The sequence below is a fragment of the Pseudopipra pipra genome, chromosome 3, assembly GCF_036250125.1.
Source record: "Pseudopipra pipra isolate bDixPip1 chromosome 3, bDixPip1.hap1, whole genome shotgun sequence".
Classification (NCBI taxonomy): Eukaryota; Metazoa; Chordata; class Aves; order Passeriformes; family Pipridae; genus Pseudopipra; species Pseudopipra pipra.
Genome location: NC_087551.1, coordinates 862,604 through 931,212, shown reverse-complemented (window position 1 = coordinate 931,212; position 68,609 = coordinate 862,604). Strand labels below are relative to the sequence as shown.

Genomic DNA, 68,609 nt, shown 5'->3' with positions numbered 1-68,609 from the left:
AGGTTGATGGGAGAGGACTTGGATTCCAGCAGGACCGGAGCGCTTTCCATCTTTCTTCCCCCTGCAAGAAGCTGTTGAGGACACCCTGTGTTAGCCAACGGAACTCCCGGGGGTTTCCAATGGATGAAAGCCACTTCCGGGGTTTTGGGTGTTCCAGTGAGGTTGGGAAAGAGCTCCAGGAGTGAGTCCAAACTTGGACTGATCTCCACCAGACCATGCAGTGAATTTTAGCTTAAATCCCACCTGTAATTTTACCTGAGACCCTCTGGACTATTAGAACCTGGAACAGGGACGGAGCAGCAGAGGTGGATCAAGGGAATGTTCTGGTTAAGGCACGTGGAATTAAGGAACGGTTCCTCTCCTCAGCAGGCAATAAAAGAAAGGTAAAATGAAGCGAAGTTAAGCAAAATTAACTGCATTCCTAAAAAACCACTGCCTTAACAGCATTCCCAGATAAAATTCCAAGTGCTTCACCGACCCAGGCACGATGGATAATCACATTCACACACTGAAAACCCAAACCCGACCAAACTTCCTCACAGTGCTCACTGTCTTAAGAATTCCTCCCTCAAAATGGGCTCCCAGCCCCCACATTTTGAAGGCCTGTTTCCAGCCTTCCCAGGGTGTCCCCGTTCCAGCACTGCTTGGGTTACACCGTGTTTCCCGGGAATGTTTGAAGCTGCTCCCAAGTTTGCAAAAGAACTGGTGTTTATTGGGTTTTTTTCCCCCAAATGTCTGACCCCAGAACAAACCACGTTTCTCTGGATTTGAAGAGGCTCTGAGAGACCTGCTGAGTTTAACCCTTTAGTTCCTGCTGGAATCTGAGGAATTTCTTTCCCCTTCCCAGGAATTTAAGGACGACCCACCAAATGCCTAAACAACTAATGGCATCAAAATGTCACTTTTATACCCCAATAAAATGAGTTTTAACTACTCATCGTGTATTTCACAACTACGCCCCTAATTCCCACTTGAGCACTGTCCATTTGTGGGAATATGTCCCTTTTCCAGAGGCAAAACCAGCTAGAAAGAGACAAAAAGCTCCGGCCAGCAGCCCCTGAAGGGGAATGGGGAGAGGATTCCCGGGGAGCTGCCCCAGCCTGGGGCAGGTGATGGAACTGTGGAGCTGCTCCTCAGGGAGATCCCTCTCAGCTCCTGCTTCCAATCCCTTTTGGAAAGGATCCTGGATCATCGGGGAAGCTGGGAGCACATCCCAGAGGAGGCGGGGGAAGAAGGGGAGGAAATGAGGGAGGGGAAGAGGAGGGGGGCCTGGGGGGAAGAATGGGGGGACTTGCGAGGGGTTGGAGAGGAAACGGGGGGGGGACAGAGGAAAATGGGGGGACCGTGGAGGGGAATGGAAGGAATGGGGGGGGTAGAGAAACGGGAGGGGGCAAGAAGTCGGGCGGGGCCAGCCCCGCATGGCTCCCGCCGTGCCAGCCCCGCACTCACCGTTCCCGGTGCGTTCCCGGCGTGTTCCCGGCGTGTTCCCGGACGCTGCTCCCGCTCGGCCCCGGGCGCGGCCGGAAGCGCTGACGCGCCACGGCCCCGCCCGCCCTGAGCGCGGCCGCGGCGCACGGGAAGTGACGTCACGGGCGCGCCGCCCGTCGCTAGGCAACGCGCGGCCGCTCTTCCCCGGGCCTTCTGGTTCCCAAATCCGGGCGTTTCGCCCGCGCGAAAGAAAACGAGTTTTACGCGGCTGGGCGGCACTGACGGCTTTATTAAAAGAGAAACTGGTGATTTGCAGCGGCGGCACCGCGCTGCGCCTGTATAAACACGCACACACACTCTCCTCGCCCACCCCCCCCCGGTCCCAATGGGATGCTCTGAGGTGCATCCACGGGTTTGGAAAATAAAACTCGGGACGGATCTAAACGTTTCACTGGAATAAATACCCTCAGCAGGGATTACACCCCCTTCTCCACCTGGAATCCAGCTGCAGCACTGGGGATAACTCCCCCAGTTCTGAGGGATAATTTTCCCCATTCTGCACATTTTTGGGGCCAAAACTGACCTTACAAGTACAAGAGAGAGCGGTCGGTGTCCCCGGTGTCCCCAGCACCAGATGCCACCTGTGCTGCTGTTTTGGCACCTTCTGGTTTATAAAGTTTCCCTTGGTCCATTGACCAAATCTCTGGGGTGGAGCCTCCTCCTGCATGGGCTTCCCCAAAGGTCTCTATTTTGGACCAGTTATGGTCCTTTTTGGTGGTGAGATCGATTAGGAAACTTCTCCAGTGAGCATTCCGGTCATGAATCTGGGGGAAAAAAAAAAAATCAAAAGAGAAGAGGACAGGAGAACAATTATACCTGATTTGTAACTAAAATAATTTCAAATATGTAAAACCATATTCCCGGGGTCGTATAAACCATCATGTTACGAGGATTAAAGGTGGGGATTAAAGGACTGGGGACTCTGTAGTTAAATCCATAACAAGCACCCAAAGTCCCGAGTCCTGCCTCAAATGTTTTAGGCTGGAAAAGACCTCTGAGATCACCCAGTCCAACCTTTGACTGACGACCAAATGCCATGTCCAGTCATTCCCTGAACACCTCCAGGGATGGTGGTTTTTTCCCTCTTTTCCTAAGGCTGGGAGACGCCTGGATTTTGCAGCCAGCAGTGGGAGCTGCTGTGCCGCCGTCGGAGGAAAATTCCACACGCTGAAAACTCAAAACCCTCCGCCCGGCCGGAGCTTATATCCCCTCCCGAGGTGACCCTGAGGGCCGGGAAGATCCCGAGGGATGCCGTACCGCCACGTGTCTGCGCAGCGTGGACATGTCGGTGAAGGTCCTCTCGCAGGCCCGGCACTTGTAGGGTTTCTCTCCGGTGTGGATGCGCTGGTGCCGCCGCAGGGCGCCCTGCTGGGTGAAGGTCTTCCCGCACTGCTCGCAGAAATAGGGGCGGGTCTCTGGGAACAACCAATCCCGGGAGACACGGCGTTAGGAGAGGGGGTTCTTTGGCCCCCATAAAAAAAAAAAACAAAAACAAAAACAAAGGATTTTAAAGTATGGATAAAGGAGGTGTGGCTGCCCCATCCCTGAAAGTGCTCCAGGCCAGGTTGGACGGGGCTTGGAGCAACCTGGGATATGGAAGGTGTCCCATCTTTAAGGTCCCTTGCAGCCCAACCCAGTCTGGGATTTTATGCTTCCATGATAAATATTTCTCCACTGCCAAGAAGCCCTGAAATCAGCTCTCTGATCCTGCAAGGAGAACTACAGCCATTCTCTACTCCTGGCACAAGCCAGGCCTCAGTTTTCTGGGAAAGCACCACTGATATGACACAAGATTTTCCTGTGCTCTGTTTAACGAGCCAGGATCAGGATGAGCCCTGCTTCCAGCACCACGGAGGTGTTCAGGGAAGGCCTGGACGTGGCACTCAGGGCTCTGCTCTAGTGACAAGGTGGTGATCACTCACAGGTTGGACTCGATGATCCAAGAGGCGGTTCCATTACCTGCGTGGACGTTGCTGTGCTGGGCCAGGGAGGCCCTGAGGCCGAAGGTTTTCCCACACACCTCACACTTGTAGGGCCTGGCGCCCATGTGGCAGCGCTTGTGGCACTTCAGGTACTCCTTGGTGGCAAAGTGCTTCCCGCACACGTCGCACTTGAACAGGCGCTCTCCTGAGGGAAGAGGGACGGGACACGCGGGATTCTCGCACGGGGATTTTGTACAAGCACAGAATCACTGAGGCTGGAAAAGCCCTCCAGGGTCATCGAGTCCACCCACCCTGTGCCCCATCCCCACCTTGTCACCCAGCCCAGAGGATGGAGTGCCACGTCCAATCGCTCCTTGGACATCTCCAGGGACGGGGACTCCATCCTGTTCCAATGGCTGATCACCCTTTCCATGAAGAAATTCCCTCTCCTGTCCAACCTGGCACAGCTTGAGGCCATTTCCTCTCCTCCTGTCCCTTGTTCCCTGGGAGCAGAGCCCAATCCCCCCCTCCCGTCAGAGAGTTGTGGAGAGCGAGCAGGTCCCCCCCGAGCCTCCTTTTCTCCAGGCTAAAAGAGCTTCTATCCCTACTAATTCCATCTTGGTGCTTGGAATCTCTTCTGTGAGGTACAAAGAAAAAAAGGGCATTTTCTTCACATCCCAACCAGCAATCCCAAGCAGTGAAAAGGGAAAACCACGGGAGAAACCACGTGGAGTATTTAATGCCCACCTGTGTGTGTCCTTTTGTGGCCGGTGAGTTTTCCTTTGTCGGCAAAGGAAGCCCCGCAGTCCTCACAAATATACGGCTTCTCCCCCGTGTGGGACCTGAAGGAGGCAAAGCACAAAGGATTATTAATAAATCAGGTCCTGATCCTGTGGGCCTCCCCAGTCCCTTGTGTCCTGCAGACCTTACCTGGCATGATATCCCCATTTTTAGGACATGAGATTTGGTCTTTACACTGCGCTGACTTCCCTTATTCCAACCCAAACAGGAATTCCAAGCAAAATCATTCCTAATTTCAAGTTGTCAAGCAAGAGGCTTGTAACATATCTGCTCTGCTCTCTTTTCAGACAAAGATGGGAAATTTTCCATGGGATGATTCACCCCCTCCTGGGAGAGGACACAGCTGCCACAGACACCACCAGAGAGCAACTCACCCCGTCAAACTCAGTGAGTGCAGCAGGAGCCCTCAGGATTCTGTGCTGCATAAAGAAATCCCACACTAATTCCTTGACTCACTCGTCATCAGTGAATCCCATTGGATTTCAGAGCCTGTCCCAGATGACTGGGAGTTTGGCCGGGGCATCCGTGTTGAAATCCCAACCACGGGCAACGCAACAACCACCCGGAGCCAAAGCCTTTGCGTAAAAGGATTAATCACAGAGCCTAAAATCCAAACGATATCTCGGTGTTCCTGCTCTAAGGAGAAGCTGGGAAGTCAGGAGAGGAAAAAGGTGCCGTGGGTGCAGGGAGGGGGAACGGGAGGCTGGAGGCTGACCTGGTGTGGATCTTCAGCTGGGACGGCTGCGCAAACCTGGAGTGACAGACGCCGCACTCGTAGGGCTTCTCCCCGGTGTGCGTCCGCATGTGGAACACCAGCGCCGTGCGGGAGCTGAGGATCTTCCCGCACACGGAGCAGAGCGGCCGCTTCACGCGGCCCTCGTGCTTCCGCACGGAGTGGGTGCGCACGTCCCGCTGCCGCTTGAAGGTGGCGCTGCAGAGGGGGCAGGAGAAGCGCCTCTCCTCCGTGTGGACGCACGCCCGGTGCTCCTTCCAGCTGGTGTAGCTGGCGAAGGCCTTGCCGCACACGTCGCACCGGTACACCTTGCCGGGCGGGCACTGGTGCACGTCCCGGCAGTGATCCACGTACCGCTTCCGGGACACAAACTGCTCCTGGCACTTCTCGCACCGGATCACGTAGGGGGGGTTCTTGTTGGCCCCGCTTTTGCTGACCTTCTGTAGTTTAGACTCTTCGTCTGATCCGCGTTCTTCGCAGTCCTTCTCGTTTGAGTCTCCGCCATCCTCCTCGGAACACACCTCTTTGGCTGTACCTCCTTCGGCTTCCGAGCATCCCGCCTCGTAATCTCCCTCCTCCTCCTCGCCCTTCACACTCATCTCACCTTCATCTTCATTCCCTTCTTCACTCCTTGCTTCAGCTTCCTCGTGTTTCCCATTCTGCTCCTCCTGCTCCTCGCTCCGGTCTGCTTCAGCAGTGGATGAACCCCCGGGTTCTTCCTCACTCCTCGTGGCCTCTGATGTCACATCCCAAGGCTCTCTGTCGGGATCTTTGTCACAGCTCGTGGCGTTTGGTCCAGGTGCAGGTGGAACCACCATCCAGTAGACAGGCAGGAGTTTCCTCTCTTGCCCAGACTCGTGGATTTTCCTGTTAAAACAAACAAACAACAGAGCACAACTTTGACGTGTTTAAATGGTAAACTCAATTAAAATTAATTGTTTAATTGCTTCAATTCAGACATGTTGGCCTTGGGGGAAGAGTCACTTCCTTCGAATTGCTCTTTGCACCATTTAAGAAATTCACAGTGTATATGGAAAGCCCAGAAACAGGGAAATTTTAGGTAGAGTTGGACCAGGTAATTAAAGGCAATTAAAATGTCTCATTTCATCAAGGATCTATACTTGTCACCTGACTGGGAACACAGGATGGACGGTAAATTTTCCTCCAAGGCCGTGGTGGATGGGATAAGAAATTATGGACTTAAACCAAGGGAAATAAAGATTAAATGCCAACATGGAGACAAAAAATTCTTACTAAAAACCCAGATCTGAGGTTTCCTGGATCTGGTTGCACTAATCCCCTTCAATTCAAAGGGAAATTCCCAGAATTCCCCCTCCTGGAGACCTCAGCTCAGTCATCTGCACCGCAAGCTCAGTGAAGCCAACTAAAAAAAAAAATCTGTCCCGATTTCAACACACTCCGCATCAGATCCCAGGAATTCTGGACCTAGAGCAGAGAGGACTTTGGGAATGCCTTTATGCCTGTAGCTGGAGAGGAGGCACATTCCCGAGGGTGCTGTACCTGACGTGGGTGGTGTAGGCAGACCTGTGGGCGAAGCTGGCGGGGCAGCGCTCGCACTTGTAGGGCCTGTCCCCGGTGTGTGTCCGGATGTGGACGGACAGGCCGCACTTGGAGCCGACCACCTTGTCGCAGTAGGGGCAGGCCCGGCATTCCCGCTTCCCCAGGGGCACCCTGCGGATCCGCTCGGCCGCGTCCCTGCGGCGTGGGACCCTGGCGTGGCCGGAGGAGCCGCACGGGCGGTGCTGCCGGAGGTTCCGCGGAGCCGGGAATCGCTGCCCGCACCTCTCGCAGCGGGACCTGAGGGCCAGGCCGGCGTCGTGCCGGAGCTCCACGTGCTCCCGGTACTGCTCCAGGATGCGGAAGGGTTCGTCGCGCTTCCCGCAGGCCACCGGCGTTGGGATTTTCGCTGCGTGCCGCGGCAACTTCCTATATTCTGTTTTGGTGGAAAACTGGGAAATTAGACTCTTTCCATCTTCCCACCGCTCAGGCAGAGTGCTCCTAATCACAACGCAGGCTCCCTGTGCCTCAGTCTGACTTAGGAGGGAGCGACTATCCTCGTTTTCCAGACTAACGATATCCACACCGAGCGCATTTGTGGAATCCGGATTGTTACATTTTGGCAGCTTTGCTGTCCTGGGTTTTGGGTCTGGAAAACCAGCGTCCTCTTGCTCCAGACCCACTGCTTGGCCTCCAATGAGCTCGAGGCCCGCCAGCAACTTCTTATGTTTTTGCCTGTCCCAAAGTTTCCTCTGCACAGGAATCGCCACAACCTGGGAAGAGCTCCTCAGGTCGGGGTTCTCCTCGTGCTGGATGTGAGGCCACTGGGATCCACCACTTTCACCCCTCTGTCCTTTCAGGTGGAGGCTCAAATCCAAGCCCTTCCTGCCCTCTGCTTTCACTTCTTCACAGATGTCAAGCAGATCCTTGCATTCCAGCCTCTCGGCTATCTCCTTCATCCGCTGCAGTTTCTCCGCTTCGATCTCCACTTCCGCGGTGTAAACGAACTCCAGGAAGGAGGTGAACTCTTCCGTGTAGATGTCCTGCAGGGTCACCGTGCAAGTCTTGGTGTCCAGCATCTCCTCGTGCAGGAAAAGCCCCTTGAAATAGTTGCTGGAAGCTGCCAGGACAGCTTTGTGAGCCAGGAACTCCTCCTGAATTCCCAGGTGCTGGGTGAGAACCGTCACGTCACAGAGGTGCCCGAACTGGTACAGGGAATGCAGTGCCCTCAGGAGGTTGGGAGCGGCGACCTTGGACTTCATCAGGATTTTCTTCTTCTCCATCCTGCCAGAAGAAACACACAAATGTTTGAATGGGCTCCCTCTTTCCCATTTTTCCATTCAAGTATGACATCAGTAAGCCTGGTGGAATTCCGTATCCTAATTCCTCCCTGCGAGACGCAGTGAAAACCTCAAGGTTATCCCTGTCAGCACAACCACCATCAGCAAACACATATGGCTTATTTCAGCCTCAGGCTTGGATTTATCCCCGAGGAAAACCCTTTGGAATGAATATTCCGCAGCACGAAAACGTGAGCAACGTGACTGGCTGGGATTAAGGATCAATCATTCCTCACACAAGCGCTTTCCAACAGCAGAGGTGACAAGGATTTACAGCAGGAACCAGGCCCCTTCAGACCCTGGAAGGCTGAAGACCCATGGAATCTTCAAGCCCCCTTACCTGGCTGATCCACAACCTCCTCACTCCCCCACTGCCAGCAAGTTCCCAGATGTCTCCTCAGAGAAAACAACAATATTCCTGTAGGGAAACTACTTAGGAAAAGGAACTGGAGGAAAAGGCCAAACCAAGCACGGGATGAAACATGGATTCATAGAACCACTGAGGTTGGAAAAGACCTCCAGGATCACTGAGTCCAACCTTTGACAGGTCACCACCGTGGCAACTAAACCATCTCACAGAAGCTGGAAATTGAGGGGAAAGGGGCAAAATAGAGTTGTCTAAATCCTATTGGGAAAGGACTCATCGTATTCAGACTCCTACTGTGTCATTCCCACAGCCAGCAGGGATCTTTACAACACTCCCAACTCAACACCTTCCAACTATTCCCCACGTGGAGACACAACCCCCCCGGCTCCTCCGGCACACTTGGAAGCCGCACAAAGAAGGGCAGATCCGGAGGTTCAGCCCACAAACCCACAAAAGCTCCCACTTAATCTGCTCCCTTAATGTTTTCCAGCAGGATATCCTTGGCTTCTGTGCTGACCCCAGGGCTGTGGAGCTTAAAGAAATCAATGAGCACAGCACGTGCTAATTTCCTCCTGCTCCTCTGTAAGATTCCCATCTGCGATAAGATCCCGATCCGCGCTCCCGCGGGAGCTCCGCTGACACCGGGATCTGATACAAAGCCAGATGGGAGAGATACATTCCAAGATCATCCCTTAGTTCATCTGCTTCTGGATTAAACCACCCTGGAAACTGCTGCCTGAAGTGTCTTTCCAATGAAAAAAAATGCCACAAATTAATCAATTCCCACCATTTTTTCCTTCAGGAAAAAAAAAAAAAATGAGACTCGTGGGTTTAGTTCCCATTTGGAAACTTTAGTTTTCCAAAGTGCTGCTGAATCTCTATGTCTCCAAAACACCCACTTCAAGAATTTAAACGACAACAACATTTTTTCCCCCCCATATTTTATGGATTTGTTTGTAACTTCTTTCCAGCTTTTTTTGCCTGGCAATAAGCGAATAAATACTTTAAAAAAATGTGCAAGATTTGCAGAAAACATAATTCATCCAACAGATTAACTGCAAAAGCACTTTAATTTTGCCAGAACTGACGCAAAACTCAAACCACATTTCAATTCAATTACAGGTCCTGATAAGGAACTGGAATAAGAGCAGCTGGAATTAGTACAAGTGGAATTGGTGCAAGTGGAATTAGTGCAACTGTTTTAAAAAATAAAGGCCAACAGTGGCTCCCAAAGTCCAAGAAGAGATTTATATTTGAATATATTTTTTATAATTTTTTTCCATGAGGTAATTATCACAGTAGAGTTTTTAATAGGAAAGACAGTAAATATCTCCACAATAAAATCCTGTTATCCACATAAATCCACCCTGCTTTTCCCTCAAGTCTTTCCAAATACATCTTAATTTTCTCTTTAGAGAGGGGAAGAGGAAGTTTTTTCTTAATTTAATATCTTTCCCAGGAAGGATTCCTTTAAACTCTCAGTAGCTGCATGTGCACAAACAACAAAGGGCTTCAACAGGGATCAAAATGAGAATCCCTGGAATTCTGGTAAACAACCAGAAGAACCTTAAAAATGGACTGTGACAATAAAAATATATTTATAGCAGTGAGACAACAAGGTAACAGGTAAGAAACAGTATCACCAGGAGATAAATAAAAGCTGGAGTTGCTCCACTGTGTTAATCCCCTGGAAAATTCCTCACAGGAATTCCCAGAGGATGCAGATACATAAAGTTAGGTAGGTCAGGACACTGAGCAAACAGTAACAGGTTTCCAGCCTGTCTGGGGACTTCTGGATAAGCTGAGGAACATCCAGAGCAGCCCCACTTATGTTCCAGAGAACTTCCATTGGTGCCCCAGAAAAATCTCCATTTATCTTACAGACAATTTCCATTTACCCTCCAAAGCATTCCCATTCATTCTCCAGAAAAATCTCCAGTTGCCCCCGGAAAAATTTCCATTTCTCCTCTAAAGCACCTCCATTTATCCTCTAAAGCATCTCCATTTCTCCTCTAAAGCATCTCCATTTATCCTCCAGGAAAATCTCCATTTATGCTCCAGAGAGCCTCCATTTATTCTCCAGACAAAATTCCATTCCTGCTCCAGAGAATCTCAATTTATCCTCCTGGGCATCCCCATTAATGCTCCAGAAAAAGTTCAATTTATCCTTTAGAGTATCTCCATCTGCCCACCAGAAACAACCCTCAATTTATGCTCCAGAACAATCTCCATCCATCCTCCAGCACGCTGCTGGCCAAAGTCCTCCAAAAGTCTTAAACTTTGGGATTTATTTTTTTTTTTAGAACACACAGCCCTTCGATTTCTGCCTGGTTACCTTCGAGACAGCCCTGGAAAGGCTCCTCCCACGAGGAAATCCAGGCCGCGCCCGCTTCCCGGCTGGAACGGGACCAAGGCTCACCATCCTCTGGGAATAATCCCGCGCCGCCGGGACACAGCCGCGCTCATCTTCTGCGTTTCCATTTATTAAATCCTGCAAGGAAACCAGAGAGCGGGAATTGTTTTATCCCAGCGCTTGGCACCTGCGGGAGCCGCCTCAGGGCACGGGGGGGGGGCACCTGCCGCCTGCACGGGGGGCAGCTCCCCGCCGGTCCCTGAGGCGGCGAGGCCCGGGGGTCGCCCTCCCGGCGAGCAGGAGGAGCCGGGATCGCTCCCGGAGGAGTTTCCCGACGCTCCCGGGCTCCATCCAGGGGGTCCCTCCCGGCCTGTGGCCGCCCTTACCCTCCGCCGCCTCCGCCGCCCCCGCCCGACACCAAGATGGCCGCCGCCGCCTCATCGCCTCAGCCCCGCCGCCATCTTGGGTGAGGGCAGGGCGGTTCCAACAAAGCTGGGGGGAAAAAAACCCACAACAAACACCCTAAACCCGCAAAAAAACCCACCCCGAAACGACGCGTAACCCGCAAAAAACTCACACCCCCAATCAACGCGAAATTTAAAAAAGAAAAAATAAATAAATTTGTTTTCGCACTTTCCAAGCACCGGGTCTCGGTGTTTAGTCAATTTCAATTGGCCTCAGCGGGTTTGTTTCCCCAGGTGAATTAAATAGAGTTATAATGGAGCCCGGTTTGCTGGGCCAGCTACATCCAGCTCTTCGCCTTCTCCCACTGTGGATACTGAGAGATAACACTGCCAGTGTTAAGAGAGATGTTTATAGAAACCAGCTCCTAACTCTGATGGGGTAAACCTGGGCTTAGGAGAAGCACAAACTGCTATTTCCCTCTGATGATCCCACATTCCTGTTATTTACCACATAAAATCATTTTAAACAGCCAACGTATGGGACAAATCTGTGGGCTGCCAAGTGCTTCAACACACCAGTCTTGTTTCCAAGATAAATTCCTCCTTGGGTGCATTTTTTTTTTTTTTAACTAAGTGCAGATTTAATCTTGAAATTGTAATGGCTTGTAAAAAAAAAATGTTGAACGATTTTAATTCCTTGAGGAAATGTAAAAGAAATTCCTTCATAAAAATAAATCAGGAAGAGGCTGACATCTGTGCTGTTTACCTTTCTTTTTTACACTCCTATCACGCAAATTTGAGCCCTGACCCTGTAATTATCAGGCTTTTGGCCTGATATTAGAAAATGTTTGTGCATTTCCCTGAAAACGAGACTACTATAGGAAAGACAGAATAAAAATATTGTAAATCAAAATATTTTAAATAAAAATAACTTGTGCAAACTCAATTTGCTTAGGCTGGGAGAGTCTGAGAGGTAAATCCAGCCTGATGGATCACTCCCACGGAGGAGGGAATGTTTCCACCCTGAATTTGGTTTTCAACCCTGATTATTTTGTTTGTAGTCGGGGAATGTTTCTATTGTCAAGACACAGCTCTTGGAGCGGAGAGAACGAGCAGCAATATGAGTGATCCATGCTAAAATGTCAGGATAATATTCCTGTATCTCAGCACGAGGGAATGGTGTTTGCTTTTACTTTATCAGAAACCTGGTCTGCTCAACAGTTCTCACCCAGAGGAGTTGGGAGGGAAGATGAAGTGAAGGCTCCTGGCCAATTTAGCCTTGCTTTCACAAGGATTGAGTGAATTGCTGGAGAAGTTGGCAGCGCCGGGCTGTATCCGCGTGTCAATCTTTGCCCGCGCGGCCCAGAAGGGATTCTGGAATTGCACCTTCGGCACGCCGGCGGCTGCGTGGCTCCAGGCTGGGTTTCACGCTGCCCTCCATCCACCAGTCTTGTTTCTCAGGAGATTCACTCGATTCTCCAAATGTTCTGGCTGCTCTCGTGCACTTCAGGAGCTTCCTAGAACAGAAGGAAGTCTCCACACTCCCCACATCTCCCTTGAGCATCCTGGTTGCTGTGTGGGAAGAGGGAGAAAGGGTGTCATAGTTGCTCTCTCCAGATCACTTAATTTTTCTTTGGAGTTACAAGAGGAGGGATGAAAATGGGTGAGAGGCAGCCCAGAGGTGTCCAAACCCTCTCAATCTGAGGAAGACACTGAACCTGGGTGCCCTGTGGTGAGTCAAACATTCCAGGCCCCAGAATGTCATAATAAAGCAACTTGTTTTGCCCCTGAAGCCAAAACACAACAAAATCCAGGAAAGAATCGCAGCCTGAGAGCTCAGATTTTATCTGAGTGTTTCCTTTGGTTGGGAGTGAAGAAATACCTCGGGTCTGATCGTGGTGACTAAGAGCAGGAAAAGGGGAGAAGCTGGGAGTCAGCTCTGCCAGTCAGGCTACAGGTTCTGCTCCTGACCCACTGGACACTCACCCAGGGTCAGCCAGGACAGTTCCAGCAAAACAAGGAATGGAAATGTCCCCCAAATCCCAGGCTGGCTGCTGGGTGGCCGGAAGCTTTCCGTACACAGCATCACCTGCTTGGCATGGGGGCACTGGGGAATTGGAGCAAAACTGGGGGGCATTTTTGGAGACCCCAAATGAAACCTCGTTGTGCCTCTTCCCTGCATAGCTCTCCCTTCCTTATGGCTCCACCAGAGGATGCTGCAGACTTTGGAAAGAGCAGCCTGGACTGCAGCCCTGCTCATCCCTTCCAGGATCCAGAGATCCTTGTCCAGTGGCTCACTGACATAACCTGGACCTCTTTACATGCGTAGAATCACATGAGTTCAATAGCTGAGGATCCTGGAGTGAGAATGTTCTGGGGAGGATAGAAAGAGGCTGGTACAAGTAGCTTCCTTTGGTGGACAATTCCTACCTCTTGCTGTTCAGCTGATCTTTGTATTGGGAAGAATCCGACCATGGAAGTGCAGGGAGGGCTTCAAAAAGCCTTTTCCCGAAGCTCTCCTGGGTGGGAGCCAAGCCACCACTCAGCAAACCTCTGAGTTTGTCCCCCAAACAGAGACAGAGCTTTCAGCATAGTCTAAAAATGCAAATTCCTGACAAACTCCTGATGGAAAGCAAACAGCAGGCCCTTGCTCCGTGTGTCAGCTCTGCTTAGGCTCTCCTGCTATTCTCCATAATAAATTTTGGCATGTGATTGTGCTACAAATCAAACATCCCACAAATACTCCCCCTCGTGCTGTTCTATGGTCAGTCTCAAAAACCAGGAGTTGTGTATATTCCGGCCAAAAAATTCCAAAATCCTTGTGTCACTTGAAAAACGCGGGAATTGATAAAAATCCTTATGTGTTTTGTCTTAAAAGGAGATATTAAAATACTTAAAAGAAGCAAAATTTGCTTCACAGCAAAGTACAGTCTGTTTTGGTGGAGAATCATCAAGTCCCACCATCAAAGTCCAAGATCATCAAATTGTGGAATGGTTTGGGTTGGAAGGGACCTTAAAGATCATCTCATTCCATCCCCTGCCATGGGCAGGGACGCCTTCCACTATCCCAGGTTGTTCCAAGCCCTGTCCACCTGGCCTTGGACACTTCCAGGGATGGGGCAGCCACAGCTTCCCTGGGAAAACTGTGCCAGGGCCTCACCACCCTCACAGCCAAGAATTTTCCCCTAATATCCAACCTAAAGCTACTTTCTTTCAGTGTGTAGCCATTCCCCCCTGTCCTGTCACTCCAGACCCTTGTAAACAGTCTGTCTCCCTGCTTCTTGTTAGCTCCTCTCAGGTACTGGAAGGTCACAATTAGGTCACCCCCAAACCTCTTTTCAGGGCTGAACAATCCCAGTTCTCTCCCCTTTCCTCACAGCAGAGCTGCTCCATCCCTCTGACGATCTCCGTGTCCCTCCTCTGGACTCGCTCCCACAGCTCCGTGTCCGTCCTGTGCTGGGGACCCTGGAGCTGGAGGAAGGGCTCCCTCCAGGTGGGGTCTTGGTTCAACCAGGTGGTTGAAATCATGATCCCTTTCTTCCTGAAAACTTAGGCCTCTGCAGCACCGATGACTTTAATGTATCAAGGCAATTAATAATTATTTATCAAATCACCACTTGGAAAATATAAGTGTTTGTCACCTTCCTGATGTGGACTGTTCAGTGTCCGCTCCCTACCACGATTTACATTAACCAATGTGGTTCAAAATTAAATTAAAAGCTCTTTTCACCCCTTCAAGTTCCCTTGTGCTGTCGAGTCAGCAGTTTTGATACCAACTCCATGTTACTGATACAGGGACACATCCAAAAGTCACTGGAAGGGCTCCCACCGAGGTCAAGACCCTCATTTGAGAAGGTCTCTCAGGAGCGAGCTCAGAGCCAGGTCAGCAGCACCCTGGGCACTCAGGCGCCCGTGATTTTGGCTCTGGCCCAGGAATTGCTGCTTTTCCCATCTCATTTTTCTTGGTAGCTCATTCCTGCGTGGCGGCATCTGCGATAGGATGTGTTCCCACAACTTCAGGGGAGGGGGGCAGGCCTGCTTTTGGGTTGATTCGCTCCGATCCTGACCCCACACTCGTGACAAGTGGCGTGTTAGGGCGATGGAAACCCAAATTTAGGGAGTGTATCAGCGATGGCTTCCTTTTGTTACTAAATAAATCCTCTGCACAGCTCGTTTGCTACGTGCTCTTGTTTATTACACATTTTTAAGCCGTTGGCACATTGTAAACTTCTTTTTCTTCTTCTTCTTCCAGAGAAACAAAAATGTTTTAACCCCTGCTAAACTTGAGGCATCGAACCCAACAGTCACCTGTGGAAAGGCATGATTTTCTATCACATTCCAGGGAATTTTGAAGGTCTGATGCAGCTCTCAGACAACATTCCCCTCCCTTTTTTTAACTCCTGAACCCTTCCAGTTAAACCTATTTTTAAATAGTTTTAGTAGTTTTAAATAGTTAAGTTGAAGTCAAGCCCATCTTTAAATAGTTTTAGTTCATTTTTAAATAGTTGAGTCTGGGGGTTCATAAATATCATGAAGATCCTGTTTCTCCATCAAGGATCTAGAAAGCAGGTGGATGATGTTTAGTCTCAGCCTAAGGGACAGGATGTTAATGCTTTCTCCTCTTGGAAACAACCTCCTCCTGTTTAGTTACAGGCACTTCAATATAAAACAAATATTCAATCAGCAAAAGGAGGGGGGGAAGAAAAACACCCTTTTTTTTTTTTCCCCCTCTCCTCCGCTGGGTCCCTTCCAAGTCAGACCCTGCTGTGCTAAGGCCCATACGGATTGCAGGGGATCACAGAGAACACATGGATATTAGCACCTCGCTCCCAGCCAAAGGAAACAAAGCAAAACAAACCCCCAAAGTTATTCTTGATGGCAAGAAAAGAGCGATTCCTTGCCAGGTTTACAGTCCCGGCCTCGCCGATCTTATCGGCCGCTGTGTTTGACCACGGCTCCGGTTAAAATAGCTGCTGGTTTGATGAAGGTGATGCCAGACAAACTCCACCTGATCCCAGCTGCTGACCAGGCAGAGCTTTAAAGAAAATAAGTCTAAATACGTTGGACTGAGTGATATTTTGGCAACGACCTGCTGTATTTTTCCCTTGTTCCCCGGAAAGCAGCGTTGCCTCCCGAGCCCCCAAACTTCATGTCATCCTGCAGGAGCCTCTTGACTTTCAGACACTGGAATTAGCCCTGTTGTTTTTTTTTTAATGTAAACATCTGCCTTCACAGCAATAATATTTTCCCCCTCAGTGATTATTTTCCTTAGAGTGCTGAAAACCCAAATTATTTGGGAAAAAGATGAGAATTTAGGTTTATATCTGGCCTCCCTGTGCGTCCTGAACCTGAGCGACTTCAGGGAGTCACAGTCTGCCTTTGGGCATCATTCCGTGGGCGTATTCCTGCCTCCAGGTGCTGTTGCAGGGATGAGAAAATGCCCTTTCTATCCCCAGATTGGGTGTGGAGCCTTGGCCCGGGGATGACTAAACAGGCGAGGAGCAGCTGCCTGGAGAAACGAACACCTGGCAAAATATTCCCGTGGAATTTCACGCTTAGTCACCGTCTGCGTGCCGGGGGGGGGGTCCGGCCCCAGCTGCGCAGCTCGGGGGGTCACACACGCAGTCCCACGGAATCATCTAAGGCTGGAAAAGACCTCCGAGGTCATCGAGTCCAACCTGTGACCCGTCACCAACCAGCCCGGAGCGCTGAGTGCCACGGCCACTCATTCCCTGAACACCTCCGGGGGGCGATGACTCCACCGCCTCCTAATGCCTGACAACCCATTCCACGAAGAAATTCCCATCTGCTTTCACCTCTCATCCTGTCTTTGTCTGCTCCTTTCAGCTGTCCTGCTGGGAGAAGGGCCAGCTCCAGATCTGCCCCCGTCACCCTGAACGCCGGTGGAACATCGTGATCTCATCACCAGGCACATCACGCTGCAGTTCGAGCTCATTAAGAGCCCAATTAATCCCCTTTTAACCATCAATATTTGTTCCCAGCACAGTCATTAAGCACAGAGGAGGAGCGGGGAGGGAGGTTCCGTGCTGGAAGTGAACAAATGGGTTATTTTTGGACTCCTCCCAGAGTTTGGCTTTTCCCCCCAAGCCCTCCTTGCCCGGTTTGGAGGGGAAATAATTCATTATTTCCCTTATAGAATAACAACAAAGAGTAAAGGAAACGAAGGAGAATGCTGTTGTTGGGGTGGTCAGGCTCTCCTGGGAGGTGGGAATGGGCAGGGCTGGTCCTTTGCTCCACCTCAGACTAATCACTCTTACAGATATTAATCAGATATTAAAACTGAAGCCATCAGAGATTACAATCTTTCAGGAATTCCAAGAAAAGCTTAAACCCCAGATAACTGGAATGAGGCTTGGATGTGCCTCTTGTGGGCTCAGTGCCCACGTGGAGCTCAGGGTTATGCCAGCCTTGGGGATAAAGGAGCAGACTGGGGATTTCTGGCTGTTTGACTCCCTAAGATCTGCGTCACTTCACCTCTTTTCCAGTTGTTTTTGCAGCTCATATCCTTGGCTATGGAAGCAATTAACTCCCAGTTAGCAAACATCACTTACCTGGATAAGGGCTTCCCCCTGCTTGCCACCCTTCCATGGGATCCCACCACCTGAGCAGTGGATAATTAATGAAAAGGAGGATTGATCCAAGGGGATCAACAATGGGAAACGTGGCTCTGCCCGTGCAGGAATTCATGGGCTGGGCCACACCTTGAACCAAAACCTGCTTTTTACATCTAAAGGTTGGACTTGACCTTGGAGATGTTTTCCAGCTGAAGTGATTCCGTGATCTGCTTTTGTCAAACTCTGCCTTTGCACATCCCGAAAGTCAAAAATAATCCACCTCTAAGGCGAGGGGCTCAGTGGACTCCACCTGAAGGAGAAGGGTTTGGAGAGCTTTCCCCCCAATAATTTACCAGCTTTGTGCTTATTCCTAATAATTATGCAAAATCTCAGGGGTGGTTTTTAGAACCGTGGCCACCTTGACCTTTAAAAATAAAAAAATTAACATACAGAAGTGTTTCCAGGCTAACAGGTCGTCTTTAGGATAGGATAAAAGGATATTTTCCCAACTAGCACTAAAATACTAGTATTCCTAGAGAGCACTGGGGTTAGGAATGCCCAGACACCCTTTGGAAAAGCAGCTGTGGCTTTTGTTCAGGCCACGAGCTCTTTGTTAGGAGCATCTGCTTTTACTCCGGGGTGTTTTAACGATTGCAAAGCACCAGAAAGCCACAAATTCAAGAGCTGTAGAAATGCCAGAGTGGATAAAGTAAAAGTATCCCTTTGGCCAGGGCTGGAGTTTATAAAAGCTGTGCTGCACCTCAATTAAAATCCCAGAACATCGTGCTCCGTCTTTATCCTTTATAGGATTATAAGCCAGGATTGCAGGGAAGCAGGAAAATGTTGCTGCAAACACGGAGAAGGCTCCGAGTGAGGCTGAGTTTTCTGGGATAGGCACAGGCAAGATGGGATGGATCTGACCTCTGGCCATCCCTCCACCTCGCTCTTCTCGGGCAGAAAGGGAAATAGGAATTGTTTCCATGGGAAGAAAGGAATTAGAACAGGCAAAAAAACCCTCGACTTGTTTTATTTCTCAGCGCCCTCAGAGATGGGGAAAATAAAGAAGCTGTGAACATCAGGAAACTGCTGGGGGGGGGAAGATGATTTTGCTGGTTTGCAGAGCAAAGCAGGTCTGAAATGACACCTAATTACATCTAAAATTCCGAAGAATTCTAAAATGAAGATTAACTAGGTCGTCAGTGCCAGTGGGATATTTATTATGGATGTGCCAAAGAATCCTGACTGCACTTCTGTGAAGGGGCTGGCAACAGATCTCCAGAGCGCTGTTTATCCCAAAAATCAGCCAGGAGTGGTTGGGAACACCAGGATGGTGCTGCTCTGGCTGCAGTTGGGATTCCACAGGTGGGACTGCCAAGCCTGGGCTTGTGTTGGGAAGAACATCCCAAAATATGACAGGTCTGTGTTTTTAAGCCTTACCTACCACGACATGTGAAGACAAGAATATCCATCCTTAAAAAAGAATAATGAAAGGAAAACAGGCTGGACCCTTCAAGTGTCAGAGAAAAATCTGGCAGGGACATAAATGCCTTGGAAAGGCTCAGAAGCTGAAAGGAAGCAGAAAAAGATCCCAAATTACTTAAATATGATTTTTTACATCCATCTCTCCTGGATGGACTGGGGGGCCAAGGAGCTGCCTGGCTGCTTCCCTCGCCCCACGCTGCCAGGAGATGCTCCACGTGACATTTCAGACTTCCCAAGGGAACACACGGGGATTCTGGAAAAGTTTCCGAGGGGATCTGTGGCTCCACAAATAGCACTCCCCTCTGCAGAGCGAAAGGTTGAGAGTTCAAGACACGCAACCAGAGCTGAGATATGAGCAAAGGGCCCTTTATAGGCCGAGAATTCCCACGTCTAAATGCCAACCATCAGGCTGTGCCGAGCTCTCCTGCCTTTTTCCAGAGCTGGGACAAGGTGCACAGAGTCACGCCATGCCTGTCACTGTGGCTTGAGCCACGAGGATCAGGGTGGGAATTGTGTTCCTCTGGAAAATGGGAGTGCATGGGAAGGAGCATTCCATCTTCTCAGTGAAGCAGGAATGTCATCCTTTTATTCCAAGGATTAGGTGCAGGACTGGAGGAACGGGGCAGAGGAAGGTGGCTTGGCACGCTCTGCTCCCTCCCTCCAAACTTTCCAGATGGGGCTGGAAAAGCCACCTGGGTTATTTTGCTGGAAAGATAAACCCGAGAGGGTCTCCACACCTTGCTCCTTGGGCAGAGCCGAGAAACTCTCCCGGTGTGCACCGGGATGCGCTTCCCCTCGGGAAAAACCCCGTTTCGGGGGGTGCCCTCCTGGAGGACCCCCGAGCAGCAGAACAAACGCTCCGATTCCAAGGGCGAGGGTGGGAATTCTCTGTCCCGGAGCCCCGGGGCAGCGGAGCGCCCCCCGCCTGTTTGTTTTGGCAGGGATGTGCCGCCCTGGGGTGGAGTTTCCGCCTCTGACCCACCCGCCACGGCCGCCCGGGCTCGCCGTGACCCCCGCGCGATGCAGGCACAGCGTGTCCGTCCCCTCCCCGGGGAATTCTGGGGCTTGCTTTTTTTTTTTTTTTTTTTTTTTTAGGGAAACCGTCCCAAAAATGCAGCCGGAGGCGTGAAGACACCAGTGCCTGGGGTCCTTCCAAAGGGGCTGCCCATTCCCGAGCCCGACAGCTACGCACGGCCCGGGATAACCCCGCTTATCCGGGGTCTGTGAAAATAAAGTTCGTCCCAGCTGGATGTCAGTGCTCTGTACTTGGAAATCGGCCAAGATATCCCATCCCAGGGGTTCCCGTCCGTGACACACACGGACTCACTCGCTCCTCAGCAAGCCCAAAGTCACATCCAGGCGGGAATGACGGAGGCATCACGCACTCCATGACGGAGCAGGGCAGCCTCCTGCCTCCAGCACCCTCGTGGGGATCCGTGTTCCCTGTTTTCCGTAATCCTTTCAAGCTGTTCCCAGCTTGAAATGTTTGCAAGAATTACAGTCGTGCGTTCACGCTGTTTCTGTGACGGGAAGAGGCTGCTCCCTCTAATTCCCTGGAAAAAAAGCTTTTCCCAAAATGCTGCTCCGAGTCTGCCCTGTCATCCCAACCCAGGCAGAGGATGACCAACAGATCCCACCGTGTCCAACATCACAGGCTGGCACAGCTCCTTGGAAAAGGAGGATAAGGAGGGATGCAGGCCACGGGGAGGCACAGAAGAGGAGCCTTGTCCTTGCTGGAATCCTGGTTGTCACCACGGGGAGCTCCTCGGACTGGCTGGCAAACCAGGAATGACCCCATCCACTCTGCTGATGCAATCCAAGAGCTCATTGCCATGGCAACAGAGCCAGGACCGGGACATGGTGTTTTTCCAGCAGCTCCGGGTTCATTCCAGAGAGGCTGTTCCCACAGAGGGGTTTGGTCTCCCCAGTTTGGCACCGAGAGCTGCAGAGGAGACTCATGAGCTTCCACCAGCTCAGTGTCAGGGAACGAGGAGGGAAGGACAGTCCCTCAAATCCCAGGTAAATGGGAGGAATAAGTGGCTGCATAGCTCCAGCTATTCCCAAACGCACCTACCCGGTGCTCCCAGTGAGCAGCTGGAACACCTGGAGACCCAAACTGATCCCACCTAAATAAAACCCTCACTCCTCATCCCCCTGCTGCAGCCGTGGCTGTTTGATCCCGGGCGGATCACCCCGGGATGGGGTGGATTCTCCACCCTCGGCATTTAATCACAACCAAATGCCTTTTGAAAGCCGGGTGGGAGCTCCAACGCCGTCATTCCCGCTCCAAGCCAAAACTGCCAGGGAAATTTATAGCCCGAATTCCGCAGGAGGCCGGTCCGGAATGCTCCGAGCTCGGAGGACACGCGCCCAAGGAGGATCACATCCGACATTCCGGCCTCAGCGGCACGTTGCATCCAGGGATTTGTGGCTGGGGGAGCAGGGGGGGGCTGCAGGAATCCGATCCCGTGGCCAAGGTGGGAATTTGCTGAGGATAAAAATTAAGGAGGGGTTGTCTTACATGGAAAACCTCTCTGTCTCAGGGGATCGTGAAGGGGGATAATTTCGGGAGGTGGAATTTGGAGAGGGAATTTGTGGTTTGGATGAGGCTCCGATACCAACTTCCCTGCTCGGATAACGCGGGATGTCACTGGGAGCAGTGACACCGTCACCCCCCACGACTTTGCCCTGTCATTAAGAGTAAAAATTACAAATAAAGAAAGAAAGCTTGAGGAGCTGGGCAGGGAAGAGCTCCAAGGGAGGATGTTGCCAGCACCACACGTTCCTGCAGCCATAAACAGTGGGATGCCGCTTTTCCACCCCTTCCTCTTGAAAGTCATGGAAGTGGTGCCTGTTTTAAACTGTGCCAATGCAGAAGTGGCATGAAAAAGGAGAGTTTGGCTGAGGGGGGTTCCCACGTCCATGATAACAGAGGGATGAGCACCGGTGGGAAGGGGAGCCATGGATACTGCAGGAATGCCAGCAATAACCCCACCTACTTGGGAAAGTGACTTTGCCCCCTGTTTCTTTGCAGGATGGGAATGACATTCCCCTTATTTTCCAAGTTGGCCCGTTCACAGTGGATGTGTGGTATGACCCGCTTCCCCAGGGATAATCTCTCTTTCCAGAGGTCCCAGCTCCCACTGTCCTGTCAGGGTGTCACAGTTGCCAGAGGCAGAGCTGCCTGATAAGGCTTTCCCAGCTTTTCCTGAGAATTTTCGGGAAACCACACCAAACCTCCCAGACTGAGCTGTTCAATAGAGAAGTGAATCAGCTCCAGCAGGAGCAGTTGATGGAAAGCCCGGCCTTGGCACAGCATTTCCACTTGATCCCAAAAGGCAGCCTTTGGGGAAAAAGAAAAACTGGAAGCTTTTACTTTGTGGGAGTGCAGGCTCTGACCCCCAGACCTCCTGTAGCCGAAGGTATCCAGCTTGGATCTCATTTGGAGCCTTCATAGGATCTTGGCAGCAGGAAAAAGGGAAATCCCAGGAGGGCTTTGGGAACGGGCTCATCCTTTAGGCACAGTCTCACCGTGTTCTGCCACATGCATTTTCCCTTGAATCCTGCATGCCCAGTCCCTCGTTCCCCGGTGTTTTCCTTCCTGAAAAAACAGGGAGGAGGGAATGTTTCCCCAGTGAAGTCAGTGGAAAGGCTGCCCTTGCCTCCAGCTGGGCTGGGATCAGGCCGGGCCGTGCAGGTGGCTGGGATGGACAAGGACTGTGTCCGTTTGCAAACCTCCCCCTCGGCAGCTCCATCCCCTGCGAGCCCCCACTGGCCCCTCTCTGCCCCTCGGACCATCCCCTGTTCCTCCCCTCCTTTCTGCTGCTGCTCCTTTCGGGATAACAATTGCAGGATCCAGATGCTTATCTGCAGGGCTCTTCCCATTTCCAGCAGGCCCGTCCTGGGGCCGCGCTGTCCTTCACCAAAATCCACAGGGGATGCTCAGAAAGCATCCACAGATAATGCCTAGAGATGATCCAGCTCCTGGGAAAGGTAAAAAGCCTCGGAATTACAGCAGGGGAGGGAGCACCTGGAGCATCAAGATTCCTTTTTCATTTCCAACATGGGAATTAGGCCATAATTATCCAGTGAAATCCCACAGCAGCTGCAGCTATGGGAAGCTGCACACACAGCTTTGACCTGCCAGAGAATCACCAAAATATGGGAAAACACTAAATTTTGGAAAAGGGGAGCATCCCACCTCCACACTGCTGGACCAGCTCCCTCCTGTTGGCAGGATGCAGCCTCTGGATGGCCGGTTATGGCCCCAATCCCTGGAACTGTCTCAGCCAGTGGGCTCCCCCTTCCCAAACCCAAGATGAGACACCTCCATCCCATGAATATCCGAGTTCTCCCAAAAAGCTTAGCAAGCAATTCGGGACCCATAACAGCCTTGTGGCATCTCAGGAGCTGGACATTGGAGCCCAATCCATCTTTTTTTGTGGCTGTTTACGTTTTCCACCCAGGGCCAGCGGTCCCAGAGCTGCTTCAAAGCCCCGGAATTCCCGTGACCTCAGCCCTGTCTCCATTCATCCCCCCCTCCACAGGTGAATCCAGTGGTGGATGCCTATAGCCACATGTTTGTATGGCACAGGAGAGGACACAAATAGTGCTGGAAAAGACAAGATGCCTTTTTTAAACCCCCAGGGAATTGTTTTCTTCCCTGTTTTTGGCGCCCCGGGGGGGGGGCAAAAAAAAAAATTAAAAAAAAAATCCCTGGAGTCAAGGGGAGGTTTTCCCCCGGCTGCGATCCCAGCGCTTCTCCCTCCCCTCCCTGTTCACCTTTATTCCCTTTTTCCCTCGCTGAAGCAGTGCCACTCCAGCTCGGGCACCCAGCACATCCCTTGGCACCAGCGCCCGGCTCCTGCTGCGCCGCGATAAGGAGGGAGGAACGCGGCCGCCGGACACAGGGAACACGTCCTTCCATCCGGGAGGGGCTTTGCCCAAACCTCCCCGGCTCTTATCTTTATCGCCCACATTCCGAACAACCCCCGCGGCCCCGTCTTTTTATTTATGGAGTTCTTTATCCTGGAGGTTAATGTGATAAACACGGCGGCTCCGGCACATCCAGCACCCACGGACGGGATCCAAGCAGGATCCAAGAGGAGGATGAACAGCAACGTAATTCCACTAAAAATAACCTAATCCATCCCTGCTCCGCTGGCACCCCGGGGGTCCCGGCTCCCACTGGGAGCAGGGAAGCAGGACAAGCCGAGGCTCAGGCAGTGCCTGAGCGATGCCTGCAGAAAAGTGCTGATGTTTTCCTGTGCTGCGGGGTCCCTCCCTGCAGGAAATAATGCATTGTGCTGCGGAGCGCCTCGCTTCCCGGAGAAATCCCGGCGGGATCCGCGTCCCGCTCTGCTGACACCCCGCAGAGACACAATCCCCCCGCTGACACAACCAGCACTGGGGGCTGTGCACGGAGGGGGAATGGGAGCAAGGCCCTCCCTTCCCACGGGAGCCCCACCAAACCTCGGAGGGGGTTTAAAGCAGAGCTTGATCGCTCTGGTAAATCAGGCTGGGCTTAAGGCAGGGATCTGATCCCTATGTTTTGTCAATCCCGCCTCGGTTTGGGGCACGGGGGCTTTTTGGTCAGTCACCCATGTCTTGGTGCAGGCAGGGCCTTCATTGGCAGAGAACAGCTAATTACTGATTGCTTTGCCAGAGTGATGAGTGCTGCATGTGGATCAGCACCCACCTGCAAGGAGATGCCATCAGATGGAGATGGGTGCTATCGGATGGAGACGGCCACTCTCCCATGGATCCATCCCAACCCGGGGGAGGGAAGGGGCTGCCTGCCCCGTGGGTCACCAGTTACTAATCTAATACCAGTTACTAATCCCGTGTGGAAATGCAGTCATAGAGCGAGCTAATTATGGAGCTGATCCAAAGGTTCGGCCCCAGTGCTGGTGACCTCTGGCTGGGATCCATCCTGGCACTCTGGACTATTACAGAGGGATTTAGGGATGTTTTCCTGTGCCACCTCCTGCCACGGTGCCGTCCTGCTGAGCCCTGTCCCGAGCAAGAGGGGTTGGGAGCACATTTAGGATTTAATCCCAGCCACTTCCCAGCTTTCCAGCTCACTCCCTGCTACCAGCCCAGCCTGTTCTGGTGACTCCAAGCACCCCAGGGTCAGATCCAGGGCTTTATTCCCACACAAATCACCCCCGCTGCTGAGCAAAGGCCATTGCATCCCAGCATCCATCCAGGAAGACCTGACATCCTGGTGATGTCTCAAACAGGGTGGGATTTGCTTCTTCCCAGTGTCAAAGCAAGAAAATAAAACCTTGCTCGACCTTTTCCCAGTGATTTTAGGGGTTGTTTTATTTCCCTCCTCTCCCAGACATCCCAGTTCCTTAGCAGTTGGTTTGTCCTGGCATGAGGCCCTCCAGCTCCTGGGATATCCTTTTTTTCCAAGCCCTACATGATTCTTGCAGTGGAGTGAAGGGGAGAAGCCAGCTCAGAAGCAATTAGTCCTTCATCCTACTGGAATGTAGGGAAGCTCCACCAGCACCTGGATGCAGAGCCAGCTGTGCCGTGGGGCTCGACAGCCCCTGCCTTCCTCCCATTCAACCGCCCCGTTTCCGTGGATAAAAGTGAGCTGGAAGAGGGAAAAGAGTTAAACCAGAGAAAAACAAAGGAAAGAAAACTCGGAGCAACGTGGAAAAGAAAAACCAGGTTGGAGTTGCTCCGTGTATCCCACCAGGCTGTGGCTGCTATCCCGAGCTGTGCTCAGGACTGCGGCTCTTTTCTGTGCACAAAAAGGGCTTTTTGGTTGTTTCTCCTGCTCCAAACTGTTGTAACTGTTGCACCAACAGCTTGGAACAGCGCAAGGCTTTGCTTCCCTCACATTTTCCACGGAGTTTTGATCCATCTGCTCCACATAAACTGGGAAAACCACGGTCAAAATGCGCTTCCCTGGGCTCGATGAGACCCTGCGTGTGGTTGTAAAAATTCATAATAAAAGTAATTTAAAAAGTGGGTGAAAGGCAAATTTTCCCCTCAGAACGGAGCTTTTCCGGGATTTCTGTAATTACCTGAGCTCTCAGGAGGATGTGGGACACACCTGATCCTGCAAAAGGGACCCTTCCCCTGAGCAATTCCAGGCTCAGCACATCCCAGAGGCCTCCGGAGCTCAGCCAGGAGAGGGCACGGCAGCCTTGGCCACGGAACAGGGATCCCAGCTCGGGATTTCCGGCAGCACCTCGTAGGGTTTCGGGTTCAAACCACTCCAGTGGAAACTTTCCAGCCTCCTCTTGTTCCTGCAGAGGTGGCAGGGCTGGGGGATGCTCCTGGAGGGAAAGAGTCAGCCTGGGATAGCATCACTGACTCGACCCGGGAGCCGTGTGAGTCATTTCCCAGTTTTTCCTCAGAAACTCCGCCTTCGGGTCGTGCCAACAGCATTTTTGTGAGCTTTTTATCTCCCAATTATGTGCTAGTGGGGCTCTGAGTTCAGGGATAGGGCAGGTTTCTGAGGAATTCCCCACAGCCAAAGGGGCTGGAAACTTTAAGTCAGAAAGTGAAGCATCAGCAATTCCAGGGAAATATTTACGTGTTTATTTATTTATTTTGGCCCAGGTGGGAGCAAACGTTTCTTTTTCACTTAAAAGCTGAATTCTCCTTATGTGAGAAAACGTGGACAGGAGGGAAAGCAGGATTCTGGGATTTTTCTGTGTTTGGGAAGTGGGTCAGAGTGGGACATGGCTCTGCAGGGCAGGGAATGACCCGGACTTCCAGGCACTGGGAGCTGCAGCATCACACACCCCATGTGAGAAAACAGACCCAGCAGCACCCAGGGCCTGAATCCCAGGGGATGTGAGCTAGAAACAGCCCAGTAGGGAAGCAGAAAGGCAGCCGGGATAATCTTTCAGTTCCTCCCACCAGTGCTAAATATCCCATTTAAATATCCAATTTCTCTCACCTCTGAGCCATGAAATTCATTAGCGAAAAGGAAAACAGATTATTTTTCCTCAGGATTCCCCCGGAATGACAAGTGCAGCCCCATTCCCAGGGCAATCCAGAGGCACCAGCGCCTTCCAGGCAGTGCCTCCCTCCTCCTCCTCCTCTTCAAGGATGAAGATTTGCTGGATATAACTAAGCAAAAAGCCTGGAAAAGAGCCCAGTTCTGGAAGGCAGGAGCAGTCCAGGCATTGCTGGGATCAGATCCCGGGGGGAATGACCTCAATGTTTTCATGTGCTACAGGACACTTTCCTGCCAATTTTTTTTTTAAGGAGTATTGGAGTTTTAGGCTCGTCTTCCTTCTTGATGCACTTCCCGACGGGATCTCTCCTTGGATGGGGAGAGGACCTGGAGCTTCTGGGGGGCTGCTGCCAGTAGCAGCTCGGCAGCTCCGGATTTCCCAGTTGATGACACGTTTATAACCCCGTTTTTTACGGAATTTTCCCCCCACACACACACACTGACCACCCAGAGTCTCCCAGAGGGTTGGTGTATCCATCCCACATCCTAAACATGACCTTTAGGGGTAGATGATGCCTGGAGGAGCCGTTTGCTTGGAAAAGTTATCAGGAGAACAATAATTGTGAGGTGGTTGGTGTTGGAAAGGACCTTGAAGTGCATCTTGTTCCAACCCCTCGCTCCTTTGGAAAGCAGGGAATTAATTATCCTCCTGATTCCACTGCAGGTTGCATTTCACACCCTTCATCAATCCCTGGTTATCTGGGCTGTACCCATCTTTTATCCCTCTCTCCAGGAAGCAGAGGAAGAAGCGACCCATCCCACGCCACTCAAACGTGCCCTGGAAAACTGGGAAGGGTTCGGAGGAGCCGCTCATCCCTTTGGAAGATCCCACCCTCCCTTTCCTTCCAGCTATTGCTGCCCAGACAGGGCAACACCCCGGGCCCCTGGATTGTTTACAATCCTGCCTTTTCCTTCACGTTTCAGCCTCTTCCAAACCCATCTCCTTCCCCAGCAGCACCGGGAGGGAACGGAAAAGCAATTCAATGCAGCTGGGCTGGGACAGCAGTAAAAAAAAATCCTGGGGAAAAATAGGAAAATGAGGAACAGGCCAGCTGGGTGTGTTGGAGGCACAGGGATGGTGCCACCCCCACTGAGTCACCCTGGGCCCTCCCAGCCCCTGGGATATGGGAATGATGAGTAAATCCTGCAAGGAGTTCGGGTTGAGAATTAATTAAGCCCCATCCTTGTGTCTGATCCTTGGGGATATTTGGGGGGGCGGGATTGGAAATTTGGATTCTGCCACAAACGCAGAAATTCTGACAGGAGGGAAAACAGGCAGGAAATTGTGTGTGAGGAGTAAACAGGCTGTAAAGGGAGGAAATCAATATTTAATAACAGAGCCCACCACTCCCCTGGCTCTGCTCCAGGGAGGAAACCACGGACACTCGGAGGCACCTTCCCTTGTGTGGGTACGTGACTGCCCCAGCCACCCAGGAGAGCCCCCAGATCCTCCATCCCAGGCCCTGGAGCCCTTTCCAGACCCGATTGTTCCCCCTGCTGGGATCACATGTGGCAGAGGCTGGATCTGTGAGTGCGAGATGATGGGGCTTCCTTTGGGATTCTCCCTCTGGCACCACGTGGGACAGGCACAGAGTGTGAGGGACCACCTCAAACCCCCCTGCTCCTGGTTTTAGGTGAAAATGGGGAACTCAGGATATCCCTGGAACGTGGAGGACACCCAGCCCTGCAACACTCTCCCCTTGGAGCAACATGGAGCAGTGGAGGTGTCCCTGCCCATGGCAGGGGTTGGAATGAGAGGTTCATTAAGGTCCCTTCCAACCCAAACCATTCTGGAATTCTATGATTTCCTCCCCTCGAGTCCCATTTGCAGCCCTAACAGAGCCCAGTTTATTTCCATTCCTATTTCCTGGCCTTTCCTGCTGCTCCAGCTCAGCTCCAGGCCAAGGGTGTTTCCCAAGGCTTGACGCTCCCTTGTAACAGGGACAAGTTTTTTCCATGGGAAAAAGCCTTAGGAACCACAGGGAGACAAGTCCCCACATATCACCTGAGAGAGCAATGGAGCAACACCTTCCTTCCCACGTGAATTCCATATTTAGACAGGCAGCAACCGGCTCCTGACGGACACCTTGGCTCGTCTCCGAGGGCTCGGGATGAGCAGTGCTGGACACCCACCAGCACAGGGAAATGTGCACTGGAAAAGGCCATTTGGAATTAAATATGTCTTACAGCCCAGCAGTAATGAGAGCTGATTAGGAGAATGCCTTGGATTCAGGTAAGTTTATTGGAGAAGCTGCTATCCAGGATCCACGTGCTGCGCTCCCTGCGGGAACACAGCCGGCCTTGCTGCTGCTCTTCCCAGGCAGTGCTTAATATGTATCTTTACAGCACTTGAAGCAGCTGCAGAGAGTGGAAAATGCCCCAAAATTAGGGATATGACGGCACCTGCGTGGAAGGCAAAGGGATGTTCATCCCACAGGCTCCGCTTTAGCCGGGAACCACGGGAACCACAGGAACCACATCCTCGCCTGGACACGCTTATCTCACTTCTACTTCGAGTGCTCTGCGGGTTTAGGATGGTTTTTTTATTTAAATTTGGCTTTTCTAGTTTAAATATCAGGCCCAGGGCTGCTGCAGGCTCTGGAGAGCCGCCACATGCCTGAATTTCCAGGATCCATATCAGTGCTCCACAGTCCTTGCTCAGAGTGTTTAACACCCTCTGAGCGTTTGAACTGGAGAAACAATGCTGTCACCCAGTGGGATGAGCTAAAATGGGAATGCACAGGGGAGAATCCCAAGCTATGCCAAAAATAAAAGTTTAAAATGTGCTAAAAATGTTCTCTCCCCACGTTTTGCCTTTGCCTCCAGCTCCCCACAAAGAACAGGCACAGGAATCCAGGGAGAAAACATGCAAACCTTCCCTGTCCTTTTGGAATTATCCATTTCCTTCTGCCACTTTGTATTTTGGGGCCAGAAATGGCAGGAACAGGTGAACCAGCCTGATTTTCCTTTCCTTGGGCAATCCCATGGTTGGGAAGGCGGGTTGGAATTCCCTCAGCCACAGCTTCAGGAGCAGAAGGAGCACAACCTTCCCCATGCTGCCAAATTCCCTAGTGGCTCATCCAGCAAAGCAGATGACCAGGAGACACTAAAAAAATTTGGGAATAACAAGGAATTCAGCAGAGCTGAAGTGGTTTTTTTTGCAGGTTTTTTTTTTCTGCCAGGGCCCCCAAACCAGCTTTGTCTCAGATCATCATCAGGCAAATCCCCACTCCGAGCTCCAAATCCCAGCCCCAGCATCTCTGGATTGTTTGGCTGGAGAAATCCCAGAGTTTATTTGTGTGGTCAGAGGGGTGTGGGCTCTAGCCAGGTGTCCTGGTGCCATTCCAACATTAATATCCCTAAATCCCCCTCTGAAATTAAAGGGAGGGAGTGTGGGCTGTGGTTTTACGTCTGTCCTCTCCTTCACCTTCCCCCCCTGCTATGGCATAACTCCTGCAGAACTGCTCGTTGGAGAATATCCCTCATCCCAACAGTGGGAGGAGGGACAGCAGCCCATTTAATTCCCTGGTTTTCCTGAATGCACTCCATCTGCAAGGAGAGGTTGCTCCACGCCACGTTCCCAGCACCAGACCACCCAGTACAACCCAGTCAGCAGGTTCAAGGCACTGTATTGTTTGTAACTGAATAATGAAAAGAATAAATAATTTTTTCCATTAAATAGTATTATTATTAGGATTATTTAAATAACAATAATAAACCCCCACTCCTAACAACAAAGTAAGAGACAAAACATCCCTTGGGGTGAGGATTTCCTTCCCAGGAGGCTTCCCAGGATGGTTGTCCTGTTCCCATAAGGATCTGAGGAGCTTTTCCTTCTCTCGTGCCAGAAAATCTGTGCAAAGAGCCAGCTTTATTTTGTCATGATTTCCCAGTTTTCCAGGTGGCCCTGCTGCTGCTCCCAGGTCGCCTATGAGAGCCTAACATTCCAGCTGTGGTCCACTCCTTCCACTTCCAGGAGGAAAAAGCTTGGGAAGAGTGTGCTCCGTGTATAACCCAAAGGAATTTAAAAGCACGCCCAGGATGTGCCTGCTGGTGTTCTGTGGGATTTCTCCTCCTTGAATTCCCAGGGACTGTATTCAAATGGAAAGGGAGAGAGGGTGTTTGGAATTCCTGGGTTCAAACACACAGCAGGGTGGGAAATGGGCTGGAGAAAGGGGATAAAACCCAGCTGGATTTGGGAACATGAGGACCGTGTCCTTACTTGACTTCCAGCATCACCCACATGGGAGCCACTCAGAACACCCGGAGCAGCTCCCTCCCACCTGGCAGAGACCCCAAACACCAGCAAAGGTCCACACACAGCTCGGGTTTAATCTGGGAGAGATACGGAATTCCTGGGTTTGATAAGGAGGTTTGGCCTGGGAGCTGCTCCAGTGTTGGAGAAAAGCTGATAAAGCTGCAGGGAGGGTCCTTGGACACACAGTGCCAGGGTGGAAAATGCCAGCCCAGGCTTGGAACAAACCCCTCCTACCGTGAAAGGGAGTGAGAGACCTGGAAGGGACGGGATATTTGGGGTGGGCACTGCTCCTTCCTTCCCTCACTCCCTGTTTCCTTCTGTCCAGCTGGGTGTTCACCCACTGCATCAAAACAAACCACAGAATGGACTGGGTTGGAAAGGACCTTAGGATCATCCCATTCCAAGGACACCTTCCATATATATATATAATATGAGTCACAGATTTCCTCCATGGCTCACACGTTTCCCCCGAGGACAGGGACTGCCTGAGGAATAAAGTGGCTGTGCTGCACTCCCCCCATAACAACGGTGAAAAACTAAATAAAACAAACCTCCTGCTCCTGCTATTTGGCATTTCATTCCCACTTACAGCCCTGCTAATTCCTCCTTCTTAGTGAGGGGCTCCCAAACTTGCCATGGGGCTTCCACCTCCCAAAACATTCAGCTGGGAAATGCCCCATTCAGCCCTCATAATGGCTTTGAAAAGCACACAACAAAAACCTTCTCACCCAACAGGGCACCTTTGGCGTTAGCAGGGGGGACAACGCCGCTCCGCGCTGCCCAAATTCCCGATATTTCACGGATTAAAGCGCTGCCCCATCCAGAGTGCCCTTCCCAGGGCTGCCAGGCTGCCCAGTGCTCCGTGGCCTTGGAGATGTCTCCGGAGGAAACCCAGTTCCTCCAATTCTTCTCCTGCTGGCGCAGGTGTCCCCCCCTCCGGCCCCATTGTCCCTCATCCCAACCCTCGGGATCTGCTGATGTCACACACGCAGAACACGTTTCCTCCTTCAGCAGTTTTTTAACCAGTGTCCCCTCGTCAATCCGCTTTTTAAATTGTTTTTTAATTGAATTCCACTTTATTTTAAGCCCCGCGTGCCCTCCGGCAGGAATTCTGCTCCCCACGAGATAATTTGGATTTGATTATCAAGCGAGGCGGGGGTTTATGGGCTCGTTCAGCCAAGAAACAAACCCCTTCTTAAGTCACGAGCCACGGCTTTGATTCTCGAGCCGTCAGGCCGAGAAGGAAATTTAAAGAGCGTGGTGTATTTATTAAAAATAAAAGAAGCTCAGTGTGTTTTTAACTCACCAAAAAACCTCCCTCTTGCCAAAGCTGTGGGTAAAAAATACTGGCACAAGTTTTGCAGACGGGGATCTCACCAAAAAGCGATGGGGGGGGAGGTTTCCTGTCCACAGAACTGTTTGTAAACAGGGATATTCAAATATTTATTGGGGAGAAAAATATAGTAAAGCTGCTGGCAAAGGTTTTTAGCTTCATTTTTGCAAATTAAAAGACACCACGGTCTTGAAAAAAGAAGTTCTTCCCTGGGACAGGAGCCCTGACCTCCTACACATCCTAATGGAGCAATTATTTAATTACCCTGGAATGATCTCTTGGATCTGCACCCAGAAATTATATTTAAGTATTTTGGGTTTTTTTCATAAGCCCAGGTTGGGAACATCCAGAGGAATTATAGTTAAAAAATGGGCATTTTTTTTTTTCTTCGTGGAATGGAGAAAAAGTGGACCAAAAAAAAATGCTGAATTGGTTTGTTGAAGCAATTTGTTGGTTGGGACTTGTGGGACCAGCTGGAAAGGGAAAACACGAGCCGTGTTTTTATAACAGTCCTGGGCTGGCATCAAGGAAATGCTTTTGTGTTGAGCTCTCTTATTCCTTCCAAGGCAAAAAAAATCCCACCCCCAACCCACCTTTCTGAAATTCTGAATAAAACCAAGTTGAAATGGCAGCAGGGTGGTTTTCTTTCCTCCCGCTGCAGTTTTTTGTGGTGGCTGCTGACCCAAAATTCTCTGTTTTTGGAGTGCTAGGTGTGGATCTCTGGACCTTTGCTCAGACAGGGGATGCCAGGAGACATCCCAGCAACCAGGGCTGTCCCGGGAATGCTGTACATGGGCAGGTCTGGGGAATAATGACAGAAATCTGCAGTGTTTACTAGTGGGATTTTTGGCAGCTTTTCTTTAGGAGGGAAGCGAACGAGGGGGTTCCTCATTTTGCTTTCTCTGGTTACTGAGCCCACTCAGCCCACAGAACCCAGATAAACCAACAAATCCTGGAATGAGCAGGGAATTCATGGCTGTGATGGGTGCCTGCCAAGCAGGAAAGGATACAACAGACTCCCAGGTCAAGGGGTTAAAGTCTGAACGAGCTGCTGCCAGAGGGAAGCTCCAGGAGAAGCTCCTGGGGATGCAGCAGGGCGGGTGGACCATCAGGGATGAGCTATTTTTAAACCCATTCTGGTCACTTGTTATCCCTCCTTCTGCTTTTCCAGTGACTGGCATCGCTTGACACGTGTCATCAAAGCATCTGCCAGCTCACCTTCATCCCAGGGTCTCCCAGCAGCCAGTGGGAAGCACCAGGAGCACCGTGGCTGGAGACACCATCCTGCCTTCCTCCTGCCATGAGTGATCAGGGAGGTGTTAACGGAGCATCCTGGCATCCAGGCCAGGTTGGACAGGGCTTGGAGCAGCCTGGGGTGGTGGAAAGTGCCCTTGCCCACGGCAGGGGGTGGGACTGGGTGAGCTTAAAGGTCCCTTCCAGCCCAAACCATCCTGGGATTCCGCGATCCACCCTCGCCCACGTGATGCCAACACCGACCAGGGTTTGCTCGGGGCGGCATCGGGGCTTGGCTCTGTCCTGGCAGCCCGGACCTTCCCACGACCCAGCTCCTATTCCAAGGGCTCGTCCATCTATTTAAAGCACGCGGAGAAGGGGAAAAATGCACTGGGAGCGTCGCGCGTGCGCGGGGGAGACGGCGCCAAATATTCCGTCTGCTTTGGAGGCCGATGGCCAGGGATCCCACGGCTCCTCGGTTCGGTTGTTTTCCTTCCCCGTTTTAGCAAGACGTGCCTGCAAACTCTCGGACCCTATTAGGGGTTAGAAAACCGTCTGCTGGGTTGAGGGAGTAAATCAAACCCTTGAAAAACAGTAGAAAAAAAAAAAAAAAAAAAAAAAGGCAGGAGCGGGGTGAGTTTTTCCCGCAGAAAAGCGTCACCAGCCAGAGCAGCCGAAACTTTGGGATGGGAGCTGGGAGCCGGCCGTGCCGGGGGGAAGGGGAAGACAGCGAGGGACCAACAAGCAACCGGGAGCCGAACCACGCTACAGGAAGCCGTGGCCTCCGGTGATAAATAGGAGACCCGGGAGCACAGGATGCGCGTAGGGCGAGCTCGGCGGGACGAGGGGATGTGAGCCGGCGTTGCCGAGTCCCTGTGTCCGTGTGTCCGTCCGTCCAGCCGGAGGGATGGCCGTGGCCCGGCTGCTGCTGCTGCTGCTACTGGCGCTGGCGGTGCTGGGCTCTGGCAGGGAGGAGGCGGAGGTGGTGTGCGCCGAGAACGCCTGCTACACCCTGCACCGGGATGAGCTGGACTGGAAGGGCGCCCAGGAGCGCTGCCGGCACAATGGTGGCAACCTGGCCAGCGTGGGCAGCCCTGGCGAGGCCGCGCGGCTGCAGGAGCTGCTGGAGGCGGCCGGGGGACACGGCCCGGCCTGGATCGGGCTGTGGCTGCAGCGGGGACACTGCGTCCAGCCGCAGGAGCCGCTGCGGGGGTTCTCCTGGGTGGCCGGAGGGACGCCCGGCAACTTCTCGGCGTGGGCATCGGAGCCGTCGATGACCTGCACGAGCGCCCGCTGCACCAGCCTGCGGCCCCACGGCCCCCACGGCCCCGCCGGCTGGGCCGACCGGCCCTGCCGCCTCCCGCTGCCCGCCTTCCTCTGCAAGTTCAGCTTCCAGGGAATGTGCGGCCTCCTGCCGCTGGCCGGGCCCGGCCGGGTCACCTACGGCACCCCCTTCGGGGTGCGCAGCTCCCGGCTGGCGGCCGCGCCCTTCGGCACCTTGGCCGAGGTGGAGTGCGAGGGGGACAAGAGCCAGGACTTCGCCCTCTGCAAGGGGTCGCTGGACGGGGGGGGCTTCGCCTGGGACCCCCCCGGGCCCCTGTGCCCCGTGGCCTGCGCCCACCGCAACGGGGGCTGCCAGCACCACTGCCTGGAGGTGCCCGGGGAGCCCCCGCGCTGCTCCTGCCACGCCGGCTACTCCCTGGCCGCCGACATGGCCTCCTGCGTGCCCGAGGATTCCTGCCATCCCAACCCCTGCCAGGGCACCTGCCGAGCCCGTCCCGGTGGCTTCGAGTGCGGCTGCGAGGCCGGATACACCCTGGCCCCCGACGGCCGGAGCTGCCTGGATGTGGATGAGTGCCTGTCCGGGCCGTGCCAGCACCAGTGCCACAACACTCCCGGGGGCTTCACGTGCCTGTGCCCGCCCGGCTACCGCCCGGCGGGGCCGGGTGGCCGCCTCTGCCAGGACCTGGATGAGTGTGCCCAGCCCGGCGTGTGCCCACAGCTCTGCATCAACGTCCCCGGCTCCTTCCACTGCGCCTGCCGGCCCGGCTACCAGCGCCAGCCGGGCGGGGATTCCTGCCTGGATGTGGATGAGTGCCTGCGGGATCCCTGCCCCGGGCCCTGCCGCAACTTGCCCGGGGGCTACGAGTGCGTGTGCCCGCCTGGCTTCCTCCCGGAGGAGGAGGGACGCGGCTGCCGCGCCGCAGCCACCGCCGGAGAGGAGCCGGCGGAGGAGGTCCCCGACGGCCCGCCGGGCACCGCGAGCATCCCAGCGAGCACGGGCGCCCCGTGGACCGCGAGAACCCCGCGGAGCACGGGCGCCCCGCGGAGCACGAGCATCCCGCGGACTCTGGGAGTGCCCGCCGGGGTGACGCCGGCGGCCCCCACGGCGGAGGGAGCGGGTCCCGGCCCCGACGAGCACAGCGCCGACGGCCCGCGGCTGCTCCTCTACTACATCCTGGGAAGCCTGGTGGCCATCCTGCTCCTGCTGGCCTTCGCCCTGGCCCTCGTGGCTTGCAGGAGGAGGGCCGCCAAGAAGGAGAAGCGGCCGGCCAAGAGCGCGGCGGATAATTATTGCTGGGTGCCCGAGCAGCCCGAGAGCCGCGGGCAGGGCGGGGAGCGCAGGTAGGAGGGAGGCGGGGAGCGCGGGGGGGTCGAAAGTGGAAATAAAAGGGAGGGGGGATGCTGTGTGTTCGGGGTGCGTCTGTGCGGTGCGGTCCTGCCGCTCCAAGGGAAGAGTTAACCGGGGGGAGGAGGAATGGGGTGGGATTTGCCTGCCAGGGCTTCTCCTCGGCTCTTCGGGACCTCGCCGTGCTCCAAAAAGGCAAATTAACAGCTGTGGTTCGGACTCCTAAAGGAGAACAGTTCGTTTCGAGTTCTCCTGCAGCCCTTCCCCACCCTGTCCTTTGCCATCCCCAAAGCATTGCTCTCCCCCTCACTTCCACTCACGGCTGCATTCCACCCTTGGATTTGCTTTGTTCTCTTGAAAAGGGCTTGAAATTCGGATGTGTCTCACCGGGGTGAGAACTGGCCCCTGCAGACACAAGCAGGGTGGGCTCGAATGTTTTATTTTGGGGTTTTTATTAAAAATCTGTCACCTCAGCACTGGGAAAACTGCTCAGGGAGGGGCCAAGGCAGCACCTGTACTGGGAAAAAAGGTAGGAGAAGCTGTGTTTGGAAGAGCCACCTACCCATTTCCAGTGTATCCTGCCTAAATCCACTTGCAAAATACAGCAAACAGTGCTCTCCTTCGCAGCAACCGGATGGGAGGCTGGACTTTTCCTGTTGGATCATTCTTTTTGGGTAGGATCCCTTTCCTGGCTGCCTGGGCTCCGGGCTGAGCGTGTTTTCCCTCCCTCCCCGCGTAAGGAACGCGCTGGATGTTGGATATTTGCTCTTTGTTATGCGTCGAACTCGTAACTCCACCACAGCAAATGCTTTCTCAGGGCAAAGGTGCTCCCCAGGTACTTCCCCAGCTTCACGGAGCCCCTCCTGACAACGAAGCCGTTTCATCAGGAATCCTTCCCAGAATCCCGAGGGGCGCAGGGACCTGCTTCCCATCCCATCCCAGCAGCGTTCCTTCCTGGTTTATCCGCGCTCTGCGGGGGCAAAAAGGTGCTAGAAAAGAACAGACACGTGATTTTAAGGGTACAGCAGCTTCCTGAAGTTTCTGCTGGGTTCATTGTCCTTGAGGCTTAATTGCTCCAGGAGTGGGAATTGAACACAAAGGAGTTTGCAGTAGGCAGCGACCTGCATCCTGTTCTTCCAAGCATGGAGGAAAACCCTTTCCTGCTGTTATTTTTTTTCGTCTTTGGGGCTCCATTGTGAGATGAAAACACAGCACAGGAAAATGTAGCTGATAGGAATGTTTTCCATGTTCTGTCTGTGCTTTTCTTTTCTCTGCACGGGTGGCTGGAGAAGGGGGAGAAGGCAGCAGTGGGATTCTTAGAAATCCTACAGAAAATTCCTCCCCTGCCTGTGTTCTCCAAGCCAGTCACCGAACAAATTAGGCAGATTAATCACCCCGTCAAAATCAGGGGGACAGCCAACATACATCAAATTATGCCGACTCGGGATCTGTGGGAAAAGACAGCCTTCATTTTTGTTAAGGTGTCCACGAACTGCTGGCTATAACAGTACAAACAGGAGAAAAGGAAGCACAGGGGTGGGATCAGAGCTGGTACAAACCTGAGGTGTGTTATTTATTCCAGAAAAAACGGTGATCCCGATTCCTGTTACAACCTCTGTGTATTCCAGTGGAATACAGAGGTGGGTCCGGCCTTGGGAAGACACTGATTTGTGCTGGAGTTTGGTCTGGGTTCTCTCTGGTGGGCTGCTCCCTGATGTGCAATTCCACCTGGATAAATCTCACAGCTCCCTTTCTTCCTGCCACAAACCCAGCAGGACCATTTTGGATCCGTGTGCTCCTCAGGGAGTTGTCCAGGGACCAGTGAATCCCACGGGAAAAGCTAATAGGAATGGGACTGGATAGTTTGGGGCCCTGTCTTACAGAGGATGCAGGACATTCATCCTGGTCCAAGGTTTTTTTTTTCCTCATGGATGAGTGTTTTATTTTCCTGGGCCAGAATTAAACACTTGGACTCAAAGGATAAGGTTTTCCCACCTGTGGAAAAAAGGCTGTAAGTTGCTTTCTGGATGAAACACCAATAAAACCTGAACAGAAAGTGTCTTCAATGGTTTTTAATAAATATATTCACAGAAATCTGTTGGCTTGGTACTTGGAATCCTTGTGTTTCCCACAGCAGTGGATGGTGCTCCCAAATCCTCTGTCAGGGCTCATCCCAGATGGAATCTCAGCCTTTCCCAGGCTCTGCAGTCCTGGGTGAGGCCTTTCCCTTCATCCCTACCAAGGCCACGGTGTGGGGGCACTGGGATGGGCTTGGTTGGATCCTAAACCCATGAGCAACTTCCTAAGACCACGAGGAAAGTCCCAAACCCATGAGCAAGTTCCTAAAACAATGAGGAAGGTCCCAAGCCCACAAGCAAGGACCTAAACCCATAAGCAAGGTCCTAATCCCATGACCAAGGTCCTAAAACCACAAGCAAGGTCCTAATCCCATGACCAAGGTCCTAAAACCACAAGCAAGGTCCTAAACTCATAAGCAAGGTCCTAATCCCATGACCCAGGTCCTAATTCCACGATCAAGGTCCTAAATCCATGAGCAATCCCTCTGATTTCAGCACAGCTCTCTATGAGGGTAGAGATCAGCTTTTTAGGGATCAAATAATAGGATGAAACCATTTTTGATGGTTTCATATTAATTACATTACATAATATTATTATTTTATATTCCATATTAATTACATTACATTGTATTATTATTTTATATTCCATATTAATTACATTACATTGTATTATTATTTTATGTTCCATTGCATTCTATTCCCCCGTGGATAACTGCCAGCATTCCAACTGAGGAACCTCATCTCCAAAACGCCACAAAGACGCCAAAAATCCCCCTGTTGACACACACAGGTCAGGACAACCATTCCAAGTACCCCCTCCCGGTGTCCCTCTGCCCGCGGGGTGACAGTGACAGGGATGAGTCAGAGCCAGAGGGAAAAAGGGAAAGGTCTCCGTCCCCTTATCACTCCGGGAGCATCTCCCAAGAGCTTTGTGTGGCAGGGGAACATGATTAATGGGTTTGAGGGGGAGGAAAAGCCGCCTCACAGCAGGAAGGGCATTTCTGGCACCCTGAGTCAGCCCCGGGCTGGAGGCAGTGCCGAGGGGGAGGTTCATCCGAATAAAAAAGGGAATTATTAAAACATGATTAATCGCGTTCTTCCCGCCCCAATTATCTTTTTAGCGGCAAAGGTCGACCCTGCAAATGCTGTTGGTGGGGCAAGGACACCAGTGTGGGATCATTGTTTGGGAGGGCTGTATTTTTTCCTGGAAATATTTCCCATGGTGCAGCCTTGACGAGGAATTTTTTTATCTGGTTTTGCAGTTGCTCTTTTAAAAAAAAAAAAAAAAAAAAAAAAAAAAAGGAACAAACCAGAAATCTACTGTGGTTTTTTTTGGTTATTTTTTTTTTAAATTTTCCACTTATTAAATTTGGTGTTCTTTCATTTTCTGTTGTTTGCCCTGAAATTCCACCCTTATTCCCCTGGTTTGCTTCTGAAAAAAAAAAAAAAAGAAGAAGTAAAAGAAGAAGTAGAAGAGGAAGAATTGAAAAAACTGAAGTGAAAATTGGGGAAGCAAGAGGTTTTTACTAAAGCCAAGGAAGGTCAGTGTTACCCAGCTCTGCAGGGAAGCCCTGGGAATGATCCTGTCCTCGTTTTGAGGGGGTGGAGGGTGGCTGAGCTCTCCTTGGATGAATTCTTTATCCCAGGAACGGCCACTGCAAGCTCACACACGTGGACACTGATCTGTCCCTCCGGCCTTTCTCCTTGGGCTGCATCCCTGCCTCTGGAATTAAATCCCATGGACACTGATTTTCCAAGCGTGTGGCAGAGCTGAAGCCTTCAAGGGGATGAAAGGAGAGATAATAATTTGTTGTTAGTGTTATTAAGCATTATTATTATTACCCTTTTCCCCACAGCCTCACGTGAGCTACGGGACCCACATGGGGTGGGAAGAGGGACAAGACAAACCACAGGAGTTTAATAAATAATAAATGAAGTTTTAATGAAGTAAATTCCTTGGGATGAGCCGAGGAAATAGGGATTTGCTGCTCCGCTGGGGGGATCCCAAGAGTTAATTGCAGTGACTGAGCCTTTAGGAATTAAAAACAAAAAGGGTCAAATACCTTTTCTTTGGGGTGGAGAAGCTTTGGATGTTTGGTTTTCATTTTTACTTTGCTCCTGGCTGTGTCCTGGCAGCAGAGACAGATCCCCCAGAGATGACACAGGGAATGGGACAGCTGGAGGTGCCCACAGGGAAAGGGAGATGATATCCCAGGAGTGGGACCCCCTGGTGCCCCGGGAGGAGGCTGTGGGGAAAAGGGTAATAATAATAATGCTTAATAAGATTAATAGCAATTATTATAATTATAGAATTTTATATCGATATATAAATTATCTATAATAATTTACTGGCATATATACATATATATTGATTTATTACTGTTGTTTAAATTATTTATTAAAGAAATTTTCCGAATATCCAATCTGACCCTCCCCTGGCACAGCCTGAGGCCGTTTCCTCTCATCCTGTCCCTTGTTCCCTGGGAGCAGAGCCTGACCCTCACCTGGCTCCCCTCTCCTGTCAGGGAGTTTTTGGGAGTGAGAAGGTCCCCCCTGAGCCTCCTTTTCTCCAGGCTGAGCCCCCCCCCAGCTCCCTCGGCCTCTCCTGCTGCTCCAGACCCTTCCCCAGCTCATTTCCCTTCTCTGGACACACTCCCGCCCCTCAATGTCCTTGTTTTCATGCGGAATCCAAACCTGGAGACAGGATTTGAGGTGTGAGCTCAGCAGCGCCCAGCACAGGGGACGGGCACTGCCCTGGGCCCGCTGCCACGCTGTGGCTGCTGCACAAACAGGGTGATGACACCACTGGGGTGACGATCCCATTGGGATGACGATCCCATTGGGGTGATGATCCCATTTGGGGTGACGATCCCACTGGGGTGATGACGATCCCAGCGGGGTTCACCCGCTCTGACTCCCATCCCGGGGTGCCCTTTTGTGAAACCCGGTTGCTGTTTCCCCCTTGGCACCGGGAGAACCCCCGTTTTTCCCGGTCGCGCTCGGCCCCAGCCCGCTCCCCGGCGCGTGCCCCCGTCCCTCCCGCGGGATACCCCGCTCGGCTCCCGCCCCTCCCGCTCCTCCCGGGCGGGACCAGCCGGGGAGGAGCCGCGGGGAGGATGCGGGAAGGGAGGATGAGGATCCGGGGCCGGCGTGGGCGGGTGGGAGGGGAGGGGGGGACGCGTCTGGCCGGGATTCACCCGCCGCAATCACTCCCCGTCCCCCGAGGCGCTTCCTTCCCCCGACGGGGCGGGCGGGCGGGCGGCTTATAAAGGGGGCGGGCGGCGGGCTCGGCCATGCCAGAGCTCCGCGGCGGCGCCGGCCGCCCCCTCCGCCGGCCATGCGGCGGCTCCCGCTGCTGCTGCCGCTGCTGCTGCTGCTCGGGATGGGGCTGGGAGCGCCGGGCGAGCCGGGGGAGCCGGAGCCGCTCGCCCCGTCGGGCGCGCAGTGCCTGCAGCACGCGTGTTTCGCCGTGTTCTGGGGGTCGCGCCCGTTCGCGGCGGCGAGCGCGGGGTGCGAGCGGGGCGGGGGGCACCTCATGACCGTGCGCTCCACCGTGGCCGAGGAGGCGATCGCGCTGCTGCTGCAGAACCGCGGCGGGCGGCTGTGGCTGGGGCTCAGCCTGGCGCCCTCCCTGCGCTGCACCGAGCCCGCCCGGCGGCTCCGCGGCTTCCGCTGGGTCACCGAGGACAACCGCACGGACTACACCAACTGGGCGCCGTCGGGGCCGCGCTGCGGCGAGCGCTGCGTGACCGTGTCGCGGGAGCTGCGCTGGGAGGAGCGGCGCTGCGAGGACCCCGCCGACGGCTTCCTCTGCGAGTACAACTACGGCAGCAGCTGCCCGCTCCTGCCGCCCGCCGAGGGGCTCCCCGTCAGCTACACCACCCCCTTCGGCGCCCGCGGAGGGGAGTTCCTGGCGCTGCCGCCGCGCAGCGTGGCCTCGGTGCCCGCCCTGGGGCTGGAGCTGCGCTGCGACGAGGACGGCGAGGGCGGGCGGCTGCGCTGGGGCCGCGCCGAGCCCGGAGCGTGGCCGTGCCGCCTGGGAGGGGGCGGCTGCGAGGGCGCCTGCAGCGAGGGCGCGGGCGGGCCGCGCTGCTCCTGCCCCGACGGCGCCGTGCTGGGCCCCGACGGGCGCGGGTGCCGCTCGCCCTGCGCGGGGGCGCCGTGCCAGCAGCACTGCGTGGTGTCCGGCAGCTCCTTCGTGTGCATGTGCGACGCCGGGTACCACCTGGGCGCCGACGGCAGCTCCTGCGAGGACAACGACGACTGCGCCAGCGAGCCCGGGCTGTGCGAGCAGCTCTGCGTCAACACCATGGGCGGCTTCGAGTGCCGCTGCTACTCCGGCTACAGGATGGTGGACGGGCACTGCCAGCGCGAGTCCCACTGCTACAGGGCGCCCTGCGAGCAGAGCTGCGAGGACGTGCCCGGCGGGTACCGCTGCGGGTGCTACGAGGGCTACGCCGTGGACCCGCAGGACCCCGCGCGGTGCCGGCTGCACTGCAGCGACAGCCAGTGCCCGCCCCAGTGCAACCAGTACGGCGAGGGCTGCGAGTGCCCCGAGGGCTTCCTGCTGGACGACGACAAGCTCTGCGTGGACATCGACGAGTGCGACATGAACTACTGCGAGCACAACTGCACCAACCACCCCGGCGGCTACCGGTGCCACTGCCCCGCCGGCTACCGGCTCGTCAACGACCTCGACTGCGCCCCGCTCCCGGAGCAGGACGCGGAGGCACCGCCGTTCTCGGGGGATTTCGAATCCCAGACGCTCCCCCCCCCCACGGCCGTCCCGCGGACGCCCGCGCCCAGCCGGACCCCACCGAAGGCGGAGCCCCTCCACCCCGGTGCCGTGGTGGGCATCGCGGTGGGCGCCGCTTTGACCGCCCTGGCCCTGCTGGCTCTGGGCTACCACCTGGCAAAGAAGCGCTGCCGGCCCCCTGCCACCATGGATTACAAGTGCGGGGGACCCCACGAGAAGGAGCTCGGGCTCCAGCCGGTCGCCTCGGGCTGTGCCGGCCCCGCACAGAAACTGTAGGGACTGCGGGCAGGACGCAGAGAGGGAGGTGGACTGAACTGGGTAATATTTACAACCCCCCCCCCCCCCCCCCACCACCTCGCCCCTGCTGCAATTTTTTAATGACAATTTGGGAAAAGCTGTGATCAACCCACTTCTAAAAATACTCGCTGCTTTCCAGCCGGCTCTTGGAACGCTGGCGCCAGAGAGCCAGGAAGGCAGAACGCGCGGAGGCTGCTCCGTTCTTGCTCTGTTCGTTCCTGCTCCGTTCATTCCTGCTCCGTTCCCGCTCCCTTCGCAGGCGGCAGCCGGCATTCAGCTTTCCTTTTCCCGAGCCAGTGGTGGGGAAAAACCCCAAGGAAAAACGCAGGAGGGGCATCTCCGTCTGGAACTGACTCTAAATCCGCCTGGACCCTCTGACTGACTCGGTGGGGACTGTGGAAGGTCGCCCGGCCCCCAACCCCTCTCCCTCGGGCCGGGCTGCAGGGGATGGTTTTCCGGGATTGGGAGGCTCCTGCCTTTGTCTGGAGTCGGGTTAATTTGTTTTAAACGGATGGCCGATGGAAGCAGGAGCAAAGATGTTGTGGGCAGCACTTTATGTGGCCCCTCTGCCCCCCGTGTCTGCACCGTGTCCCCCCCATGTCGTGCCTCATCCCCGAGCACTTTCCACCTTAAATCACTGGTGGCAGTGGCGACCCAGCTGAGTGTCACTCAGAGGGGAGGGGGGGGCTAAAATGCCTGATTCCTGTTCCCTCAAGTTATTTTGGGGCTCTCTGGGGGGCTGTGGAGGTTAAACAGGGACACCACACTGCCAGGGTGGGTTTTTTTCCGTGGCAGGGAAGGTTTGCGGCGCCGCGGAGCCTCTTGTTCCCCATCCAATTCCTTCCCCGATTTCCCACCCTGGTCGCATTTAAACGGATTCAAGGTGTTTTTACAAACCCACTTACGACCCCTCCTGCCCACAGGGATTTTTCCTGTTTTCCCTTGACCGGGGCTGAGTCTAATCCATGCTGGAACTCACAGCGAAACATTCCCACGGGGGCAGGAGCCCGCCCAGCCTGGGGGGGAAATCTGGAAAAGGCTGTGTTTTTCCAGCTCCTTCATTCCATGGGGGTCCTGCTCCGGCAGCTGTGGTGGGGTGAAGCCAGCGGCTGCTGGTGGGAATGTGGGAGCGGGTGCTGACAGCTTTATGCCAGTGAAATATCATCCCAGAGCAGCACTTTGCTTTCCCACAGGAAGTTTTGCGGGCCCAGGGTCAGAACCGGGGGGTTCTATTCCCCCACACCCCCCTCACATACTGTGAACTCACTAACATGCAACATCCCCCCTGGAATGCTGAACTTACATGTCAAATTCCAAGGAAAATCAAAATAGTTGTGTGAACTGTGGGTTTCCTAAAAGGTTGTTGCCCCCAGGGCCGGGTGACTGAGGGTCCTGTCAATAGGCAATTAGAGGGAATGATTTATTGCAAATATAACTCTGTGGCAGGTTTATTTTGGAACAATTTGGTTGCAATGGAAAGGAGGGATGGAGCTGTTTGCATTATCCATAGAAATGGAGCAATATCAACATATAAAGGAGCCACTTAAGAAAATATATAAGGAGAAGAAAGAAAGAAAGAAAAAGAAGGATAAGAGCAGACAGTGGAGAGGAGAGATCCCACCCGTGGCTCCAGTGATGGGACTTGACTGTTGTGATTTTGCTGTGTGATGGTCACAGCCTTGATCTGTCAGGGATGGGGGAAGCCCCCAAAATACAAAAGCTCCAAGGGTTAATACACCTTCAGGCTCAGGTGGGAACACCCGGGCACCTCCCCTGCCTTATCCAAGTGTGGATCACACACAGCCCTCTGGAGGGAGCCCCAGAAATGAGTCTGGGGGCACCTCGGGGGTCTTTGATGGTTTATGGCCCCTTCTAAGACGTGACCAGGTTTGGCCCTGAGCCAGTTATGCCCCATCAGAAGGGATGAGCACCTCCTGGGTTATGGGATGGCTCCTGGGGGGGAGGACACTGCCATGACAAGAAGCATCATCCCACCTTTCAGGAGCTGCTCCTTCCTGACCTTTTCCCTCGTCTGGCTCAAACCTCTCAGCCTGTTGCTTACACAAAGTCGGTTTGTCGCGGTCGCCCTCCGGTGTCTCACACAGGTCAGAGGTTCTGCCACCACACCCCCAAAAACTCTGCTCCTCCCCTTCCGTGCTTGGCTCAAATTCCCTCCGTGGTGGTTTATCCTACGAAAAGTGCCTAAACAGTGTTTGAGACACGCAGATGTCTTTAATTCCTTCCCCAAGGTTCAGCCCCCTGTTTTATACCCCCCGGCGCGTTTTGTAAATACTTATTTATTTATTGGAATTGTACCCTCCGTGATGTCACGCGGCGATTCTGCGTGGAGACCAATAAAGCTTTTACAGTCTGGTTTATAGAAAGCTGCTCAGGGAATGTTCTTTCTCCCCTTCCCCAAAAAAACGACTGATTTTCCTCACCGAGCTCCCGGAGCCACCAAAAAAAGCCCAGGAGCATTTGGGGCTGAAAACATGCCCGGTTATTTCCCCACTGGGATTAAAATAGAAGGAATGAGCCGTAAATAATGGACAAGGATAACATTAAAAGGGCGAAGTTACACCCAAAATAAACCCGAATAAGCTGGAAATGGCTCATTTAATGTGACCTTGGTGTCACCCCCGTGCTGTTCCTCACCCCGACTTCCTGGGGGTCTCAAGTTTACCCAAGGTTTGGTACATCAGATACGGTTTGGTCCTGTGCGTGCTAAAATCCTGGGAATTTGAGGGGCAGTGGGAGAGACTGTTGGTGGGACCTCACTCGGCTGTGGGCCTGGCAGGGCTGATGGGCTTTGGGGCTTTTCCCTGTCTCTCAGGGCATGTCTTGGGAAGGAACAGGAACTTGTTATTTATCAGTCTGGAGGGGCAGGTTAATAAACATCAGTGAGGTTTTGGGATCCTTCCCGTCCCCGATCCCAGCCGAGGCTCCCCAGTGACAAAGGGAACGGCAATAACGACTCGGTCGATGGAATTCACGGTATCCCAGGCCAGTCTTATGGCTTTTTATTTGGGGAACTGCACAGCACAGCACAGGGTGGGCCGGCGGGGCGGGCACGGCATCCGTCCCCTCTCCCTCCGGGATCCCCTTCCACCCCCGGGGCTGGCACGGCGCGGGGGGCCTCCCCTAGAAGGTGGTGGTCTTTGTGAGGAGGGGCCCGGGCTTGCAGCAGGGCTGGGGGTGCAGGGGGTCCTGCTGGCAGGGCAGGGGGGGGCACACGCAGCCCTTGCCCTTGTCGTCCCCCCGGGGGACGGCGCAGTAGTCGAGGGGCTCTTCCTCCTCCTCGTCCTCGTCGCCGTCCCTGTCCCCGGCGTGGCAGCAGCACAGGCTGGCGTCCAGGCAGCGCCGCAGCACGCCGTGGAAGGAGTGCCGGAAATTCTCCGAGAGGAACCCGTAGAGGATGGGGTTGGCGCAGCTGTTGGAGTAGCTGAGGATGAGCGAGGCGTTGTTGACCGTGGCGTCCAGGCGGCCGGGCAGCAGGAGGTTGACCAGCTGCACCACGTAGAAGGGCATCCAGCACACCACGAACACGGCCACCACCATGAGCACCAGGCGGGTGAGCTTGCCCTCGGAGCGCCGGCGCTGCTCCCAGCCCACCCGCTGCGCCACCGCCCGCATCTTGCCCACGATGAGCAGGTAGCAGAGCCCCATGGCCGACACGGGCAGCAGGAAGCCCAGCAGGGTGGTGTACACCACGAAGGCGGCCGACCAGGCCGGGCTGGGCCACAGCAGGTTGCAGGCCACGGCCTGGCCGTCGCGGGTGGCCGCCGTGCCGGCGAAGACGGGGATGGGCGACGCCACGAGCAGGGAGAGGAGCCACACGCCGCCGTTGACCATCTTGGCCACCCTGGGGCGGCGGTAGGTGGCCGCGCGCAGCGGGTGCACCACGGCGATGTAGCGGTCCAGGCTGAGCACCGTCAGGCAGAAGACGCTGGTGAACATGTTGAGCCCGTCCACGCCCAGCACGGTGCGGCACAGCGCCCGCCCGAAGGGCCAGTGGTGCAGCGCGGCCGAGGTGGCCACGAAGGGGATGCTGAGCATGAAGAGCTCGTCGGCGATGGCCAGGTTGAGCAGGTAGATGTTGGTGGCCGTCTTCATCTTGGCGTAGCGCAGGATGACGAAGATGACCAGGGAATTGCCCAGCAGCCCCAGCAGGCACACCAGGGCGTAGATGCACTGGATCACCACCATCCCCGCGATCTCGCCCGCCGTCCCGCCCTGCTCCGCCGGGCCCTGCCGCCGCCCGGCCTCTCCCGCCGCCGCGCTGCTGTTGGGGGGCATCTCGGAGCCGGCCCAGCTGGAGACGGTCCAGAGGGGCACGGCGGCCGCCCGGGCCCCTGCCAGGAGCTGCTCGGCGTCGGTGCTCATGCCGGGAGGTGATCCATGGGGGGCCGGCCTGCGGGCAGGGCACGGGCAGAGAGAAGGGGTGAGAGCCGCGGTGTGTGGCACATCCAAGCCCGATCCCCGGCCGTCCCCCTTGGACTGGGCAGCTCCAGCCGTGGCCCCCTGGCTGCCCCCATCAGCCCCCTGCCCTGCCTGGACACCTTCACCTCACTCCTAGGGACGGTGGCATCACTGTCCGGGTCACAGCATCCCAGTTCTTTGGGGTCTTGGGACATTCCAGGCCGGAGCATCCCGGATGTTTGGGGTCTCAGGGAGCTCTCTGGGTTGTTTGGGGTCTCAGTGGGCTCTCCTGGCCGGAGCATCCTGGCTGTTTGGGATCTCAGGGGCTGTGCTGTGGGGTGGGCATGAACCACGTGTGGGGCTCCCCAGCTGCCAGTGGCAAACCGGGCAGCATGGCCTGGGAACCAATGCCAGCACGGCCTGGGAATCTGTGCCAGCACGGCCTGGGAATCTGTGCCGGCATGGCCTGGGAATCTGTGCCGGCACGGCCTGGGAATCAGCGCCGGCATGGCCTGGGAATCAACGCCATCTACCTCCACAGACCCCCACAAATCTCCAGGATTTCATTAACCTTGCGGGGAAAGGAAAGAGAGGGAGAAACCGAGCCGGGAATATTTTACCTCTCAGTCTTCCAGGGATTGCAGGATCCTCCCGCCTCCCTCCCCGGGGGGCAGCAGCCGGCGCGGGGAGATGCTCCGGTGGGATCTGCCGGCTGTTGGCAACGGAAAGTCCTGCTTGACCTGAGTCAGATGACCGGGAGGATCCGGACCTTTTAAAGCCAAAGGCAGAGCGGGGATGGGCGCACAGGCTCTCCCTCCTCTCCCGCATCCCTACGCCGCAGGCATCGGCTCCGCGTTAAAGATAAATAGAACGCGAGTTTCCCATCCAGGCTCTGGATTTCCGGTGGAAAACAGCGCAGCAGACGCACCCTCCTCCCTCCAGGGTGCGGGGCCGTGCGGCGAGGAGCCGGAGCATCCCCCGGGCGCTGCCGGCGCGGAGCCTCCCGATCCCGCGGCCAATTCCCGGCGCTGCGGCGGGCGGGAGCTGCAGCCCGGCCCCCCCCCGCATCCCGCACCCCGCCCTCGGATCCCCTGCGGGTCCCCGCGGGGTCCCCCCGCCCGAGGGAGGCCGGAGATGGAGGAGGAGGGAGGTTGCCTTGGCAACCTCCCGCGCGCTCCCGCATCCCGCATCCTTCCCGCGCATTCCCGCCTTCCCTGTGCCCAGCCCGGCCCCATCCCAGCGCTGCAGGGACCCCCCGGCTCCTTCCTGCTGCGTCCCACTCCCTTGGCAGGGAAGGGGCATCCCACGGCACCGCATCCCTGAATCCCAGGAATGGGGAGGACCAGCCTAGCCTGGCCCCAAACCCAAATGCCCTGGGAATGTCATCCCAAATCGGAGTCCGTGCTGAAATTCGTGGTGCAATGAGTAAAAAATGGGCAGAAATCGCATCTTTTGGGGATTTTTCTTTTTTTTTAAATCAGTTGCTGTGTTTGGGGCTTTTTTTTGACGAGAGGGATCCAGGGAACTTTTGTGCCAAGGAATCACTGGCTCAGCTCAGTGAAAGCCCAGGTCATGGAATCAGCAAATCACAGAATCACGGAATCATGGAATTATAGAGTACTAGAATCAAAGAATCATGGAATAATGGATCATTTAGCTTGGGAAAGCCCTCTAAGATCGAGTCCAATGTTAATCCAGCACTGCCAAGGCCACCACTAACCCGTGTCCCCAAGTGCCACATCCACACGGCTTTCACGTCCCTCCAGGGCTGGACAACCCTTCTGGGGAGAATTTTTCCCAATATCCAACCTAAACCTCCCCTGGCACAACTTGAGGCCTTTCCCCTCATCCTGTCCCTTGTTCCCCGGGAGCAGAGCCCGACTCTTGCCTGGCTCCATCCTCCTGTCAGGGAGTTTTTGGGAGCGAGAAGGTCCCCCCCGTGCCTCCTTTTCTCCAACATTCCCACCTCCCTCAGCTGCTCCTCATCAGACTTATCCCAGCCTGGGCCACCAAGTGATGGAGCAAAAGGACTTTGGTCTCAGTTGTCCCCATCTCACTCCCCGAGTCACGGCACTGGGAAGTTTTTTTGGGAAGCTGGAGCTGGCTGAATGACCCCGTCTGTGCGTGGAAGGGGCCTGACTGCCGGGGTGGGAATACAGATAAACATGTACATGATATTCCTGGGAATGGGCTCGGCACACATGGGAAAGCAGGTGCATTCTCTGCATTAACGACCATAGTTAATCGTGCAGCTGGCACAGATCCCTGCTGGAATACCCAGGACACGGAGGAGTGCTGGCTCCCGGAGCCGTGGCAGCGGGAGCACCCCCCTCTCCGTGCGGTGTTGGAATGGGGGATAAAGGGACGCAGAAACCCCTGGAATGTGTGGGCACGGAGGCCCAGGAGGCTCCGAGGGTTCCTGTTCCAGCCGGAGGCCGGAAAAGGTGGAATCGAACAATGAACCCACCCGTAGATTGCAGGGACCCTCCACCCCCCCGGGAGCCACAGGAAACTTTTAAATGCTCTTTTACTGTAAAGGAGGAAACTCCTCCACAGCCAGCAGGGCTCCGACCCACATTGTGCTCCCGAGGCTTCCATGGAAAAGCTTTGGGCGGGGAAGAGCCTTGGCTGCAGGGAGACCTCTGGGGGTGGTTGGTGCCACCAGAGCCTCGGCGTAGGGTAATGATGCCCTGGGATCATTCCAGCAGCAAATCCTCCTCTGATCTGAGGGGGTTTTTTGTGTCGTTTATTATTTTCTGAGGGGGTTTCCCAGCGGATCCTGCGCAAAATGAGTTTTTCTGGAGCTGGCAGGACGAGCTTTGAACCCTCTCCTGCTGCTGCTCTCCAAGCTGAGCCCACCAGCCTTCACCCTCCGCCCTTCTGGATCCCCTGGAATGCAGAGATTTGGGATCACAGCCTCGCCACCGAGTTATTTTAATCGATTTGCCTCAGAAGCCGAATTCCCGTTTTCCCTCCAGCGAAGTTCTCCAGATGGTTAATTCTAAAATATCCACACCTCCACTCCGAGACAGCATCAAACGCTATTTAAATAGGTTAAATCCCCTCCCAGCCTCAAAAAAATCGGCTTTTCCAGGTGAAATCCAAAGCTTTCCGTATGGGTTTGCTGCCAACACACCTCGAGCCGGCATGTGGATGTGGATTTTATTTCCCTCTAGCAGCAACCTGTCATATATTTCATATATTTCATATATATTTCATACATGTCATATATATTTCATATATATTTCATATATATTTCATATATATATTTCATATATATATATTTCATATATATTTCATATATTTCCAGTATTTCCAGCCCCCAGGCTCATCCTGCTGCAGTGGGTTTTCCAGCAAAATCCAGCTGGTACTGGCTGGTTTTTCCCCTGTCTCCAACCAAAAAATCCACCCTGGAATGTGGCCAGAAGAGTTAAAAACGTGGTGTTCTTCTCTGCTCAAATGGAAAATCCAGGGAAACGTGGTGCTGGGCTGAACAGACTGTGGAGGGGTATTTTATCACCTTTTGGGCTGTTTTTAGTTTTAAATCTTTTCCTAAAAAAAAGAGATTTTTTTTTTTTTTTGGAATGAGACATTCCAAGTGAAAAATGTTGGGGAAATATATATTACATATATTTATTTATTTTGGTGTATATATTAATTTTAATATATAGTTCATTTATATACAATACATTAAAATATATTTATTATTACATATTATAATATATAATATGTACTATTTTATATGTTATGAATGTATGCATGTTATATAAGCTATATATTATGTTATATAGTATATGATTTATACTTAATTTATATTTTGCAGCAAGTATTGTATATTATATATTATAGAATTTCTGATATAAAATGTTTCATATGGTCTATATTAAGTTATACAACACTACATATATTATATAGTACTACATTACTATATTTACTTAAATATATGTTAAAATACTTTAAATATATATTAAATGGTATATACGTTATATATATGTTATATATATATGTTATATATGTTATACATCATATAGTATATAAATTATATATTAAATATATTTACATTGTATATTGTATATTATATTATATAATTTATGATATATAATCTCGTATGTTACCTTTTAAGTTTTATTTTATTAATTAATTATTTAATTATATTTTAATACAACACTACATACATTATGTAGTTTTCCATTAATACATTAAGTTCTATGACATTTAATACATTATACAGGATTATATTACTATATATATATAATATATATATTACTATAGTTCATTAAGTAGATATTAAAATGCACTTTAAATATCTATAAAAATACACTTTATATTCAATATCCACTGCTCTGGAGGTGCTGCTGTTGTCCCTCCCATCTCATTTCCTCCCCTTCCCATCCCTGGGGATGGTTATCCCATTATTTCCAGCTTCCAGCTGGAACATCTCCCATCCATCCCACCTCGGATTTAGCCAGGCCAAAATCCTTTGCCTGCACAGTCTCCCCTGGAATATGGTGCAGTGGGAAGGAGGAGAAGGAAAATGCCCTGCCCTGCTTGTCTTTAATTTAATCTAATTTAATTTAATGGCATGTAATTAACAGTCCCATCAGCTCGTGGAATAAGAGCTCATCACAAGAGCCAGGGCCTCCTGCATCCCAAATTCCTTGCTCTTTCAGGATTCTCAAGTTCATCTCCGTTTAACTGAAAAAAATCCAATTAATTTCACAATTTCAGTTTAAAAGCAGAAGGCAGAGCGAGAAGGAAGAGACATTTAAAGCATTAAATCACGTTATAGGGCTTTGCTGCTTCCAGTTCCACGGCACATCCCGCCCTTCCTCCGGGTAAATATTCATCCACGGCACATCCCACCCTTCCTCCGGGTAAATATCCGTCTGCTTCGGTTCTAACTTCCAGAAAGAGCTGGCAGAAAACGAGGAGAAACCAACGAAATTCAAATTTAGCTGTGCAGTAACACAAGGCTCCTGGGGAACATCCCTGGAGATGAGATTTTCTGGGAGCTCAAGGCAGAGGGCAGCATCCCAACCCTCCAGGTTTTTCCCTGATTTCCAAGTCTGGCAGCAGGAGCATCCCCCACTCCACTGCCAAGCCAGGGCAGAGGCTTCAGCCCCGTCCAGGCATCTGGAATGTGCCAATTCCAGGGGTACTATTAGATTCTTCCCAGAAAACTCTCTCTTTCAATTGCTCACCCCGGGGAGAGGCATCCCAAAAAAATGGCTGGGCAGCTGGAAATCTCCCTGTCACTGATGATTCAAGTCCTGGAGGGTGCAGAGGGGAGGATGCACCCGGCATTGGGCTGGGTTTGGACACAGAACCGTAGAAAATCCCGGGATAATTTGGGCTGGAAGGGGTCTTCAGCATCCAACCCGCTCCCCTGCCGTGGGCAGGGACCCCTCGGACACCTCCGGGCTCCGATTGTTCGTGTTTCCCACCAGTGCCAAAGGAACCCGTGGAGGTGAGGCCGGTCCGGGCAGGGCTGGGATTTCCTGGCAGCGCGCAGGGCTCCTCTGCTCCGGGAAGCGGGAGATCGGCGGGAACACCACACCTTGGGGAGGGCTCGGGGAGCTGGACCCGCGCCGGGAACACCCCGCGCCCCTCGGGAGCCGCGGCCGCACCCCCGGGCGGGGGCAAAGCCGGAGCCGCGTGTCCTCACCCCTTCCCGGAGATCCTGCGGGGACAAACGCCCGCATCCCGGGCAAGGAGTTGTCGCCGCGGTCCCAAAAACCCCGCCGAATTCCCGAGGAAAAGAGAATCGAGCCGGTTCTTAACGCAGCGTTTGGTACCGCGGGGACTCACCCCCTCGCTCCCCGCGGGAGGTGGGATGGTTCTCCCACTCCATGTCCCTTCCAGCATCTTCCCGAACTGAGGGAAGGGCGGCAGAGTGGGGATTCCTGGGATACTCAGTTCTCTGGGCCCATCCAATGGGAGCTGCTTTATTCCCTGCTTTGTGCTGGAAAAACATGAGTGAAAAACCATGGAAAGGTGGGAAAGTTAAATTTAAAATTTATTCCGTTTTATATTAAATAACTTTCTTTTAATATTAAAATAACTTTCTTTTCATAGTAAAGAACTTGATTCTATTTTACATTACATTAGATTTAATGTACTATGTCAGTATAGAATATATAAATACGTATTTAATCTATCTGTCTTTAGGAAGCCTCTGCTCCTCCCCGTGGAGCAGCATCTCCCAGCGTGAGCCATCAGATATTCCCGACGTGCCTGCAGCACCTGGATCCATGGAGCAGGGAACAGCCAGGCCCGGGGAGGGGCTGCAGGAACTTTCTGGGTGTGTTTTTTTGCTGGCTCAGCAGCAGGAGAGTCACGGCCACCCCCTCGCCCTGGAGGATGTCACCCCCACCCTTCCCGTTGGGAAGCTGCCGGATGGGACGGGATGGGACGGGATGGGATGGGATGGGATGGGATGGGATGGGATGCTCCTCTGCAGCCACAAAGGATCTTTCCTTTTTTTTCCTCCAGACCACCTCAGGAAATAGGGACAGGGACACACGCTGAGGCTTATCCCGAGTGGGAAAGGGGGGATTTGGCTTGCCAGGGCCGGGGGTGAGCCTGGATGGCAGAGGATGTTATTCCATGAGGAACAGAGAGGCCTCTGTCAGCTTTTCAGCAGGGAGGGGAGGGGAAAAAAAAAAAAAAGGAGAGAAAAAAAGACAAACTGATTTTCCTGATATTGTTTTGCCCCTCGAAAGGAAATTCCAGGACTGGGAACCTTCAGGGAAACAATGAGCGGGGCCGAGGGTGAAGGTGGGCTGGTTCTGAGGACCTATCCCGGTTTTTTTGGAGGAGGTTCCCACCCTCCTGTGTGTGGAGAAGGGGTGACCTGCTGCTGGCATCCATCCTGCTGCCTGCATCCCATCTATTATTATTTTAGGAGCCAGCTTAGGAGGAAGTATGGGTGCCCCATGGCTGGAAGTGCTCAAGGACAGCATGGATGGTGTTGGAGATCCCTTCCCACCCAAGCCAGGCACAGTGGCCGTGTCCAGGTGGGATTTTTCATGGCACTGGGGGCATCAGTGCTGAGATCCACAGCCTTGGATGCTCATGGAATGATGTTTCTCCCTTTCCCTGGTCTCCCTTCCAGCTGGAAGTTATTAAGTCGTTAAACCAAAATAAATTACCCCAAAGCTGTGCCTCCCTCCAGCTGGTCTGTGATTAATTTGTGCAGAGGGCTGGAGCCAAACTCCTGCCCGTGGCTTTCCTCCTTCCCTTCCAGCACCTTCCTGAACTGAGGGAAGGGCAGCAGAGTGGGGATTCCTGGGATACTCAGTTCTCTGGGCCCATCCAATGGGAGCTGCTTTATTCCCTGCTTTGTGCTGGAAAAAACGAGTGAAAAACCATGGAAAGATGAGAAAGTTAAATTTAAAATTTATTCCATTTTATATTAAATAACTTTCTTTTAATAGTAAAATAACTTTCTTTTCACAGTAAATAAATTCATTCTATTTTATATTACATTAGATATAATACACTATATATTAATAAATATTTAATATACCTGTCTTTAGGAAGCAGATTCCCAAGCCTGGGAAGCCTCTGCTCCTCCCCGTGGAGCAGCATCTCCCAGTGTGAGCCATTAGATATTCCTGAGGCCCTGAGTACCACCAGAACCCAAATTCATGGATCATTTCCTGCTGGGAACAGCCACATTTTTAAGGGCATGAACCATTTGCAGTGTTCCCTAAATCTGTCCCTCTCGTGCCCATGTCCTCACCCTTCCCTTATTTTTCCTCACCCGTGGATCCAGTTTCTTCCTTTCCGTCTGAGTTGGCTCAGGATCACAAAGGAATAAAACCAGCCCTGGTGATCTGTGTGACCTCATCCCCAAACCCTCCTTTGGACACAGGGTTTGAGTTCATTTTTACACTCCTCCAGCTCAGAGGAATGAAGGGAACGTGTCTTTTTTCCCTGTCTGTCCATCTCCACCACAGCCAGAGGGGCCATGGGGGCCCCCAGCCCTCCCACCCCCCCTGGAGCTCTCCAGAGGCTCCAAACCTGTTTTCCCTTCCCAGACCAGCCACGTTTGTGGAAGGAAGGTTTGAAAAGCGGGGTGAGCTGTGTCCAGAATTAAAAAAAAAAGAAGAAAATAAACCCCCCCACTCGCATTTCAGATCTCTGACAACGCTCCAGCCAAGCTGGAAAGAAAACAACCTCGGGGTTCAATACCTGGATAAAAGGGAAAAAGAAAAAAAAAAGCTGGATTTGCTGAATAGGGCAGAGCACCTTCCTCTGGCTGCAGGGACAGGAGGGGCTGGATCCCTCCCTCCCTCCCAAAAAACTCTGCTTATCAAACAGCCTGAACAATCCCGACTGAATCCGAGCAATTCCTGGCAGGCAGGAGAGGCTCCTCAGCAGGAAAACATCCCAGGGCCCACACGTCCCCTCACAACGTGACAATCCTATTATTAGGATCAGGATTTGTCCAGGAGAACAAAAATCCGTCCCCATTTTAGGGCGCTCTGGAAGCTTCTGCTTTCTTCCCACTCCCTGTGAACATCCACAGGATCCTGGAATATCCTGAGCAGTGTCCTGATATTCCATGACCCACAAGGATCACTGAGGCCAACTCCTAAAGCTTAACCTTTGGATTCCCCTCAATGCCACCCTCAGGTGCTTCCCTGCTGCACCCAGGTCCCAACCTCAGAGCCGAGGGAAAAGCTCTGGGGATTTGCTCGAGGGATTTGCTCGGTGCTTTCCTGGAATGCTGTACATCCCATGGAAGCTGGGGATGTCTGGATCAGCAGTTTTGGGCTTCTAAGATCTACTTTTAGGCAGCCTCTAAGTCAACCCCCTCCAAGGAAAGAGTCCTTGGTTTTAAGTGGGATATGGTTTTCCCTGTGCCCAACTCTCCTTAGCCTGGCTTTGAGCTGGAACAGAGTTAATTTTCCTCTTTCCCCCCTCATCCCCGTCTAGGGAACCCCCACTCCCATCCTGTCCTCCTTCCCCAAAATGCCTGGATCCAAAATTCCCAGCCAAGGAGCTGGCACAGCTGGGAAAAGAGGAGGGGAGCCCATGGATGCTGGGGATTAACAAACAGGTAAACAGGGGCTCCTCAGGTAGGATTTCCCTGGATTTAAAGGGTTCCAGAGGCCCTTCCCTGTGGGCTGGGGATGGGATAAGTGCTGAGGAAGTGCTGTTTTCCCAGTGGTTTCTTCCAAGAGCTCTGGGGCTCTGCTCTGCTGACGAGGAATCCGGGATGACCTTGGAAAAAAATCCCTTCTCCTGCTGCCTCCAGGCCTCTTGTTTCCCTCCAGGATGACGGATTTGCCTTTGATTTGCATTTCTCCTGCACCTCATCACCCCGGTGCTGCTGCAACGATGCCCCTCTGCTTCCTGCTCCGTTGCTCCGTGGCCTTGGAAGAGCTGGGAGTCTCCCAGAGCTGCTTTTCCACCCCCTGTGGGATAAACCCCCTCCTCCCAGGGCAGCCAGGCACAGACATCCCCTCTCCGCGGGGCTGCTTTGATGCCGAGGCATTTAACGCAGGGAAAAGATGTTTTTGGGATTGGGATGGGAATGCGGGTCCCCCGCGGCCGTTCCCTGCCTGCGCCGCCGCGATCCTGTGTTTTCTCTCCAAATCCTGCCGGGTTCGCGGCCGAGGAAGGTGCTGAGAGGAACCACATGGATAACGGAGAGAGAGGAGAGACGGCGAAGCTGCTGCTCCCCCTGCTTGTCGCATTAAAGGCTGGAATGGAGCAGCTGGAGGGAGGGAAAAGCATCTGGAAGGGGGGGGAAAAGCATCTGGAAGGGGGGGGACAAGGAGCTGGAGAGGGGGACGGTGCTTTAGTTGGCAAAATGAGGCGATGCCACACCCCTTTTCCAGGTAACCCCACCCGCATTGCGATCCTTTCGGACGGGGCTTTTCAACACCTTGGATCTTCCCCGAGCCTTGGGACACCTCCTGGGAACGGTCGGAAGCGGGAATCCATGAATTTCGCACAATCCCAGAATCGTTAGGGTTGGAAGGGATCTTAAAGAGCATCTGATTCCGACCTGGGCGCTGTGCGAGGCTGTTCCCAAAATTTCCTGCCTGCTGCCCCCCCCCTTCCCGCTTTTCCTGCCTGAGTTTCCTGGAGAAAGCCCGAAACGTGGATATCTGCTGCCCTCTCCTGCCTGCTCTGCCTGGGAGCCGCCAAATCCCGGGATTTGGGGTGCTTAGAGGTGTTATTTTATTCTTCTGCTTCAGGCTTTAACGCTGATTAAAACCCCCAGTTCATCCTCAATAAAGAAAATCGATCCTTTAATAAGAGTGAGAATAAGATCCTTCCAAAATTCTAAACAAGCCGGTATTGACCCATTTAAAAACTCCTTTTTCCCTTCCTAAAACACCACGTTTTTGGGAGATGTGGGAAAACTTCGTCTTGGATTAGGAACAGGTTATTGGCCAAAATCAGACCGGGACCTGTCGGCATCTTCCACTCAGCCCCGGCCACCTTGTTTTCCAGAAAAATAAGTAATTTTAAACTTTCCAAGCTTTTTTTTCCCCTCTTAACTTCAAGGTTTCTGTTGCCTCATGGGGAAAAGGGGTTTTCAGGAATGCGACTGTTTTTTTTGGAAAATAAAGGAAATAACAAAAACCTCTGTGTAGCTTATAAATATAAAATTTATTAATAAATATATAATTTATAAATAAATATATAATTTATAAATAAATAAATATATATATATATAAAAATAAAAATAGGGGGAAAATGTTTCGGGAGAATCCTCAGTGTGTCCAACCCTGGATGAATAATAAGGAAAAAACCGGTTTTATTAACTTTGTGTGGTTATAAAGTGAATATCCACAAAAAAATGAGGGAAGCCTGGAAGCTCGGTGGTATTTTGGCCCTTGCTCCCGTGTGTTCTCTCCGTGGATCCATTGGATGGAGCTGCCTGCTCCTCGGGGTGTTTTCCTGCTGTTCCATCCCCGGAATACCTGGATTCTCCATAAATGGCCCTTTGCCCTCCCCGGGGGGTGAGGAGGTGGCGTTATCCCCGCGGGAAGGGGAGCCGGAGGTCAGGGCCGTGCCGTCCCCCCTTCCCCGAGGCCGGGGTGTGGAGCTGGGCCGGGCAGGGGTGTGTTTACCCGGTCTGGGAATCACAGTGCTGTTCCTTATTCCCGGCCTGGCCGCTGTCCCGGGAGCTCCTGGGCTCTGGCAGACACTGCCGCGTTTCACAGCCCCGCTCAATGCCCCTGTGTCTGCTCCTCCGAGCGTTCCCACCTCCACGGCCGCCTCGGCAGCCGGCTCGGGCTGGGGGACGGCCGTGGGGTGTCCCCAAACCTCCAGCATCCCGCGTGGGGCGGCGGGATAAGGTGTGGATCCGGCCGCCGGCCGGGGCTGGAGCGGCGGCCAAGGTACACAGGACACGTCTGGGAGCGAGCTCCGGATCCAGCTGCTCCATCCCGAGGCCTCTCACGTCCTCCCCGCGGGGCTGGGACACGTGGCAGGGGCTGCGGGAGGCTCTGGGAAAGTGGGATGCCCTGCCTGGATCCCGTCTTCCCCTTCCCAAACCCCCCGGCTCGGGGTGTGGAGTTCAGCCCTCGCTGGGGCAGGTCCCTAAGCTGGGCTTTCATTTGTTTCAGTGAAGGGGTTTGTTCCCAATTCCCTCTGTGTGCCCAAATCTTGGATTTCTTGGCGTGGAGCTTACAGAAAATTCCCCTCAGGAAGCAGGGAAGGGGCAGAGGTGGCAGGAAGGGACCCTCCTGTCACCTGAATCCCGAGGACTTGCAGGGCCCATTCCCCCAGGTGTTTTAAACTTAAAGGAAGATGCTTCCATGCAGGAAGCAAAAAGCTGGATTTATCCCAGCTCCAGCAATGGGAAGGACCCCCTGAATCCACATGACCCCAAACCAGACCAATTTTTAACCTGGAGAACTAAGGATGGAGAGGGGAGGAATTCAGTGAATTATCTCTGATCCCAGCAGCAAAGGTCCCTGGCAATTCCCCCCTGGTCCCTGCGCCTTTGCCACAAACCTGCTGGAAAAATGCATCCCAGGTTGGGAGGAATGGAAGCTGTTGGAGAGGAGGTGCAGGGTGGGAAATCCTAATTAATATTTAAACGGCACAGTGGAATTTGCCTAAATCCTGCTGGATTAAACGGCAATGGCTGGGCTTGGATTCCCAATGTACAGCCAAGCTGTGCAGAGATACAGTGGCCAAAGGAATGCTGGGGAGCTCCAGTTCCATCAGGATTTGGGCCAAATGGGGTGTTGTCCTTGGTGGGAGCTATCCATCCCAAAATTGATAGAAAGGAGGGAAAACTGGGAACAGGTGAAAGCGAAAGGCAGTGACAGCTTCGTGTAATATCCCAAATTTCCTCAATATTCCGAATTAACATTTCAAATTAATATTCCAAATTAATATTCCAAATTAATGTTAATATTCCCGGTTTTCCCCTGAGCTCCTGCGCTCTCCATCTGTGGTCGCAGCTCGTCCTGGTGCCTTTCCTCCAGGGCATTTCTGGGAAGAGCAGGACGAAGCCAGGACAGAGGGATGCATTTATCCTCCCTGAGCCCGGGATGACATCACTCCCCACTCCCTCACACCATATTAATTAACTGCACCTTATTTTGGAGCGCCGCATCCTGAGGCTTCGCCGCTTCCTACGGCCTCCTCGAGGTTTCCTGGCTGCCAGGACGGAGGCACAGGGAATTTTTTATGGCAGGGGCACCGCTGAAACCCGGCCTGGGCCTGAACAGAGCCCAGAAATAGCAAACCTGGAGCAGCTCTGCCCAATCCCGCTCCGGAGGCAGGAAACCAGGGAGCCAGGAAGCAGCTCCACGGTCCAAGGTGGGACAGCGAGCACGGGGATGGGCTGGAACACCTGGATGTCCTGGGATATATATGCCTTTAACTCCTGGATTTATTTATTTCCCTGGTCAGGCAGACAGATTCTCCCCTATTCCATTCTCCCCTATTCCATTCTCCCCTATTCCATTCTCCCCTATTCCATCCCTCCGCATCCCGGATCCCTGCTGAGGGGAGGAAAAAGGCTGCTGTGCTTTTTCCAGGCTGCCTGGAAAAGGGACCCAGCTGCACATCCCGCTTATCCTGGGTGAGGAAACCCACCCTGTGCTTCCCAGAGCCTGGCACTGCTGCAGGGAGGCCGCTGCCACCTCCGAACCAGCTGGCAAACAGCTCCTGTTTGCTCAGCAAAACCCTGGAAAAGATACAAAACGTGGTTCTTTTCCGTGTTTGTTGCCCTCGGGTTCAGCCCCCAGCGCTGTGAGCCCCACCCTGAGTTGCCTCCTTTCGAGGTGGCCACGGTTTTTCCCAGTTTTCCAGGAGGGATTTTTCCCTTAAAACCGGCTTTCCCAGCTTGGCTCTGCCTCTGCAGCAGCCAGGCAGGGAAGAACCACACGTGTTGTTTCCACTGGTGCAAACCAGGGAGGAGGCAGCATCCCCCTGGCTTTCCCGGGGGAAATCATCCCACTGGGATCCCTCTGGAAGCCCCCGAGGCCGGGAATGTGCTTAAACCCACGGCGCCGCACGTCGACTCCGGGTTCCACTGGCTGTATGAACAGCTGGAGGAAAAATAACTCCCTGCTTCCATCGCTAGAGCCCTACCTGAGGAAATGTTTTTTCCTGCCTGGAGCCGGGATCTGGCAGCTGGGAGAGCAGCAGGAGCTGCTGTTTGCCCAAGCAAACAGCTGCGGCCGTGCCGGATGGTCCCGGCTCTCCCGTCCCTCCTCAGCATCCCTGTGCTGCTCAGGGATGGATGGGAAGGGCCCTCCTCTTCCACATCCAGCTTTTCCCGTGGCATGCAGCATCTCCGAGGGAGGATGCTGCGGTCTGGGGGTGCCTTCCTCCTGCTCTCCCCTCTGCCAGGGGGGTCGGGAAGGCTGGCAATTCCCAAAATAGCTTTTTTTCACCTCGGTTTTTCCCTGTGATGTGGTGCCTGCAAGCCACAAACCTCCCGATCCCGGTGGCCAAGAGAGGGAATGTGCAGGATATACTCCCATCCCTGTGGCATCCTCCGACTGCTGCTCCCGCTCCAACACTCTCCGTGAGCTGGTTCAGCTCGTTGATCCAGCAGGAGACAAACCCTGCCGGGAAAAGGCGGATTTTCTGCTGGTTTAGGGAGCCGGGCTGGTGGGGAAAGGAGAGGGGTAAAACCCAAAGGCAGAGCCAGAAATATCCTGGCAGCAGCCACAATTCCAGTTATCCAGGGGGGTGTTTTGCTGGGCAGTTCCTGGAGCAGTGTAGGCCAATGGGAAGGGCAGGATTTTAAGGATTGGATCATCCTGGCTCTGCTGATGGCCCTGACTTCTCCAAACATCACTTCCTTCACATGCGCTCCACAGCTGGGAATGTGCCAGGAATTGCTAACACAGGTTATTACAATAATGCAGCAAGTGGTGTGTAAATTAGGGAACGCTCCCCTAAAAAAAAAAAAAAAAATCACCCCAATCCCCAAAAAAAAAAAACTTGGCATTTTGGGGGAGTTTGAGTTTGCCCAAACCCTGCGAAATTCCAGTGGGAAGAAAAATCTCTTCCAAAGGAAGGAAAACCTCTTTTCCTCCTCTTCGCTTTTATCTGTGGGATGAGCAAATAAAAACAAGGGAGCAGGGAAGGGGAAGGATGATGCAAGGGGCAGGAGCCTGGGATCTGAGCCGTGTTATTACGGAGAAAATGACCTGGCACCGAAAGAATTAAAATAATGTCATTCCTGTTTGCTCTGGCTCATGTTTAATCCGCCCGTCACCCTGACATTTCCAAAAGAATTTTTCAAGTGTGGAAGTTCAAAAAATTATGCAACTTGACAAAAGCAGGGGGGGGGGGGATATGGGAGCCTGCGGGAATAACCGGGAGCTGGGAGTGACCTGTGGGGAGGGATGCTGGGATGGGTGAGACCGGGAAGTGGGATCAAATGGGACAGCTTGGGGTGCCAGCAATCCCAACCCAGCTTTTCCAGGGATCTGGGCCTTCTTTTGGGCCTTTAACATGTTGCCATTGAGACATGGAGCGTGACAGCCAAGCCAGGCAGCCACTGGAGGCTGGAGCTATAAAATTCCATAGGGAAGTGCCGCTTCTCCCTGCCCATGGACACGGCCTTGCACACACCTTTCTTTACCAAAGCAGCGCCTTTTTGGGTCACCCAAGCCGGGAGAAAGGTTTTCCACAGGCAAACCCTGTCAAGAAACATTTGGACAATGCTCTCGGGCACATGGTGGGATTCCTGTGGATCCCTTCCAGCTCAGGATATCCTGGTATCCCGCTGGCCGTGCTTCCCTGGGGAACACGAGAGCTGGGGAAGGAGAGCCGAGGGCAGATCTCCAGCTGTGCTGCCCCTTTCCCTCAGGGAACAGGGAGTTGGGGAAGGGGAACCCGGGGCAGATCCGCACCCCCAAGCCGGAGCCGGGCGGTTTTTCCCTGCAGGAGCGGCGCCGGAGCTCATTTGCCGGGATAATTGTGTGCTCTTGCCGTTAAGCGTATTGATTCTGAAAAGTTAATCAGACAATTTGGAGGCGCTTCCATCTAAAAACAGAAAATCCCATTAAACTGATTAAAAACTGAATCCATCTTAAATAACCCCCTGCACCTTAAAAGTGTTGAAATAGCGAAGTGTATTCAAATAAAATTATTTCAGTCAAACAAGGCCGCCGGGAGCTCTTCCCGCCGATGCCTCGCAGGCGGCTGCCGGATTTTGGGATCACGGGGGTGCCGGGGAGGGTCTCTCTGGGGCAAATCCTTGGGTGTCCAAATCCTTGGACAGGGGGGTGAGTGTTGAACATGTGGCCACGTCTGGAGGAGGGATGTGGCACAGCCATCTCTTTCCGGAGTTGTTGGGAAAAATTTCTTCGGGAAGGGGTTGGCAAATCCCGGAATGGGCTGCCCAGGGCAGTCACGGAATCCCCATTCCTGGAGGGATTTAAAAGCCATGTGGATGTGGCACTTGGGGATGAGGTTTAGTGGTGGCCCTGGCAGTGCTGGGACACGGTTGGACTCAGTCAGCTCAGAGGCCTTTTCCAACCTTAACAATTCCGGGATTCCGTGGTTCTCCTTGCAGCCTGGAGAAAACACGAAGCTTCACAGCAGTCTGTTCCCAGAAACATCGGATTCTGTGGCTGCACCGAGGCTGGGGAGTGTTTTGGGGTGTTTTAAGCATCGTGCTGAAACCTGGACAGCCTCTGGAAAAATGACACCGTGCCCCTTTGGAAAGGCCCAGGTCGAGGCGGTGTCTGGGATCTGCTCAGCACTAGGAAGCCCAAAGGACTCTGGGGTGGATGTAACGTGGATGTAGATCTTCCAAACCCGGAGGCAGAGCTGCTCTTCCCGTGCTGGAAGTGCTGCAGAAGGAGCAGGGAACAGGATGGGAAGGTTTGGCAGCGGGAAGAGCTGGGAGTGCCCCTGGGACATGCCCTGTCCTGGGTGTCCCAGGCTGCAGGGCAGAGCTCCCTGGCGAGGTCAGCACCTGGATTTACACACTCCCTGTGCTGAGAGGAGGGAGGACATAGTGCTGATCCCGGCAGCGCTCCCACCCCTGCCATCCCACGGGATGCAGCCTCTGGCTGTGGCCCCGAGCTCCCCAAACCGGCCCTTCCCCAAATGAGCGCCCACTCCTGGCACAGGGCAGCTCTGGGAGCAACCTCTGTTGAAATTCCAGCTGCCTGAGGGACAAGGGAAGGCATTTGTTATCTGCCTGGGTTTTGGGGTTGTCCCTGATTACATCACTCAGAGCTTCCATGGCCACAGTGATGCTATCGGAGGCACGGGAGACCGGGAGATAACCAGGGATTGCTCCAGCAATGTGCTTCCAGATTTGTTTATTTCCACCTTTGCAGCTTCCCTCTCTCCTGTTTGATGAGTTCTGATTGTGAACCAGACTGGATCTGGGCAGAAAGCTCTGCTCTCCCCTTCACAGGGAGCACTAGTGGGAATAACCACATCCCTAGGGAATGATGCCCCAAACTGGGAGCTCCAGGCAGGGATCCCTCTGTATGGAGGGGTTCTGAGCATCCCACCCCAGCTGGTCTGAGGTTTGCTTTGGGGGTGATTCCCCTTTCCAAAAGGATTGCTTTTCCAAATGGGACAGGCTCTGGTACACTGAGCTCCTCACTATGGGAGGAGGAGCCATAAAATTCCATAGGGAAGTGCTGCTTCTCCCTGCCCATGGACACGGCCTTGCACACACCTTTCTTTATCAAAGCAGCACCTTTTTGGGTCACCCAAACCAGGAGAAAGGTTTTCCACAGGCAAACCCTGTCAAGAAACGTTTGGCCAATGCTCTCAGGCACATGGTGGGATTCCTGTGGATCCCTTCCAGCTCAGGATATTCTGGGAGGCCCAGAAGGTGGCTTGGGCATGTCACAGGGGGTTGAAGAGATGAGGGGGCTTTAATCCTTGTGGGATGGAACCAGCAGCAGCGGGGTGGGCTGTGGGTTCCTCTCCCTTTTCCCAGTGCCCCAGCTGATGTTTCCACCCGAACCTCGTCCCGGAGCGGGCAGGGAGGAATCTGCACCCTCGGCTCCCAGCCCTGACCTCTGCGGAGCTGACACGCTGCTTTATCTCCGCCGCAGCCTGCGGGTGCTCCTTGCGGCGTTCCCAACAAAGGAGGTGCCAGCGGCGGCTGTTTTTCACGGCGCCGTTCACGGCTGCGGCCGCTGCCGGGGAATAAATCCTGCGTTCCCCCCCCTCCTTCCCAAGGCCGGCGGGTGGGTGGGTGCCAGCCGAGCCCCCCGCGCTGCTCCTAATCCCGCGGCACAGTGGGAGCAGGGGGAGCATCCCCTTCTGCAGCGGGAGACCGGGATAATGGGGAGCCCATTAGCATCTCTATGTGGAGGGGCTGGGGAGCAGCGGGATGCGGGGAACGCTTCCTGAATCCACATCCTGGCCTCCCTGCCCTCCCAGGTGCTGTTTGCCCACCGAGCAGCCGGGGCTGGAGGCAGCTGTGCATCCAGGGCCAGGAAGCGTCCTCATCCTCATCCTCCTCCCGCTCCGGGGGCTCTGCATCACAAGGCCCGGGGTATTTCCTCGGCTGGGGGGGCCGTGTTTGCCGGGAGCCCCGGGAGCTGATGAGGTGTTAATGGGAGGAGGGATTCGGACCGGGATGGAGGGCACTGAGGGGGTCACCGCATGCGGCTTCATCCCAGCTTCCCCCCCCCCCCCCGTGAGAGCAGCTGGCCGGGAAAAACCTTATTTTGCAGTGGCGAGGTGTGGAGTGGGGGTCTGGGATACAGGGATGCCTCAGGGGGCAGGATGGCCTCTGTGGATTGGGAAAGTTATCCCGTTAGGGGGTCTTTTGTGATGGAAGTGGAGGGGGAAAGGTGGGGGGGGAGTGAAAGTTGTGTGTTGCAGTGAAAGTTGGGATGTTCCGGTCCCCTCCCCGTGGGAGTTGGGATGCTGACAGGGAAAGCTGGGATGCTGACAGGGAAAGTTGGGATGCTGACAGGGAAAGTTGGGATGCTCTCAGACCCTCACTGCGAAAGCTGGGATGTGCTGGTACCCTCACCATGAAAGCTGGGATGCTCCAATACCCTGGGATAAACCTCAAGTATAGACCCCAACATATAAACCACAGTCCAGGTTGTCCCATCAGGTAAATCCCGGTGGATGAGGACACGCCCAGCACATCCACAGCTGATATCTCCAGAGATAAGGAGCAGCCCCCACCATTCCCAAGCGGAGCCTCGGCTGATGAGGTGTGGAGTGGTCCTGTGTCCTCTCCAGAGTGGATTTAACTCTGATGGGAGACCTGGGGAAGCTCTGTCTCCTCTGCAGAGATTGAATCAGCTGGAAAATGGGGCTGGGGATGGAGACAGGGAGGCTGCTCCTGCAGATAAGCGGTGCCCTCGCTGCTTCCCGGCTGGATTGTGGCTGGGTGGGACTGGATCACTGCATGGCCCCAGGGAATGGGGCTTCCTTGCTGGGGAAGAGAAGGGACACCAGCAGTTCCTGCTGCAACCCAGCTGAGCCCCTTGGAGTGGTATCAGCACAGCTCCCAGGGTTTTGGGATATCTCCTTTCCAAACTATAATCACGTGGGACTTTTGACAAGGGCATGGAGTGACAGGACATGGGGAAATGGCTTTGAGCTGATGGAAGGTGGATTTAGATTGGATATTAGGGAGAAATTCTTCCCTGTGAGGGTGGGGAGGCCCTGGCACAGGTTGCCCAGAGAAGCTGTGGCTGCCCCATCCCTGGAAGTGTCCAAGGCCAGGTTGGATGAGGTTTGGAGCAACCTGGGATAGTGGAAGTTCCCCTGGGGTGGAACTGGATGGGCTTTCAGGTCCCTTCCCACCCAAACCACTCTGGGACTCTCCGATCCATGAAAAAACTAAAACCAAAGACCTTGGGGCTGCTCAGGTGCCTCTGGGACCAGCTGTGAGGTCCTGCCCCATGGCTCAGCCTCCATAGGACTGGAATTGCCCTGGGAGGCCCACGTGAGGAACCAACCCACGTGTGTTCCATGGAGCAGCTCCCGAAATCCCCTTGGCACACACCTGGGGAGGGGGGGGGGAGCTGTCCCTGCTCCCAAACGGATGGAAATAGCAGCAGCTCTGTTGATTTACAACCACAGCCCCGACTTCCCTGAGCTGCTTTTGCTCCCCGACAGCTCCGGATCCCATGTGTTGTTTTTCAACAATCCTCCCTTTTTCCCGGCGAGCCGAGGGCACACGGAGCGCCGAGGGCTCCCCTGGGTACTCCCGGGGGTCCCGGCAGCTACTCCCTTCTCCCCTCCGGAAAAACAAACCCCCCGGTTGCTCCAGGCATAAAAAGCCTTTGTGTGCTCGGGCCCTGCTCCCTCCGGGGAGAGGCAGCGGGATCGCACCCTCTGGGAGGGAAGGGCTGGGAGGCAGGAGGAGCCGCCCCGGGCGCCCCAGCCATCCCGCAGGGTGATGCCTCCCCACGCCAGCCCCGGCAGGAATGTTTGCTGTCACCGCAGCCTGCGGCGAGGAAATATTTTCCAGGGAAAAAAAGGCCTCCCAGTGTATTCCGCGCCGCCGGCTTCCAGCAGCCGTCTGTAGCCGTCTTGTTCTGCCGCCGCCGGGACACCTTCCCGGAGGAAGAGAGGAGGCAAAGGTGGGAGAGCTTTAAAAAGCTCTGGTTAAAGGTTGTTCCACCCTCCGGAGCGGGGATTTGGAGGCTGCAAAACACCCGCAGGAGGCTGCTTTTGGGGGACGCGGGGTGGATTTCCCGCCGCCTCGGGATGCTCGGCGGCGCGTCCCCGGGGAGGGAGGAGAACCGGGGTGGGGGGGTGGGGGGGGGATTCTGAGGGATAACCCGGCTCCTTCCCGGGCTGGGAATGTAGGTCAGAGGCCTCTCGTCCCCAAAATCCAGCGAGGATGCTGGTGGTACAGGTTGGGCTGGAGCCTGTACCTCTCCAGCTCTTTACTCTGGCACCGAAACAAAACGCACTCAGAAAACCGTGAAAAATAAGCCCGGCTCGGGAATGCGGCTGATTGGAAGTTTTTCCAGCAGAAAGTGCCGTCCGATCCGTGTAAAACCATTCCTTGGGTATGTGTTGATTTGGGCAATGTTTCCTCTGAGGAGGAAAAAAAAAAAAAAAAAGAGATCAGAGAGAGAGAGAGAGAGAGGGGAGAAATGTTTGGAGAGAGCCGGAGCCACCTCCATCATGGAGCTTTTCCATCCCTCTGCAGAACAGTTCTTCCCTGGAAATGCACTGGATTT

The 68,609-nt window shown here is 53.7% G+C and overlaps 5 protein-coding genes across 12 annotated transcripts in view; 2 read left to right on the top strand and 3 right to left on the bottom strand.

Annotated features, from left to right (window-relative positions):
• LOC135412296 (GDNF-inducible zinc finger protein 1-like) overlaps window positions 1-1,992 on the bottom strand; it is a 9,727-nt gene extending 7,735 nt beyond the window's left edge. For 3 of the 5 annotated variants that reach the window (XR_010429559.1, XM_064650932.1, XM_064650931.1), the window contains exons 1-2: window positions 1,450-1,992; window positions 1-71 (exon numbers count right to left, since the gene is read on the bottom strand). The exon at window positions 1-71 is cut by the window's left edge. Coding sequence is in view for 4 of the 5 variants with exons in the window: in XM_064650932.1 (XP_064507002.1) it covers window positions 1-71; window positions 1,450-1,992 (614 nt within the window). In the remaining variant the exon portion in view is untranslated. Of the gene's footprint in view, window positions 72-255; window positions 1,325-1,449 lie in introns of those variants that run through there. The other 2 variants (XM_064650930.1, XM_064650933.1) reach the window with 2 other exon arrangements.
• LOC135412295 (GDNF-inducible zinc finger protein 1-like) lies at window positions 1,698-10,980 on the bottom strand. Of its 4 annotated transcripts, none has more exons than XM_064650927.1 (8): window positions 10,909-10,980; window positions 10,505-10,660; window positions 6,466-7,746; window positions 4,927-5,811; window positions 4,158-4,252; window positions 3,448-3,615; window positions 2,746-2,903; window positions 1,698-2,252 (listed from the first exon to the last, which is right to left on the bottom strand). In XM_064650927.1, the coding sequence occupies exons 3-8, from the start codon at window positions 7,743-7,745 to the stop codon at window positions 2,013-2,015; spliced, it is 2,826 nt and encodes a 941-aa protein (XP_064506997.1). In that variant the 5' UTR covers window position 7,746; window positions 10,505-10,660; window positions 10,909-10,980; the 3' UTR covers window positions 1,698-2,012. The 4 variants fall into 4 exon arrangements, with proteins under 4 accessions (XP_064506997.1, XP_064506996.1, XP_064506998.1 ...); XM_064650926.1 differs by lacking the exon at window positions 10,909-10,980 and adding an exon at window positions 10,746-10,893; XM_064650928.1 differs by lacking the exon at window positions 10,909-10,980 and having other exon boundaries at window positions 2,135-2,252; window positions 2,746-2,949; window positions 10,505-10,895.
• A 22,485-nt stretch (window positions 10,981-33,465) lies between these two features.
• On the top strand, window positions 33,466-38,511 carry CD93 (CD93 molecule). The gene has a single exon (XM_064647429.1). The coding sequence runs from the start codon at window positions 34,696-34,698 to the stop codon at window positions 36,415-36,417; it is 1,722 nt and encodes a 573-aa protein (XP_064503499.1). The 5' UTR covers window positions 33,466-34,695; the 3' UTR covers window positions 36,418-38,511.
• A 3,279-nt stretch (window positions 38,512-41,790) lies between these two features.
• On the top strand, window positions 41,791-45,932 carry THBD (thrombomodulin). Its single transcript, XM_064647430.1, has one exon. The coding sequence runs from the start codon at window positions 41,833-41,835 to the stop codon at window positions 43,525-43,527; it is 1,695 nt and encodes a 564-aa protein (XP_064503500.1). The 5' UTR covers window positions 41,791-41,832; the 3' UTR covers window positions 43,528-45,932.
• Window positions 45,933-46,536: 604 nt separating this feature from the next.
• SSTR4 (somatostatin receptor 4) lies at window positions 46,537-49,127 on the bottom strand. Its single transcript, XM_064647431.1, has 2 exons — window positions 48,588-49,127; window positions 46,537-47,959 (listed from the first exon to the last, which is right to left on the bottom strand). Exon 2 carries the CDS (start codon window positions 47,929-47,931, stop codon window positions 46,690-46,692), a length of 1,242 nt encoding a protein of 413 aa, XP_064503501.1. The 5' UTR covers window positions 47,932-47,959; window positions 48,588-49,127; the 3' UTR covers window positions 46,537-46,689.
• Window positions 49,128-68,609: the final 19,482 nt, after the last annotated feature.

What these genes read in the sequence shown, in the direction of transcription:
- LOC135412295 (XM_064650927.1), bottom strand. Translation starts at nt 7,745, where the DNA reads ATGGAGAAGAAGAAAATCCTGATGAAGTCCAAGGTCGCCGCTCCCAAC. An exon ending in GCCTACACCACCCACGTCAG is followed by an intron (nt 5,812 to 6,465) that starts GTACAGCACCCT and finishes TTGTTTTAACAG; the next exon opens with GAAAATCCACGAGTCTGGGC. An exon ending in CCACAAAAGGACACACACAG is followed by an intron (nt 3,616 to 4,157) that starts GTGGGCATTAAA and finishes CTCTTCCCTCAG; the next exon opens with GAGAGCGCCTGTTCAAGTGC.
- CD93 (XM_064647429.1), top strand. Translation starts at nt 34,696, where the DNA reads ATGGCCGTGGCCCGGCTGCTGCTGCTGCTGCTACTGGCGCTGGCGGTG.
- THBD (XM_064647430.1), top strand. Translation starts at nt 41,833, where the DNA reads ATGCGGCGGCTCCCGCTGCTGCTGCCGCTGCTGCTGCTGCTCGGGATG.
- SSTR4 (XM_064647431.1), bottom strand. Translation starts at nt 47,931, where the DNA reads ATGAGCACCGACGCCGAGCAGCTCCTGGCAGGGGCCCGGGCGGCCGCC.